The 71,268-nt window shown below is 47.5% G+C and overlaps 3 protein-coding genes and 1 long non-coding RNA gene across 6 annotated transcripts; 1 reads left to right on the top strand and 3 right to left on the bottom strand.

Annotated features, from left to right (window-relative positions):
- Positions 1 to 37,091: 37,091 nt before the first annotated feature.
- LOC127345027 (formin-like protein 1) lies at positions 37,092 to 40,960 on the top strand. Its single transcript, XM_051371428.2, has 4 exons — positions 37,092 to 38,827; positions 38,918 to 39,123; positions 39,259 to 39,506; positions 39,660 to 40,960. Exons 1-4 carry the CDS (start codon positions 37,248 to 37,250, stop codon positions 40,494 to 40,496), a joined length of 2,871 nt encoding a protein of 956 aa, XP_051227388.1. The 5' UTR covers positions 37,092 to 37,247; the 3' UTR covers positions 40,497 to 40,960.
- A 2,473-nt stretch (positions 40,961 to 43,433) lies between these two features.
- On the bottom strand, positions 43,434 to 49,007 carry LOC127345029 (beta-glucosidase 4). Of its 3 annotated transcripts, XR_011756169.1 has the most exons (14): positions 48,770 to 49,007; positions 47,654 to 47,720; positions 47,513 to 47,571; positions 47,288 to 47,363; positions 47,062 to 47,136; positions 46,899 to 46,986; positions 46,425 to 46,650; positions 46,223 to 46,338; positions 45,805 to 46,022; positions 45,521 to 45,555; positions 45,344 to 45,446; positions 44,172 to 44,280; positions 43,808 to 44,086; positions 43,434 to 43,701 (listed from the first exon to the last, which is right to left on the bottom strand). XR_011756169.1 is itself a non-coding variant. In XM_071828578.1 (13 exons), the coding sequence occupies exons 1-13, from the start codon at positions 48,872 to 48,874 to the stop codon at positions 43,888 to 43,890; spliced, it is 1,476 nt and encodes a 491-aa protein (XP_071684679.1). In that variant the 5' UTR covers positions 48,875 to 49,007; the 3' UTR covers positions 43,580 to 43,887. The 3 variants fall into 3 exon arrangements, 2 of the variants coding, with proteins under 2 accessions (XP_071684679.1, XP_071684680.1); XM_071828578.1 differs by having other exon boundaries at positions 43,580 to 44,086; XM_071828579.1 differs by lacking the exons at positions 47,654 to 47,720; positions 48,770 to 49,007 and having other exon boundaries at positions 43,580 to 44,086; positions 47,486 to 47,571.
- A 1,069-nt stretch (positions 49,008 to 50,076) lies between these two features.
- On the bottom strand, positions 50,077 to 50,678 carry LOC127345032 (uncharacterized). The gene is made up of 3 exons (XR_007878383.2): positions 50,412 to 50,678; positions 50,232 to 50,330; positions 50,077 to 50,160 (listed from the first exon to the last, which is right to left on the bottom strand). It is a non-coding gene; the product is annotated as an uncharacterized lncRNA (long non-coding RNA).
- A 114-nt stretch (positions 50,679 to 50,792) lies between these two features.
- On the bottom strand, positions 50,793 to 51,364 carry LOC139838223 (serine/threonine-protein phosphatase 7 long form homolog). Its single transcript, XM_071827606.1, has 2 exons — positions 51,097 to 51,364; positions 50,793 to 51,014 (listed from the first exon to the last, which is right to left on the bottom strand). Exons 1-2 carry the CDS (start codon positions 51,163 to 51,165, stop codon positions 50,793 to 50,795), a joined length of 291 nt encoding a protein of 96 aa, XP_071683707.1. The 5' UTR covers positions 51,166 to 51,364.
- Between the last annotated feature and the right edge of the window lie 19,904 nt (positions 51,365 to 71,268).

Here is a 71,268-nt window from a genome sequence, read left to right as displayed (position 1 = left end):
ATCTTGAACTCTGCCGTACGAAGTCGAGGATTTGAGAGAAGGGTTTGAACTTTGAATCATGGAATGGAACCAAAACTTGGAAATAGGTTCATTTTGGTGTAAGTAAGAAGGATCCATGCTTCATTTCTCAAATTTGTGTTTTGAACTTGTTCAAATGCTAGTCAAACCGTAGGTTTGACCAGATTTGAAATGAGGATAAAAAATTCAAAAAAATTCAAAAAAATATGAAACCTGATCACATTGTCTTCTTATGTCATGTAGCAACAACTCAAGTAAAATAAGATGATTTAGACAAGGTTGAAAAAAAAGTTGCTTAGAAATGGGGTCGTTTACCCTCACCCGGAGGCCGTTTTTGAACACATCTTTCATTAAAGTGATGAAAATGAGTTTACTCCACAAAATTGTTCCAATTGATTAACAAGTTATAACAAACTAGTGCAGAACATTCAAATAGCATTGCAACATCAAAAAATGATGTCAACTTTCAAATTTGGTTCAAATTTGAAATTGGTTCAAATTTGAAATTTATTCAAATTACAAATGATAAGTTTCCACATCATAGCACATAAGTTTAAAACCATTACATCAAACTATTTCTTCTGCTTCTTCCTACCACTTCTCATTGCAGTACCATAGCATAGTTTGTTCATACTCCTGAACTTTTTGCCGCAACCACTAGGCCCCCTCATCTTTTGCACATCTGGCACAGGCACATCTTGCACATCAGCCACAGGCACAAGCACATCAGCAGGCACAGGCAAAAGCACATCAGCCACAGGCACATCTGGCATAGGCATAACCTCCCGAGCTTCAGACCAAAGCACAACCTCCGTAACGGGTTCGTAATTCAGCACAACCTCTAGAACAGGTTCGAGAATTCATCATAACCTCCGAACAGGTTCATCCGGCAACTCAATAGTCAAATCTGGTTGAGGCAATGAAGTAGCTCTGAAACAGGTTCATCTGGCACTGGTGCATTGACCAAACTGCTTCTTTTCTTTCTATAGCCATTGAGTCTTGGCTTTTTCATTGGCCAGCACTGTTCAACAACAAGAGGTGGGGCTTTTTCTCCACGCTTCCTCCTTAAAAAAGCATATAAATTGGAACAAAGATATAAATTAGATACTGAAATAAGCAGATGAAACAAGGTACATAAATTGGAGAATTAACATTAACATACTTTGGTTGTACAGGAGTGTAACGGCATTTTGGGGAACCAATTCTATGCCCAAGTTCCTCACACAACTTGCACCTGTTTTTGTTACCTTTTTGAGCCCTTTTAGGCTTTTCTGGTTTTTCCTTTTTCCCCTTCTTACTACAACCCCCCTTCTCAAACCAAGCTTTTTATCTGCTCTGTTTGGGCCTCCCAGCCTTTCTTTTACTCAGAGGGGGACACAGTGTAAATTCTATATCCACCTCAGGCCACTGAGATTGGTCAGTCATAGCTGGAATTGGAGTTGCATATGCAGCCTTAAACTTTTGTACTGAGTAATACTCATGCAAATATGGGTGCATATTTAACCTGTGTTTAGATGACAAAAAAATTATGGCATGCTCACATGGTTTTCCAGTGTGTTGCCACTCTAGGCAAGTGCACTCCTGCAACTCAATGTTTACCACATGCCTCTTTACACTCCTTGCATCTTTAACTTCAGCATCAAATAAGGAGGATTTCTCAACAGATAGATGTGAAAGGTTTCTACTCTTGTTGACCACCTGTTGTACCAATACTGGAAGCTTGTCCCCTTCCAACATATCACCAAGTCTTCCTCTCAAGTCCCACAAACGCATGATCATGATCCTTATTTGATCCACCATGTCATGCACAGGCAAATCTTTTAAATCTTTCACTTTATTGTTGAAACTTTCTGCCAAGTTGTTATTGATGTGATCACATTTTATTGCAGTATTAAAACCTGATCTGTACCACAACAGAGAATGGTATATGTTCAACCAGGAAGCAAATTCATTGTCAGCACAAGCTGACATGATATTACCAAGGTGGTAGGAATGTGTCTGTGGTATGTAAGCTCTTGCTGCTGGCCACATGCGCCCAAATTCATCTCCTCTGAATTTTTTTATGAGATTCATCCACATATGTCCAAAGCACTCTCTCTACTCAGCATGGGGGAAAACATTTTTTACAGCATTTTCCAGCCCTTTACATGCATCTGTGTGGATGGCCAAAGGTGAAACTGGCCCTATGCATCTTTTCAGTTGCATCATGAACCATGTCCAGCTTGCCTCTGTCTCTGATTGAAACAGTCCAATTGCAATTGGGAACATCCAGTTGTGTCCATCCAAAGCATTGCATGCAGCCAACTGACCATTCCACTTGCCAGTCAAAAAAGAAGAGTCTATGCTCAAATATGGACGACATCCTGCTTTGAATCCATCTATGCAAGGCTTCAAACACATAAAAAACTTGCTGAAGTAAACACTGCCATCCTCTGTAACCTCTGTATCTATCTCCACCACACTTCCAGGTGACCTCTTCTCCACCTCAGCTTTAAAGCTATACAACATCCTAAATGTATTTGCCCAGTCACCATACAATGATTTCATTGCCCTTTGTTTTGCCTTCCAAACTGTGGTATATTTCAGTTTGATGGGGTACAGCTTCTCCAAGTCCACTTTAAGCCTTTTTGCAGTAGTGTTTGGAGTTTTTGCTAAAATAGGAGTAATCTTCTCTGTAATCCAAAGCTGGTTTGTCATATTTGAAACTCTCTGTGAAGTGGTCATACATGTATGCTGGTTTGGTATTTGATTTACCACTGATCATCGCCATCAAAGTTGTAGTCTGGCAGATATGTACCATTTGCATGGATTTCCACCACCATCATAGCCTTTGCACCTAGCATAAAATTTCTTCCTGTCAGTCCACATAGTCTTGGCATCAAACTCTTTTTTCACTGCATAGGTCCTAAAAGACATCCTAAACTCATTCATATTTGGCCACAACTTTCCAACCTCAACAACTGGGTTCTCTTTGTCATACAAACAGACCAGCTCATTGTCATTTGCATCATCCACATCATCTGCATTGTCTCATCGACTCTTCTTCATCCTCATTTCCACGGCCTGCATTTGTGTTACCATGTGCAGGCAAAGAACTGTCATCCTCAGTTGCATGGCCTTCATCTCTGTCATCAACTGGAATGCCAAACATTTTGGCCATTTCAATGTCAGATATTGGTGCAATGACTAAATCTATTTTTTCATTCAACTCTACTACATTCCAGTCAACAACAATCTTTTGAGCACCATGGTTTCCCTCCTCTGCATCTGCATCAGCCCCTGTATCTTCAGCTAGTACTGTCGGTTCAGTGAACAATGACAACATCTGCCCCCTCCTTTGTGAAGCCCACTCATCATCTTGCATCTGAGCAGCCATCTTTGATTGCACATAACCTACTCTGGAATTTGTTTGTAGATCAATAAGCTCTGCATGAAAACTTACTTGATTGCTTTCCCACCCTTCTTGACGATCAATTTCAGCAACCATGGATTCTCCATCTTCAATTCTCACACATTCACCCTTATAGTTGTCAAACCGTAGCACAGACACCTCTTGTTCTGGACCCCAAACAATCTTCTCCCCTATCTTGTCCACCAAATTGCGCACGGCCTCCTCCTCCTTTCCCTCCAATTCCTGCGGATCAACATCTTCAAGATCAAGGGCCAACCTCACGGTGCTATTTGCAATGTCTTGGACGCTTCCATCACTCAGCTTGGCTTTACAGGGAAATAATTCGACTGTAATTGCGAACGTGGTGGCAGGATCGGGCGCAGCATCTCCCCTGTCAATGGTGGGCAGCGGCGGCGTAAGCAATTGACCCCCAAATCGGCCCCCAAATCGATAACGATAACATCAAAAGAAGGGGCGCATTACCGATTTGAAGCACCGACTCCTCCCTCCATCTGATTCAGCCCGCGCTCCTCTCGATCCGCCCAGATACGCTGATTCTAAATCGGCAACGAAACGGAACATCAAGACAAGATCCAGGGGTATGAGACTAGGATTTCGCAATTATTCACTTGCAATGGCTCCACCGCCGCCGAGATAGACGCTCCGCCGCCGTCCAGATGAAAAACTAGGCCCGCCGCTGTCGGAGAAGAAGCCCAGGGCGCCGCCGCTCGCCGCCGCTCCCAGTTCACCACGCGCGAGTCGAGCGGACCGTTGAGTCGTGCGGGACCCTCAGTCGTGAACGGTTGACTCTACATGACCTGGACCATGGTGGACCCCACTTGTTATAACCCTCACTGTCCTAACCTAATCGCATCCTAACTAAGTGTCTTAACCCGCGTCACCTGCCTGTCGCACGTGAGCTATTTGAAGCAGAAAAAATGACGCATGGGAGCTATTTTAGCCAACTACGTCGCACCGTGGAGAATTTCACTCAACTGTATCGCATAGGAGCTATTCGCCCATTTGGGAGGCGCCGGTGTGGAGATACTCTTAGCACCACTTCTCTAGGCGGCTGTAACGGCGACGCGTGTTCCTGCAACCAATGTGACGCAGAACGCACCGCGCGGCGTCGGTGCGCCGACGACACGAACGAAACCCTCGGTCACTGCAGTAGCCAGTATTATTGGGTGCTGTGCTGAGTGCCGACGTGGCCTGCAGATCGAACACGGCATCAGTCCACCTTTTACCTGCAGTTTACGAGCCCCCACGAATCTGACAGTGTACGGCCACCGAGCATAGTTTTCTTTACCGATCTCAAGGCCGGCCAGAGTCCGTTGCACAGATCGCTGAGGAGAGCGGAGTGGTACTGTACTTGAATCGAACTGATTAACTGTATTTAACTAAACCTTGGCGTCACCGTGATTAACTTAACAGGGCGCGTTTACCAGGCCGACCTTTTCCCCGCACACGCTACGCTACGCAACGTCTCGCCACGCCACTACGCCAGAGAAGACGAGCGCCGGTTTCGAGGCACCGACATGCAGCGGTCGGCATGGGTAGGCCAGGAGCAGCAACGAGGAAGAAGAAGGTTCTTTCGTTGCCCGAGTTCAGATACTCGTCAGATGATTTCCAGTCGGGCTGATGTTCCTAATTAATGCTGCTATGCATTCGTCAGCTGACAAGGCCCTACTAACCAGAACGTCAGTAATAACGGGAACAAGTCAAAAGTGATCGAGAACGCAATTATCAAGTAATCATTGCTTGCACTCTTCACAAAAGTACTCACTCACTTACTCAGTGCTTTCACCAAGAATGAGCACGGCGTGTGTGCGTACTGTCAATGTCAGCGTGACAAATCATAATCCATCACCGCAGTTGATCAATTTGCCTCTGTTAGCAGACCCAGGCTAGGTATAGCCCGGTAGGTCAGTTGTCCAAAACAGCAAAACGTATACGCCCACGCGCGGTAGTGCATGCTGTAACGGGCAGGTCCTTGTGTGATCTCGCCTAGTACATCGTTGTCGAGCTGATTGTTCCGGATGAACGATTGATCGATCAAGGGTAGGTAGGTGTACCGTCGATGCCCAAGACGCCTGATGCGTCAAATCCTTAAGCCGCGGGCAAGGCATGCGCATATGATACCGTTCATGCAACGGTATGCCTTAAACTTAAGAGCCATCTCCAGCCGTTTGGGCTCCCCACGCCCCAAATCCGGCGATATTGTTGTTCGGATTGGAGGAAAATTTGGTCTGGGGAGGCCCATCTTTCCAGCTGCGAGCCCAGGATGGATGTAACGGACTTCGGCGAATTCAGACAAAATTGACGAGTTCGTTCAAACATAAGCGAATTTTAATGATATTTAACATATAGTGGCGAGTTCATGCATAAATAGGCCGAATTCGTACATATATTTGAATTCGGCGATTGGCAAACTAAACTTAAACTAAATAGCGGCCTACTACATGCCGAAATGGCGGTAGAAGGACGTGTAGTCGCCGCCGTAGTCGTCGCTCGAGCCGGCGTTGTCCTGGGGCGGCGGAGCCTCGTACCAGCGGCTCGTGCCCTGGCCAGCGTCGTCGGTGCGTGGCGGCGACGGAAGGTACATGTCGTCGTCGCTGCTCTCCTCGAGCTTCACCACCTCCCTGGGCGCGGCGTTCCTAGCGGCGGATGGTGCGGCGGCGCGAGAGGCGAGTTGACGCGCGGCGGCCGCATCCGGCGGCCGCCGTCGCTCCGCCTCTGGCGCTCCGATCGCGCCTGGACCGATCCCAGGCGGCGTCGTCCGCGCGCTTCTCCTCCTCCATGTCCTTCAGCGACCTGGCGATCGCCTCCGCCATCGCGGCGTCCTCCGCGCGCTTCGCCTCCTCCTCGGCGAGCTGGTTTGCGGCAGCCTCTTTCTTCGTCTTCTTCCGGCCGCTCTGCGGAGCGGAAGGCTGGTCGCGGATGACGAGGGCGCCGCTGCTGCGCCCTCTGGTCGGCGGTGGCGACGCCGGTTCCTTCTTGACGGTCGCCCACTCCTGCTTGACGGTGGCCGGCGTCGACCCGCCGGACCTGGACGCCGACCGCGAGCCAGACGAGGAGGAGGATGACACCATCCTCCTCGGCATCCACGAACTACCGTGCCGGCGCGACACGGTAGGCGCCACCGACGGCGGCATCCCCAGGACGGGGGAGTTCCCGTCCTCGATGTGCGCGAGCACATTTTCGAGGGTGCGGCCAGGCGCGCTTCACCATCGGCGGCGGCCGGCGGCATTATTCCTTGCCGGAGGAGGAGGAGGGCCGTCGTACGCCCGGATTTCACGTTCATACCTGCGCCGGAAGAACGCGATCCACGATTCGTGGTTGTCAGGGAAGAAACGCGGATCCACGCGCTGCTCGTCACTGAGAGTGGCGAGCACCTCGTTGATCGCCGTTTCGAGTGCGCCCCCCCCCCCCCCCCCGTTGGCGGTGGCGGGATCGGCACGCCGCCTGCGCTCAGCCTCCATCCCCCCGGTGCGCGGAAGTCCGGCGGCGCCGGGTAGCCCGCCGCGTGGAGGAGCCGTCCCTCCCATTGGTGGAAAGAGCGGCGGCCGAAGCCGTTGTTGGCCGCACCGTCGTTCGCCATTGCTACCTCTTCGAGTTCGGGGGAAGATTTGGTGGAATGCGAGATAGAGGAGAGGTGAATGCGGGACAGACGCGGTAGTTCGGCGATAAATAGAGGTAGGCGCGCGTGATACCGAGGCGACGTCATTAACTCGCTGCGTGGAAGCTACGCGGCCGGCGAATACTGACCGGCGGCAGGCTTTTACAGCGCGCGGAAGACGATGCGATGAGGACGACGATCGTGGTCTCTCGCCGACAAGTTGGGGCCACCAGACGCGCGGGAAGTTTCCTCGATGTTTCGCGCGCTTTCATTTCGTCCGGAGTCCCCGACCGCTCCCCGGGGGGCCGGGGATGGCGTGGGATCGCCGGATGAATTTAGGCCCAATTCCGGACGAAAACGAGGAACCGGGGGCGCGACTGGGCCGAATTACGCCGTCCGGATTGGAAAAACGTCCATCGGGGGCCTAGTCCGGGAGACGAGTGGAGATGCTCTAAGGGCTCCTATGTGATCATTATTGGTCCGGTGCCTTCTCACACAGGGGTACTAGTTCGGGTAGTTTTTTATAAATACTTTCTCCATTCACAAATAAGTGTACATGAGAATTTTCTAAAATAAATTATGATGTGGAGTAAAAATAGATTGATAACATGCATCTTTTTTTAAAAAAAAATTACATTCAACAAGCTAACACTAGTAGAGCCAGGGCATTCGGTCCCGACCTGTAAGGGCCTTTAGAGCATCTCCAGTCGCGTCCCCAAACCGTCCCCCAAAGCGATTTGGGCGCGCCGGACAAAAAATGTTCCCAGCCGCGTCCCCCAAAGCTGTTTTTTGTCCGAAGCCCCCCGATACGGTGTCTGGCGCGCCCCGACAAAAAAGTGAGTATTTTAACATTTGGGGGCGGCGTTTGGGGGCGGCGTTTGGGGGACGCGGCTGGGGAGCGACGTCCCCCAAACGCGGCACGAACGAAACACGTCCCCCAAACGCTCAATCCGGCGCCGTTTGGGGAACGGTTTGGGGGACGCAACTGGAGATGCTCTTAATCCCGGTTGGCCAACCGGGACTACTCACGCGGGACTAAAGGCAAACCCTTTGGTCCCGGCACGGTTACCAGCAGGGACAAATGACTCTCCACGTGGGCTGCGGGCGCGCATCGGGGCAAGGGACTAACCGGGACTAAAGGCTATTTCTTAAAAAAAATCCATTTTTTCTAATTATTTTTCACTCCCTCTTTTTTTCTATTTTTTCAGAATTTCTAGTATTTCGGTTATTTAACAAGTTTAGTCTCTAACTACACTTAATCTCTAGTCAAATTACTTACCTATGGTCAAACTTCCCGCTCGGTCATCCATCCTCCCACTACTCCATCACTAGCACGCTTAACTTTCAAGTTCTGTTCTGTCCCATTTCCAAGTGCTTCACGCGCATGTTGTTGATAGTAGTATCATATTAATCCTATTAACATGTTGGTCGATGTGACACTTCTTTATTGTTTGAATACCAAATAATTCTTTTAATAAACAAAAGTAATGAATGTAATGATAATCTTGAAAAATAAATAAGTAAATATTAACTTTTAATTTATATTATAATTAATTTTTTAAAATTTTAAAATTTTATAGTTTTTACCAAACCTGCAAATTGAAAAATCCAAATATTGGCTAACTTTGTGGTGAAGTAATAGTAATCTTTATGCAGGAAGCAAATATTAATTTAAAAAATTTAAAAATATAAAATCCAGAAAAAATTAAATTTTCCTGCTTTGATAGTTTCATTTGGAATTTGGAGAATCTAAAAATTGGCTAACCGGGTAAACCCTGGTGAATTCGGCTGTAAATTTTTCTCACGATCATTTTGATATATTATACGCTTTTTCCGACGTCGTATGCAAAAGTTAATGCTATTTTACCTTTTCTAAACTTTTCTTGCAAAAAAAGTTAAAATCCAAATTTGTTAATTTTCCCTAATAGTAGGTTCCGTAACATACATGAATCTCAAAAGATTTTTTAATTTTCTACCATTTTATTTTAAATTTTAAAGAGCTAAAAAAGGTGATGGGGGTGGAGGTGCGTGGGGAGGCAAAAAAATCAAAAAAAAACCTTTAGTCCCGGTTGGTAAAGTGAACCGGGACTAAAGGCTTTTGGCGTGCCGCCACCCCTTTAGTCCCGGTTTGTATCTCAGACCGGGACAAAAGGGTCCTACCGAACCGGGACCAATTGGTGGCGTACACTTGGGGGGATTCAGGGCGACGTGGCCAGGCCTTTAATCCCGGCACAGGACACGGCCGAGACTAAAGGACCTGACCAAAGGCCTGTTTTCTACTCGTGTAAGTGCATGTAGAAAACAAGAAGAATATGTGCTTATTATTAGGTTTAATTTGCGTACGATAAGAGAGAAGCAATTAAAGTGCATTTAGAAAGATAGAAGTACACTTTTTTGGACAAAATCTAGAGCTAGATGTCCACTTATTTGACAACGAAGGGAGTACTTGTTGTGCCATCGGTTAATTTAGAATAGTTGTCATATTTTTTAAAAGTAAAAAATAGAAAGAGGTGGTGGAAGTAGTAACCTAGCAACACGTTGGACACTAGTAGAAAAACAGACTTCCGTCCACCCCCATTAGTCCCGGAAATATTCGAACCGCGACTAAAGGGGGCTTTAGTCGCGGTTCGGTAGGCGACCCGCGACTAATGCTCCATCCGGGACTAAAGGGCTATGGAGGGATGCGGCCGGCGGAAAAACCTTTAGTCCCGGTTGGGGACACCAACCGCGACTAAAGGGTACCTCTTTAGTCCCGGTTGGTGTCCCCAACCGGGACTAAAGGTTTTTCCGAGTTTTTTTTACTCCCACGCACCCCCGCAACCCCCCCCCCAGTGGATCGCCTTTTTTTGGTTTGTAAAATACAAAAGAAAATGATAGAAAATTCAAAAAAAAATTATTTTCAGATATTCTTGTATGTTATGCAACCTACTATTCGGAGAAATTAAGAAATTTGAATTTTCACTTTTTTGCAAAAAAAGTTTAAAAATGGTAAAACCGCAATAACTTTTGCATACGACGTCGGAAAAAAAACGTATAATATATCAAAAAAATCCTGGGAAAAAGTTACATCCGAATTCAGCGGGGTTTACCCGGTTAGCCAATTTTTAGATTCTCAAAATTCCAAATGAAAATACGAAAGCAGGAAGATTTTAGTTTTTGCTATAAATTATGGATTTTATATTTTTTAAATTTTTCAAAAAAATAAAATTTATAGTTGCATCCAGCATAAAGATTACTATTACTTTTTTCAAATTAATAATTTTTCAAATTTTTAGGTTTTAGGTTTGGCAAAAAAAATATTTAAAAAATAAAAATAATAAAAATTAAAAAGTTGTTGCCTGCCAAAACCCACCGGCGAGCAGCGACGAGCAACACGAAGAGCCGGGAGGCTCCCAGGACTGCTGGTGGGCCCTGGTCCCTCGGTCAATGGCCCGCAATGCTCTGGCACACGTCCTGACGGTCGCAAGGGCGTGCCACCTGACCTATACCTGGTCAGGAAGGTGTTGGATCGCTTCGATTAGTTTCCTGCATGGTAGACACGTAAACATTAAATGAGCCTCGGTCGGCTCTCAGGTTACCCTACTCATCGGCTCAGAGAGCCGATTGACCCATTGTTCATGTTAGATCTTGCAATAACATGGGTATCCTGCTTCATTAATATTAAACTAAATCGATCTACGACAGTTTAGGGTTTTCACCGTATGACCGGAACATCCTACCCGTAGTTGAGCCTAGCAGATACGAAAGATGATGGAAAACTAACCCTAAAAGAGGCCTAAAAACCAACATAGAGTCGATTCCCGGAACATCCCTTCTAGGATCGGCAAACCATACCTAACGCACTACCGGATCGTTCAACCCGTTTGCAAGGCCTAACCATACGGATATCAAACTAATCCTTGAAGAACAAGGAGCAACTATAACAGATCAAATCTACTAAATAAAGACGAAGCAAGATGCCGCCCTTACACCTAAGATAGGTGTAAGGGCGGCTAGACATCGAGGGGCAGCATAGCTAAGCAAGCATATCAGAAGAACAACGATGCAAGCCCCAAAACATCTACGATAAGTAGTGTTACTCGCCATCAACAAGGCTTCAGTACGAGCAACACCAGATAACGAATAAACCTATACTGCCATGCGATCTAGGCAGCATGATGCTTACCCAGAAGAAACCCTCGAAACAAGGGGTGGCGATGCGCCTAGATTGTGTTTGTTGTGAACGTGGTCATCCTCCTTTCTCAATAACCCTAGATACATATTTATAGTCCGTGGACTTTCTAATTCGGGAATAAACCTAACCGTGTACGGGCTAAACTCTATCTCTTGATTCTAACGAAATCTACCATAATATACAGATACACGGGCAATCTAGCCCAAACTCTCGTACAAGGCCGATTTAGAGACTCTTCACGTGTATATCCTCCAAGCCCATCTCAATTACGGCCCATCTCCTGATTTGGCCAAAATCTGGTGATAACACATGCCCCCCTGGTTTTGGTAATTATAATTCCAAAAACCACTCTGTTTTTTCTTCATCGGGTCATGCGTTGCAGAGCAGAACCGCTTCAGTGTCTTTCCATCATGATGCCCTGTCTTCTCAACTTCTGCACGATTGACAGTTTTGGCACCGCGTCCTCGAAAACTGCCACAGCATTGAATCGTCTTTCGCTAGATCCCCTTTATTTAAACTCATCTGAGCAGTTCGCCTCTTCATCCCCCTTTTCCGCACTAGCCATCGACAAAAAACCCTCCCCTGCACCATGGATTCCTCCTCCTCCTCTGCCTCCTCAGGCCTATCCTTCCAATCCTCCTCCTCCAGGGGGCCGGAGCCGGAATTCGACCTGATGGCAGCGTACGAAGCCCTCGCCCCAGAATGGTGGGACGAGAGGGATTGGGTCTTCACCGATGGGTCAGAGGACGACGCCTCCCTGACCGACGGGGAGGACAACCTCCAGCTCCTTGTGGATGGAGGGTTGGAGGAGGAGAGCGACGACGACCTCTTCTCCTGGGACGGCTTCTCCTCATCCGACGAGGAGGAGGAAGAGGAGGATGACACCTCTTCCGACGAGCCGCCGGCGAAGCGCTTCCGCGCCGGGTCGGATGCCGACGACGACAACGAGGAGGAAGAGGCCCCTGCCGAGGGCTACGGCAGCAGTGACGAGGAGCTCGCCGGTAGCAGCGCCGACGGCAGCTACGACGGCGACGACGAGGGCAGCGACGGCCCCTAGGCTGGGGCCCACTAGCATAGAACTAGTAGTAGCAATTTAGGTAGCAGACCACCCTTTTGAGAGCAATCGGCTCTTTCTTGTAAAATCCCTCCTTTGATCAATGAAGAGTACTTCTCCAATTTTGACTTTCCAATTGTACAATTCGACTCTTCCGATTGTCAAAGCAGGTCAACGCCCCAAGGACCGATAGCAACGTATCGGTCTTTCACCGTCAAACGCCTCGTAACATTTTGTACCTCTAAAGTCGATGGCTGTGCATCGGCTGTTTTGTTCTCAAGTCGATGTCTGTGCATCGGCTGTACCTAGCATCTTGTTGCTTTGCACATATATTTTCTTTTTACCGGCCGATTTCATGCATCTGCCCCCATATTCCACTGACCATCACCCCTATACATGGGAAGAAATTTTTTTTTTACTGGCCGATTTCATGCATCGGCCTCCATATTTTACTGCCCATCATCCCACATACTTGGGAAATACTTCTTGAGATGCTGGCCATTGACGGCCACTGGGAACTTCTCGCCGCTCAGCTCCTCGAGCATGTATGCATTGCCCTTCAAAACTTGGTCGACTCTGTACGGCCCGTGCCAATTTGGAGACCATTTACCATACACTTTATCCTTAGTCCCCAACGGCAACACAGCTTCCCATACCAGATCACCAACGTGGAACTCCTTTGGCCTCACCTTCTTATTATATGCGCGAGCCACCTTGGCTTTGTTCTCCTTAATCTTTTCAAGCGACCATAGTCTGAGTTCCGTCGCATCTTCAATGCTGTCACTCATCAGGGCTGCATATTCTTCAGTTGTTAAGTCATTCTGAAACGTAATCCGTCTCGAGCCAGCCGTGATTTCCCAGGGTAATACGGCTTCTTGTCCATAGACCAGATGGTATGGCGAGGTTTTTATTGCTCCATGACACGACATGCGATAAGCCCACAAAGCCTCTGACAATACCTCGTGCCAACGTCTAGGATGCTCGTCGATTTTCCTCTTAATCAGCTTGATAAGACTCCTGTTGGACGCTTCAGCTTGCCCATTTGCTTGAGCATAGTATGGAGACGATCAGATCAGCTTGATTCCCATGTCCTCGCAGAACTTTCTAAACTCCTTAGAAACGAAAACCGAACCTCCATCGGTCGTGATAGTCTGGGGAATCCCGAATCTATGAATGACATGCTCCTTCACGAAACCGATGACATCTTTCGATGCTACTGACTTCATAGGGACGGCCTCCACCCATTTAGTGAAATAATCTGTAATGGCCAGAACCCACTCATGGCCTTTGCTCGATGGAGGATTAATTTTGCGATCATATCCATGCCCCAACCTCGAAATAGCCAAGGCTTGATGATGGGATTCATCGCTGATGCAGGTACCATCTGAATGCTCCCAAACTTCTGACGTGCTTGACACCCTTTATAGTACTTAAAACAATCCTCAAGCATGGTGGGCTAATAAAATCCCGATCGCCTGATCAGCCATTTCATCTTATGAGCCGATTGATGAGTTCCACAGGCACCTTCGTGTACCTCATGTAAGAGCCGATTGGACTCTGCTGGTCCCAAACATTTGAGAAGTAACCCTTCCAACGTCCTGTAGAACATGTCATCCCCAATTAGGACGTACTTCATGGCCTTGTATCTTATCCGTTTAGGTGCCCCCCGAGCCGAATCTTTCAAGTAATTGAAAATATCGGCTCTCCAGTCATCTGGTTCCATGAACTGCACCTGGACATCGGTTCCATCTGCTACGTCCTTGTATCCTGATGCCATCTGTGCGAGATCGTTCGCCTCGGTATTCTGCGACCTTGGGATCCAATTGAAATTTATATACCTGAACTGTGCCATCAGCTCACGGCATTGCATCCATAATGGGAAGAGCGTCACGCTCTCACATTTGTATTCCTCCGTGAGTTGGGAAATCACCAATTTGGAGTCTCCAAAAATGTCCACTGCTTCTGCCCCGGCTTCAAATAGCAACTCCATTCCCTTGCAAATTGCTTCATACTCAGCGACGTTGTTGGTGCAAGGGGTAGGTAACTTGATGGAGAAGGAATATGTTGCCCCCCGAGGCGACACGAGTAGAACGCTGATGCCGCAACCATCATCACACACCGATCCATCAAAGAACATGGCCCATGCACGCACAGACGATGCTGCTATATCAGTGTTGATTCGTTCAGCAATAAGATCGGCCAACGCCTGTCCCTTTACTGCTTTCGCAGGCTAATACCGGATATCAAATTCCGATAATGCAAACATCCACTTACCGAGTCGGCCTTTCAACACAGGAGCCGACAGCATGTGTTTGATGGCATCTGATTTGCATATGACGACAATTTCCGCTGACAGCAAGATGTGATGAAGCTTGGTGCAGGTAAAAAATAAACAGAGGCACAACTTCTCGATCTCAGGGTACCTCGTTTCTGCATCCAACATCCTTCTGCTGAGGTAGAAAACCACTTTCTCCAGGCCATCATGAACTTGCACCACCACTGAGGAGATGGAGGTGTCAGCTACTGACAGGTAAATATAGAATGGCCTGTCTTGTTGGGGCGGAACCAACACAGGTGGCTTCGTTAGATACTCCTTAATCTCGTCAAATGCTCGCTGTTGCTCTGCCCCCCAGCGAAACTCCTCATCAGCTTTAATTTTTACCAACCCCATGAACGGCTCGATTCGCCCTGACAGATTAGAGATGAATCTTCTGACGAAGTTGATTTTGTCGATGAGACACTGGAGTTCTTTCTTCGTGGTAGGTGGCTTCATTGTCCGCACTGCCTCCTGGCTTTTCAGGCCGATCTCAATTCCGCGTTCATGAACCAAGAAACCCAAGAATTGACCGGCCGTTACACCAAAAGGACACTTCTTTGGATTCATTCTTAGTCCGAACTTTCTAGTTCGGTCCAGGACGTGTCGCAAATCTTCCAAGTGCCCTTCCACTGAAACGGACTTGACTACCACATCATCGATGTAAATCTCCACCAACTTGCCGATCAGATCATGAAAAATGTAGTTCATGGCTCTTTGATACGTTGCACCGGCATTCTTCAGTCCAAATGTCATGACCACATATTCAAACAAGCTCACCGAGCCTGGTACTCTGAATGCAGTCTTGTGTATATCTTCCAGAGCCATAAAAATTTGGTTCTAACCGGCATTGCCATCCATGAAACTCAAAACCTTATGACCAGCAGCTGCATTGATCAACGTCTCTGCTACCGGCATCGGGTACTCATCCTTTGGAGTGGCTCTATTGAGATCTCGAAAATCTATGGCGACGCGCCATCGGCCATCCTTTTTCTCTACAGGTACGATACTAGAAATCCATTCAGCATACATGCATTTCCTGATGAACCCGACGTTCAACATTTTCTCGATCTCTTTCTTGACTTCTTCTAAGATTTCGGCCTTCATCTGTCGTGCTCGCTGCTGGAACGGCCGAAATCCTTTCTTCAGCGGGAGCCGATGCTCAATGATGCTCCTGTCTAACCCAGGCATCTCTGTGTAATCCCATGCGAAGCAGTCTGGGTACTCTTTCAACAAGGCTATCATCAGGCTCCTTAGCTGCGGATCTAACTTTTTGCTGATAAATGTTGGTCGTGGCTTATCCCTAGGACCAATGTCAATCTCTTCTAGCTCATCAGCCGATGTAAACCCATATCCTAGCTTTCCGTCGCCTGCTAGATCAATACTGAACACAGGCAAAACATATGGTGAGGATATTTTGGGCCGATTGCTGGAATCGGCCTCCTTTTTCATTGCATTGCTCAATGAGGGTTTACAACTTATTGGTGCTCTATGACGACTACGTGACATGCTTGAGATGAGATCATTGCTTTTTATTTTTTGGGGCCGATCGCAGGGATCAGCCTTGCCACGTACGTCCATTGACTTTCGTCTTGCTACTCTGTCAAGCCGGTGGATAAGACCAGCCTCACCCCGTTTTTTGAAGCTTCGATGCGCTCACAGCCGTCCAAACTGATTCCAGAGATCGGCTCTTGATCGTCTGCATCCCAAATATTCATGCCAGCTAGTGAGATCTCGATCGAGTCATCTGCATGAACGACCTCCACTTCATCTCCATCCCACTGTATCAGGCATTGGTGCATCGTAGATGGAATGCAGCAGTTAGCGTGAATCCATTCCCTCCCTAGCAGGACAGCGTAGGTGCTCTTGTTGTCGATGATGAAGAATGACGTAGGGATGGTTTTTCGACCCACGGTTAGATCAACGTTCAGAACGCCTTGCGCTTCTGATGCTTGGCCGTTGAAATCGCTGAGTGTGACGTTGGTCTTGATCAGATCTTCGTTAGAGCGTCCCAAACGCCGTAGCATGGAGTATGGCATTATGTTGACTGCCGCTCCCGTGTCAACCAACATCTTGTTGACAGGCTGCCCATTGATATAACCTCTTAGGTACAGGGCCTTCAAGTGTCTGTAGATCCTCTCTCGTGGCTTTTCAAAGATAACTGGCCGTGGACCGCAGTCAAACTGTGCCACTGGCACTTCTTCAGTTCCTGGAGCACAAAACTCTGACGGGAGTATGAACACCATGTTTGTATCAGCCGATGTCTTTGCATCGGCTTTTGTCTGCTTGGGGCGCCATTCTTTCTTCTGTGGCCGCGCCTCCGTCTCCAATGTTTGTTGAATTTTCACGGCCAGATCGGGCCGTGCTTTCCTCAACGTGTACAGGTACTGTGCTTTGGCTTCCTCCAAGTTACGTAGCCGCTGAACCCTACGCTTCTGGAAATGACTGAGTCCATCAGGGCACCACCTTGGCCGGTGGTACCTATCTTCTTCTTCATCTTCTGACTCCTCGAAGTCTTCTTCTCGAGATGGCTCAGCTCGTCGGTTCTGAGGTGGGAGAGGCCCTAGACGCTTGAACACTGAAACCTCACTTGCGCCCTTCTTCTGCTGTCTACATTCTGGGCAGTTGTCGATTGTAGGCAATCGGCTCATTCCTGAGTCCCAGCAGTGCTTAAAAAGAGGACAATCCCAGTGCCTGTCCATGTCTTCCTGCTCTCTTGACCTCCCTTTAGCGCGGCGTTCATATCCTTCGTCGTTTCTATCATACCGATGATACTTTCTGCTGTCAACATCAGACCGACGATATCTTTCGTCATCCACGTCGTACCGCCGACGTCGGTCGTACTGATGCTCATATTTATTCAGGAGATGCGCGGAGAGTGGTCGTTGGTACCGCACGCTTCTCACTTGTTCCTTGGTGAGGTACCGTTTGTCATCATATCGGGGCCGGTCGCGTGGATCGGCCTCCTTCTTGTCCGTGCCACGGGAGTGACTGCTCTCCTCTTTATCTTTGCCATGGCGGTCTACAGGCCCTGCCATGTTGATATCGAAAGAGAAACCTTGCTCGCACCTCATGGAGTGATTGAGTTCCACCATGTTGACGCCAGGAAACGGTTGCATATCCACTTTCATGGCAAACTGACCGAAGATCAATCGGCCTTGTTCTATCGCCATCTGAATCTGTCGATGCAACTCTTTGCAGTCGTTGGTGACGTGGGTGAACGTGTGATGCCATTTGCAGTACGGTCTCCCGTTCAACTCTTGCACCGTAGGGATTTTATGGCCTTCGGGTAACTTCAGCTGTTTTTCCTTCAGCAGCAAATCGAAAATCTGCTCAGTTTTGCTCATATCAAAGTCAAACCCTTTCACAGGCCCTGGTTGTTTCACCCATTTGCAGGACACGGGTACTGCCCCCCGAGCCCATTCAGCCACGGCGACTTCCTGATCTTCTGCAGAGTCTTCAACTTCTTCTACCTCGATCAGGCCTATCGGGCGCTTGAGCTTGTCTTGGTACAATTCTGGGTGGCGCTGCTCATACAATGTCAGTTTCTGGACCATATGCGCCAGTGAATTGTAGTCCACCTGGAAAGCCAGATCCTTGATCGGCGCTGCAAGGCCTACCACTGCCAGATCGACTGCTTCTTTCTCAGTTAAACGAACCGAATAACATCGGTTCTTGACAGTCTTGAAACGCTGAATGTACTCAGACACCGTCTCTCCCCGCCTTTGCCGCACCTACGTCAGATCGGCAATGCCAGCTTCGGTAGCTTCTGAGTGATATTGTATGTGAAACTGCTCTTCCAGTTGCTTCCATGTCCGGATTGAATCTGGTGGCAACGAGGTGTACCACCCAAAAGCTGGTCCTGTGAGAGACTGCGTGAAAAACCTTACGCGTAGCGGGTCTGATACTGAAATCATGCCCAATTGTGCCAAATATCGGCCCACGTGCTCAATTGAGCTAGACCCTTCTGATCCACTGAACTTTGTGAACTCAGTGAGCCGATACTTGGGCGGTAGCGGGATCAGGTCATATTCGTTGGGATACGGCTTGGAATAGCCGATTGTTCTCCTCTTTGGCAGGATACCGAACTGGTCTCTCAAGATTGTACTGATTTGATCCACGGTATGAGCTGTAGGGGTTGAGCTTTCATGACTCGTTCCGGTGGCATATTTAGCTAGCCACGCTTGTTTATCGGCGTCTGCTCCAGAACTCCCTCCTGCTCCAGCAATCCCTCCTGCTGTAATCTGGTTCGTGCGCGCCCAGTTATTGCAGTCCGGCACGTATGTGCACACGTATCCATGTGGGATCTCTTTGGGCGGCTCATACAGGAATTGGTAATCGCCAGGATCACCTCCAACCTTGTAGACGACGTATGCCGGTGAACCTTGTGGCTCTGGAGCTGCAAGCGTGAATGGCAGTTGCGGTCTGGTGTGGAACGGTATTTCTCCCTGGTGAGTCCTTAGGGTAGGTCCTGACGGAGAATACTGATGCTTCATGATTTCCTGAACCACGCGAAGTGCAACACGCTCGAAAGCGTTCACCAGGCTCTCAGAATGACGATGTAGAGAATGAGCCACCATATAATTGGTTTCCTGGCGCAAGGCTCTGGTGCGCTCCTCCGAAGGAAGAGACAGATCTACTCCATCGAGCACGCCTTCGGGTGTGAATCCTTTGAACCTAATGCCATGTGAACGTGTTTTTTCGAAAGAGCCGATGAGATCGGCTTCGAAGAGAGCCTTAAGCTCATCATACTTCTTCTTGTGCTCTTCAGGCAGATCTTCGTACTTGACTGGTTCGTCTGACATCTCAGCTGCAGATGTTGACGTGGTTGCTGCAGATTGTCCCACCGGGCGTGCCAGAATGTGTTGCCTGCCAAAACCCACCGGCGAGCAGCGACGAGCAACACGAAGAGCCGGGAGGCTCCCAGGACTGCTGGTGGGCCCTGGTCCCTCGGTCAACGGCCCGCAATGCTCTGGCACACGTCCTGACGGTCGCAAGGGCGTGCCACCTGACCTAAACCTGGTCAGGAAGGTGTTGGATCGCTTCGATTAGTTTCCTGCATGGTAGACACGTAAACATTAAATGAGCCTCGATCGGCTCTCAGGTTACCCTGCTCATCGGCTCAGAGAGCCGATTGACCCATGGTTCATGTTAGATCTTGCAATAACATGGGTATCCTGCTTCATTAATATTAAGCTAAATCGATCTACGACAGTTTAGGGTTTTCACCGTATGACCGGAACATCCTACCCGTAGTTGAGCCTAGCATTACGAAAGATGATGGAAAACTAACCCTAAAAGAGGCCTAAAAACCAACATAGAGTCGATTCCCGGAACATCCCTTCTAGGATCGGCAAACCATACCTAACGCACTACCGGATCGTTCAACCCGTTTGCAAGGCCTAACCATACGGATATCAAACTAATCCTTGAAGAATAAGGAGCAACTACAACAGATCAAATCTACTAAATAAAGACGAAGCAAGATGCCGCCCTTACACCTAGACATCGAGGGGCAGCATAGCTAAGCAAGCATATCAGAAGAACAACGATGCAAGCCCCAAAACATCTACGATAAGTAGTGTTACTCGCCATCAACAAGGCTTCAGTACGAGCAACACCAGATAACGAATAAACCTATACTGCCTAGATCGCAAGATGCGATCTAGGCAGCATGATGCTTACCCGGAAGAAACCCTCGAAACAAGGGGTGGCGATGCGCCTAGATTGTGTTTGTTGTGAACGTGGTCGTCCTCCTTTCTCAATAACCCTAGATACATATTTATAGTCCGTGGACTTTCTAATTCGGGAATAAACCTAACCGTGTACGGGCTAAACTCTATCTCTTGATTCTAACGAAATCTACCATAATATACAGATACACGGGCAATCTAGCCCAAACTCTCGTACAAGGCCGATTTAGAGACTCTTCACGTGTATATCCTCCAAGCCCATCTCAATTACGGCCCATCTCCTGATTTGGCCAAAATCTAGTGATAACAAAAGTTAATGTTTATTTATTTATTCACGATTATTATTACATCATTATTTTTGTTTATGAAAAAAATTATTTGAAATTCAAACAATAAGAAAATGTGACATCGACCAACATGTTAATAGGATTGATATGATACTAGTATCACATACATGTGCGCGTAGCACTTGGATGCGGGACGGAATGGAACTCGGAAGTTAAGCGTGCTAGAGGTGGAGTAGTGGGAGGATGGGTGACCGAGCGGGAAGTTTGACCACGAGTAAGTAATTTGACTAGAGATAAGTGTAGTTAGAGATAGAGACTAAGCTATGCAAATAACTAAAATAATAGAAATTCTGAAGAAAAAAAATAGAAAAAATGGAGTGAAAAAAATCAGAAACCCAAATGAATTAAAAATTAATTAACGAAATAGCCTTTAGTCCCGGTTGGGGACACAAACCGGGACTAAAGGTCCTTCGCCCAGGCGCACGCTAGCTGCCCACGTGGACGGACCTTTAGTCGCGGTTCGTAAGCAACCTCGACTAAAGGGGGGGGGGGGGGGGGGGGTTAGTCGCAACCTTTAGTCCCGGTTGCACAACCGGGACTAAAGCCCGTTGTGAACCGGGACTAAAGACCCTTTTTCTACTAGTGGGATGTAGTCATGTAGATGGGCTGCACCCTAAATAAGCAACCCATATAATCCACAATTTCTGAATCTCAAAACTTATCACGGTGACAGCTTGGGGATAGCATTGGGGACTAAATTTTATTCCATGCACACTCCTCCTCTTCCGCCGACCGCCTCGTACGCGTGTCGGGTTTCGTGACTTGCGTCCAATTCCTTTTGCGCTGCGTCGTGCTCTAGTATTCCCTACCCTAGCAACTGTGTGCACGCGCAACTGCTCGCTGATGTTCGGTTGGTTTCTTGATAGATCCAGCGCCATCCCTGATAGCACCATGTGCGACATCAACAACGACCATGGTGATGCTGCTGTTGGAGCGATCTTCCCGATCGCGATGTATGTGCTACTCATCTCAAACCTTGCACTACTACTTATTCCATATTCGGATCTGTTGCATGTGCTTGGTCTCATGTGTATGATTAAGTATGCTCCTTATCAATTGTTCAATTGTAGTCAAGCGTAGCTCCTTGTCTAGGTGGAAATTCAACTTAACAGTCTTCACTGAAATGTAGGTACATTAAACAGTGATTGAAACTAATGTGTCATCTAATGTGGCTCTGAAGTCTGGTGGGGATTGTTGGATGAGGTCATTTAGATGGGCTGCAGGCCAGAAAGCATATAGCTTACAATTCCTGAAATCTCAAGGCCCATCACGGTGTCAACTTGGGGACACCTTTGGGAACTAAAAGTCTCGCATTGCTAGTTGGAAGGGAGTTGTAGTGATTTATAAGTGATGTTGTTCTAGTCCTTGCAAGTGAGTGAGAAGAGAAGGAGCCCTTGTGCAATCCTCCTCCGCCGTTGCCAACCTCATCTCGCCACACATCACATGTGTGTCTGTTGTCGTGACTCGAGCTCGAGGTTGAAATTGGTTTGATGGAAGCCTAAATTTTTTGCTTGGTGTACTAACTGAGTTGGGTACGTGTCGACGTGCGTTGTGCATGCTCACCGTGTGTCCCTGACTTTCTACGTGTGGCGGTTCGGTCGATGCTCACTTCCTATGCTATACCAGGAGACGAGCACATCTAGATCTCTCTATTATGTCCTGTTTCTTTTGTTGCGCCATCCTCTAGTCTTTCCTATCCCAATGATTGCGTGCACGTCCGTCCGGGAGAGCAGGCTTTCGAAACCCCGTTCAACGAGATCCTGCACCGAGAGGTGGGTGATAAGGTATTTGGGAGCGTCTTGGCGCGAATACTCGTTGTTGTTCGTCTGCTTCATCGACGGATCCGGCATCTCCAACAACATGGGCGACATCAACAACGGTCATGATGATGCTCCTGCTGGAGCGATCTTCCTATTCGCGATGTACATGCTCCTCATCTCAAACCTTGCGCTAGTACTTACGTATTATATATTCAGATTTGTTGCATGTACTTAGTTTGAGTGTATGATTAAATATGCTAGTGCATTTGTGATTGTTGCTTTTCATAATTAAACCCACTAAAAAATCACCTTATAATCTAACAATTAAAAAATTATATGTTTAAGCAAATTTCACCATGTAATTTTTCTGCTGTGCTTAGCCTAACCCGTTTACGGGTTCTCATCTTAAGAGATGATCGACAGAGTAGGACCATACTAATCACTACTGTGGGCGTCAAACGTCTACAGAAAAAAGCGGCAATTCACCACTCGGCCACGGCCCGTCGGCCATGTTCGCGTGCGCATCTCCATCCCCTCCGCGGCTCCACCCTAAATATATCGGAGCTGTCGATTTGAGGGCACCGATGTGGGAGCAGCGTTCCCAAATAGATGATGCTGTGTCGGCGGCCCCAAACAGAATTGCCGGCGACCCTACGGACGCCTATTTAGGGCTGCGGTGGAGATGCTCTTACATTAACTGTTCCACAGAAAAAGCAAGAATTCACCACCCCGGCCACTGCCCGTCGGCCAGCCATGTTCGCGTGCGCATCTCCATCCCCTCCGCGGCTCCACCCTACCACACCATACCTTCCTCCACTGCGGAAAGCGGGCCGCAGCTGCAGTGCAGAGAATCCACCCATGTAAATGTAGATGTAGGGCATCTACCACGTACCCGACCGCTGGCCTTTCCGCACGCGTCCCACGTTCACTGCGTCGTACGGCGATCCCGGAACGGAATAGGCCACTGCACGGCGATGCTGCTGCATGCTGCTGACTGCGTACCCTACCTGGAGCAGGTCGGCACGTACTCTACACCCGCTACGTGTTCTCGTCCCCACCAATATACGAGATATACCATGTCCTGATGTCCATCTCCACTGCTGTAATTGTTCGCGAATCAACATTCCTTAGCTTTAACATCTGTAGCTGCATGCTTGTTAGGCCTCCAACGGGTAAATCAAACGAGTAGCCAAGCCGTGAGTGGGGTCCAGTAATATTTCATACTATTGGGCTGGCATATATTTCTTGCTCTTTTTGGTGCATATTCGTAGAAAGTTTGCCATGATATACTTCATGTGCGATTGCAAAGAAATTTCTTCCATGTAGCCCAATTATGTGATGTTTTAGCCTTGGGTGATTTTTCTTTTTGGTCTTGAAAATCTGGCATTTCATTTACTTGTAATCGCAACAACACCGTTGATGAATCACAGAACTCCGCCACAAAGATTGATCACCCCCCCCCCCCCCCCACCCCCACCCCAAAAAAACAGCAATACTCACAAACACGTGCATTGGTTTATTACATAAACATGGACATAGTTCCGTACAGTACTCGATGAATCTCAGATGGAGCAATAGCTTGATTTCTCCCAAACAGTGTACATCACTTATCGGTTTGCCAACGAACTATCCCATCTCATCAAGTGTAAGATATGTAACTCTCGTGGTTCCAACGAGAAACCCTCAACACGCATTTTTTTCCTATACGTGTACACCATCTTCCTATACGTACCTATCATCATTCCAACAAGCAACCCTTGACACAACATTTTTTCCTTTACTAGTACACCATCACTACCATACTTCTCATCATTCCAACAATAAACACTAAAACACGATTTTTTTTCCTTTACTAGTACACCTAAAATCCTATACTTCTCAATTCCAACAAGAAACCCTAACACAACATTTTCCCGGTACTTCTACACCAACATTACTATATTTAATGTGGTATGTACAAAATTGAATAAGAATGTTGCAACATCTTGTACTTGCCAATGAACAGAAAAACTCCCCGTAAACAACAAATCCCTGTTAATGCAACATATTCTTGATAGAATAAATTGTACTATACGTAAAATAGGAGCCATCTTACAAAGCAACACGAAAATGTATGACAAACGCCCAAACATGCTACAACATGTCACATGTGTGTATGTAGCAAATGAAATATAAGGTTGCAACATGTTGGAATTCCCTACGGATCATAAAATTAACTCAATTGCTCTGACATCTCACTATTGACATGTTGGAATAAGCTAGGTCATGGAACTCCAAACCTACACCCTCGGCCCCTTAATGTTCCCAAACTCTAGGCCATCCCCTTTTAAGCTTTAAGGTCCATAGTAGAGAACTTCATGCTCTGGTCGGGGCATGTGGGAGGGGAGTGGTGGTCGTCGTTACCGCATCTACCGCCCCACCATACCTTGAGTGTTTTGTCCAGAGATGTAAGTGATTAAATATCATCCTAAGTGCTCTGGTTTGTATTTTGCGCATGCTTTGATTTTTTTTGTCTGCCATGGCACCCGGCCGATCCAATTGATTGATGGGACGATCAATTTGAATGCTTTCCTTTTGTTGCAGTGACAACCATGTTATGTAACAAGGCAAATAGTTTTTCTAATTTGGATGAGGATTTGTTTGTTGAAGAGTATGATACACAAATTACAACAAACTCTACCTTAATCGAGCTAGATCAAGCCAAATCTGAAATTCCCAATCCAAAAACCTAAGCCTAGAAACTCCAGAGGGGGCAAAATGGAACTTACCCCAAGCTGGTCTTGCGTCAAACCCTCGGTGTCGAGGCATCTCGAAGGAAGCATGAACGGATGGCGGCGATGGCGCAGCGGCGACGAGAGCAGACGCGATGGGCGATGCGGGAGGGGAGTGAGATGACGACGAACTGACAGCGCGGTGAACGTAGCGTTCAGGTTATACACTCGATCCAGTTTGGCGTGCGTCGGGCCCACAACGACACCGTTAACTGTTGTCCTCATACAACCATCTTCACGTGCCACGTTAGCACCAGGTAGGCCAACCATGTGAGAAACATGATCAAATGGAGCTAAGGGCATCTCCAGCGCTGCGACGCATTTTAATGTCCGCGAGCGTCCGTTTGCGTCGCGCTGCGGACGTTAAAATGACCTTTTTTTGTCCGCGCGTCCGTTTGCGTCTGGGAGCTGCTCCAGCGGGGCGACGCATTTTTTTTTCTTGATTTATTCCTCTTCTCCATTTAAACATAGTTCCAAATATTACATATTGAAACATGATTTTACACAAACTAACACATAGTTTGAAACATGGTTTACACAAACTAACACATAGTTTGAACCATGGTTGAGACAAATATAACATTTTAAAAAAAAAAAACCAGTTGTGTTGATTTCCGTATGTTCGCTGCCAAGAAAGAACCTTCGAGGGCACACCCAATCACCCAAACTGGAAAATCCAGCGGGAGGAGACGGTGCCCTTGTTGGTTATATCGAGGAAGAATAGACAGAGACCTCCACTACTAGCTTCGTCTGGCCCGTAGCCAGATTCGCTGCAAAGAAAGAACATTCTAAGTTCTAACTATCGGTGTCCGAGCCAGATTCGCCGGTGTGGTAGTGTATGCGGCAGGCTGTGTCGTCGAACACCTTGACGATCATCTCGCCGCCCCCCTCGTAGAGGAAGGTGAACTGACAGCCGGGCTTGAGCGCGAGGTCACGGGCGAACTTGCCCCACCCCATGTGCAGGTACATCTTGCCCTGCCCGTCGAACATGACCTCCACGGGCCAGCGGTAGAAGTTGCAGCTGGCCTCCCTGATACGTCTCCGACGTATCGATAATTTTTTATGTTCCATGCAACATTATTGATGATATCTACATGTTTTATGCACACTTTATGTCATATTTATGCATTTTCTGGAACTAACCTATTAACAAGATGCCGAAGTGCCGATTCTTTGTTCTGCTGTTTTTGGTTTCAGAAATCCTAGTAAGGAAATATTCTCGGAATTGGACGAAATCAACGCCCAGGGTCCTATTTTGCCACGAAGCTTCCAGAAGACCGAAGAGTCAACGAAGTGGGGCCACGAGGTGGCCAGGAGGGTAGGCGGCGTGGCCCCACCCTTGGCCGCGCCGACCTGTCTCCTGGGCCCCTCGCGACGCCCCCTGACCTACCCTTCCGCCTACAAATAGCCTTCATCGCGAAACCCCCAGTACCGAGAGCCACGATACGGAAAACCTTCCAGAGACGCCGCCGCCGCCAATCCCATCTCGGGGGATTCAGAAGATCGCCTCCGGCACCCTGCCGGAGAGGGGAATCATCTCCCGGAGGACTCTACGCCGCCATGGTCGCCTCCGGAGTGATGTGTGAGTAGTCTACCCCTGGACTATGGGTCCATAGCAGTAGCTAGATGGTTGTCTTCTCCTCATTGTGCTTAATTGTCGGGTCTTGTGAGCTGCCGAACATGATCAAGATCATCTATCTGTAATTCTATATGTTGTGTTTGTTGGGATCCGATGAATAGAGAATACCATGTTATGTTGATTATCAATTTATATCTATGTGTTGTTTATGATCTTGCATGCTCTCCGTTATTAGTAGATGCTCTGGCCAAGTTGATGCTAGTAACTCCAAGAGGGGGTATTTATGCTCGATAGTGGGTTCATGTCTCCGTGAATCTGGGGGAGTGACAGAAACCTCTAAGATTATGGATGTGCTGTTGCCACTAGGGATAAAACATTGATGTTATGTCCGAGGATGTAGTTATTGATTACATTACGCGCAATACTTAATGCAATTGTCTGTTGTTAGCAACTTAATACTGGAAGGGGTTCGGATGATAACCTGAAGGTGGACTTTTTAGGCATAGATGCATGCTGGATAGCGGTCTATGTACTTTGTCGTAATGCCCAATTAAATCTCACTATACTCATCATAATATGTATGTGCATGGTCATGCCCTCTTTATTTGTTAATTGCCCAACTGTAATTTGTTCACCCAACATGCTGTTTATCTTATGGGAGAGACACCTCTAGTGAACTGTGGACCCCTGTCCAATTCTCTTTACTGAAATACAATCTACTGCAATACTTGTTCTACTGTTTTCTGCAAACAATCATCATCCACACTATACATCTAATCCTTTGTTACAGCAAGCCGGTGAGATTGACAACCTCACTGTTTCGTTGGGGCAAAGTACTTGGTTTGTGTTGTGCAGGTTCCACGTTGGCGCCGGAATCCCTGGTGTTGCGCCGCACTACATCTCGCCGCCATCAACCTTCAACGTGCTTCTTGACTCCTACTGGTTCGATAAACCTTGGTTTCTAACTGATGGAAACTTACTGCTGTACGCATCACACCTTCCACTTGGGGTTCCCAATGGTCGCGTGCTGTACGTGTGTCAAGCTAAATTTCTGGCGCCGTTGCCTGGGAGATCAAGACACGCTGCAAGGGGAGTCTCCACATCCCAATCTCTTTACTTTGTTTTTGTCTTGCTTAGTTTTATTTACTACTTTGTTTGCTAAACTAAATCAAAATACAAAAAAATTAGTTGCTAGTTTTACTTTATTTTCTATCTTGTTTGCTATATTAGAAACACAAAAAAATTAGTTACTTGCATTAACTTTATCTAGTTTGTTTTATTTACTACTGCTAAAATGGGTACTCCTGAAAATACTAAGTTGTGTGACTTCACAACCACAAATAATAATGATTTCTTATGCACACCTATTGCTCCACCTGCTACTACAGCAGAATTCTTTGAAATTAAACCTGCTTTACTCAATCTTGTCATGCGAGAGCAATTTTCTGGTGTTAGTTCTGATGATGCTGCTGCCCATCTCAATAATTTTGTTGAACTTTGTGAAATGCAAAAGTATAAAGATGTAGATGGTGACATTATAAAATTAAAATTGTTCCCTTTCTCATTAAGAGGAAGAGCTAAAGACTGGTTGCTATCTCTGCCTAAGAATAGTATTGATTCATGGACTAAATGCAAGGATGCTTCTATTGGTAGATATTATCCCCCTGCTAAAATTATATCTTTGAGGAGTAGCATAATGAATTTTAAACAATTGGATAATGAGCATGTTGCACAAGCATGGGAAAGAATGAAATCTTTGGTTAAAAATTGCCCAACCCATGGACTGACTACTTGGATGATCATCCAAACCTTTTATGCAGGACTGAATTTTTCTTCGCGGAACCTATTAGATTCAGCTGCTGGAGGTACCTTTATGTCCATCACTCTTGGTGAAGCAACAAAGCTTCTTGATAATATGATGATCAATTACTCTGAATGGCACACGGAAAGAGCTCCACAAGGTAAGAAGGTAAATTCTGTCGAAGAAACCTCTTCCTTGAGTGATAAGATTGATGCTATTATGTCTATGCTTATGAATGATAGGACTAATGGTTATCCTAATAATGTTCCGTTAGCTTCATTGGTTGCTCAAGAAGAACATGTTGATGTAAACTTCATTAAAAATAATAATTTCAACAACAATGCTTACCGGAACAATTCTAGTAACAACTATAGGCCATATCCTTATAATAATGGCAACGGCTATGGTAATTCTTATGGGAATTCTTACAACAATAATGGGAACACACCCCCTGGACTTGAAGCTATGCTTAAAGAATTTATTAGTACACAAACTGCTTTTAACAAATCTGTTGAAGAAAAGCTTGGGAAAATTGATATACTTGCTTCTAAAGTCGATAGTCTTGTTGCTGATGTTGATCTTTTGAAATCGAAATTTATGCCTAATGAAAATCATCATAATAAAATTGTTACTACAGCAAATGCCATCCAAGTTAGAATTAATGAGAATATAAGATTGATGGCCGAATTGCGTGCTAGGTGGGAAAGAGAAGAAAATGAAAAAGAAGATAATATAGCTAAAGTTTGGACTATTACCACCACTAGTAATGCTACACAAGTTGCTGCACCTCCTACTATTAATGGTAAAATAATTGGTGTTGGCAATGTTTCTACTTCAAATGCAAAGCGTGAAAAACTGCCTGAAAGCTCGCTAAAAGCACTAAAAGCACTGTGATAAAGTCGCTGAATTTTTCCAACATTGGGGATGATGATCCCATTGCTTTAGATTATAATGGTTTGAATTTTGATGATTGCCACATCTCTGAAGTTATAAAGTTCTTACAAAAACTTGCTAAGAGTCCTAATGCTAGTGCTATAAATTTGGCTTTCACGAAACATATTACAAATGTTCTCATAAAAGCTAGAGAAGAGAAATTAGAACGCGAAGCCTCTATTCCTAGGAAGCTCGAGGATGGTTGGGAGCCCATCATTAAGATGAAGATCAATGACTTTGATTATAATGCTTTATGTGATCTTGGTGCAAGTATTTCTGTTATACCTAAGAAAATTTATAATATGCTTGACTTGCCACCATTGAAAAATTGCTATTTGGATGTTAATCTTGCTGATCATTCTACAAAGAAACCTTTGGGGAAAGTTGATAATGTTCGCATTACCGTTAACAATAACCCTGTCCCCGTTGATTTTGTTGTCTTGGATATTGAATGCAATGCATCTTGTCCCATTATATTGGGAAGACCTTTTCTTCGAACTGTTGGTGCTATCATTGATATGAAGGAAGGTAATATTAAATATCAATTTCCTCTCAAGAAAGGTATGGAACACTTCCCTAGAAAGAGAATGAAGTTACCTTATGATTCTATTATTAGAACAAATTATGATGTTGACACTTCGTCTCTTGATAATACTTGATGCACACTTTCTGCGCCTAGCTGAAAGGCGTTAAAGAAAAGCGCTTATGGGAGACAACCCATGTTTTTACTACAGTAATTTTGTTTTATATTTGTGTCTTGGAAGTTATTTACTACTGTAGCAACCTCTCCTTATCTTAGTTTAGTGTTTTATTGTGCCAAGTAAAGTCGTTGATAGTAAGGTTCATACTAGATTTGGATTACTGCGCAGAAACAGATTTCTTTGCTGTCACGAATCTGGGCAAAATTCTCTGTAGGTAACTCAGAAAATTATGCCAATTTACGTGAGTGATCCTCAGATATGTACGCAACTTTGATTCAATTTGAGCATTTTCATTTGAGCAAGTCTGGTGCCTCAATTAAATTCGTCATTACGGACTGTTCTGTTTTGACAGATTCTGCCTTTTATTTCGCATTGCCTGTTTTGTTATGCTCGATGGATATTTCGATTCCATTGACTTTCAGTAGCTTTGTGCAATGTCCAGAAGTGTTAAGAATGATTATGTCACCTCTGAAAATGTATATTTTGATTGTGCACTAACCCTCTAATGAGTTGTTTTGAGTTTGGTGTGGAGGAAGTTTTCAAGGATCAAGAGAGGGAGATGATACAACATGATCAAGGAGAGTGAAAGCTCTAAGCTTGGGGATGCCCCGGTGGTTCACCCCTGCATATATCAAGAAGACTCAAGCGTCTAAGCTTGGGGATGCCCAAGGCATCCCCTTCTTCATCGACAACATTATCAGGTTCCTCCCCTGAAACTATATTTTTATTCCGTCACATCTTATGTGCTTTGCTTGGAGCATCGGTTTGTTTTTGTTTTATTTTGTTTGAATAAAATGGATCCTAGCATTCTTTGTGTGGGAGAGAGACACGCTCCGCTGTTGCATATGGACAAGTATGTCCTTAGGCTTTACTCATAATATTCATGGCGAAGTTTCTTCTTCGTTAAATTGTTATATGGTTGGAATTGGAAAATGATACATGTAGTAATTGCTATAATGTCTTGGATAATGTGATACTTGGCAATTGTTGTGCTCATGTTTAAGCTCTTGCATCATATACTTTGCACTTATTAATGAAGAAATACATAGAGCATGCTAAAATTTGGTTTGCATATTTGGTCTCTCTAAAGTCTAGATAATTTCTAGTATTGAGTTTGAACAACAAGGAAGACGGTGTAGAGTTTATAATGTTTTCAATATGTCTTTTATGTGAGTTTTGCTGCACCGGTTCATCCTTGTGTTTGTTTCAAACAGCCTTGCTAGCCTAAACCTTGTATCGAGAGGGAATACTTCTCATGCATCCAAAATACTTGAGCCAACCACTATGCCATTTGTGTCCATCATACCTACCTACTACATGGTATTTCTCCGCCATTCCAAAGTAAATTGCTTGAGTGCTACCTTTAAACAATTCAAAATTTATCACCTCTGATTTGTGTCAATATTTTATAGCTCATGAGGAAGTATGTGGTGTTTATCTTTCAATCTTGTTGGGCAACTTTCACCAATGAACTAGTGGCTTCATCCGCTTATCCAATAATTTTGCAAAAAGAGCTGGCAATGGGATTCCCAGTCCCAAATTAATTAATAAAAATAGACACTCCTCCATGGTATGTGATTGTTGGACGGCACCCGAAGGATTCAGTTAGCCATGGCTTGAGAAAGCAAAGGTGGGGAGGAGTGTCATCATAATAAAACTAAAATAAAAAGGCACTCCTTCATGGTATGAGATTGTTGGCAGGCACCCGAAGGATTCGGTTAGCCATGGTTTGTGAAAGAAAGGTTAGAAGAAGTGCCACACAAAAATAAAATAAAATGGGAGCCGCTCTTTGAAGGTTTGTCTGGCAAGGGGGTTAGAGTGCCCACTACCATTCGTTGACAACAACAAACACCTCTCAAAATTTTACTTTTATTGCTCTCTATATGTTTTCAAAATCAAAGCTCTAGCACAAATATGGCAATCAATACTTTCCTCTTTGAAGGACCTTTCTTTTATTTTTATGTTGAGTCAGTTCACCTATCTCTCTCCATCTCAAGAAGCAAACACTTGTGTGAACTGTGCATTGATTTCTACATACTTGCATATTGCACTTGTTATATTACTCTATGTTGACAATATCCATGAGATATACATGTTACAAGTTGAAAGCAACCGCTGAAACTTAATCTTCCTTTGTGTTGCTTCAATACCTTTACTTTGAATTATTGCTTTATGAGTTAACTCTTATGCAAGACTTATTGATGCTTGTCTTGAAGTACTATTCATGAAAAGTCTTTGCTTTATGATTCAGTTGTTTACTCATGTCATATACATTGTTTTGATCGCTGCATTCACTACATATGCTTACAATAGTATGATCAAGGTTATGATGGCATGTCACTCCAGAAATTATCTTTGTTTATCGTTTACCGCTTCAGGACGAGCGTAAACTAAGCTTGGGGATGCTGATACGTCTCCGACGTATCGATAATTTCTTATGTTCCATGCCACATTATTGATGATATCTACATGTTTTATGCACACTTTATGTCATATTTATGCATTTTCTGGAACTAACCTATTAACAAGATGCTTTGAAGTGCCGATTCTTTGTTTTACTGTTTTTGGTTTCAGAAATCCTAGTAAGGAAATATTCTCGGAATTGGACGAAATCAACGCCCAGGGTCCTATTTTGCCACGAAGCTTCCAGAAGACCGAAGAGTCAACGAAGTGGGGCCACGAGGTGGCCAGGAGGGTAGGCGGCGCGGCCCCACCCTTGGCCACGCCGACCTGTCTCCTGGGCCCCTCGCGACGCCCCCTGACCTACCCTTCCGTCTACAAATAGCCTTCGTCGCGAAACCCCCAGTACCGAGAGCCACGATACGGAAAACCTTCCAGAGACACCGCCACCACCAATCCCATCTCGGGGGATTCAGGAGATCGCCTCCGGCACCCTGCCGGAGAGGGGAATCATCTCCCGGAGGACTCTACGCCGCCATGGTCGCCTCCGGAGTGATGTGTGAGTAGTCTACCCCTGGACTATGGGTCCATAGCAGTAGCTAGATGGTTGTCTTCTCCTCATTGTGCTTAATTGTCGGGTCTTGTGAGCTGCCGAACATGATCAAGATCATCTATCTGTAATTCTATATGTTGTGTTTGTCGGGATCCGATGAATAGAGAATACCATGTTATGTTGATTATCAATTTATATCTATGTGTTGTTTATGATCTTGCATGCTTTCCGTTATTAGTAGATGCTCTGGCCAAGTTGATGCTAGTAACTCCAAGAGGGGGTATTTATGCTCGATAGTGGGTTCATGTCTCCGTGAATCTGGGGGAGTGACAGAAACCTCTAAGATTATGGATGTGCTGTTGCCACTAGGGATAAAACATTGATGCTATGTCCGAGGATGTAGTTATTGATTACATTACGCGCAATACTTAATGCAATTGTCTGTTGTTAGCAACTTAATACTGGAAGGGGTTCGGATGATAACCTGAAGGTGGACTTTTTAGGCATAGATGCATGCTGGATAGCGGTCTATGTACTTTATCGTAATGCCCAATTAAATCTCACTATACTCATCATAATATGTATGTGCATGGTCATGCCCTCTTTATTTGTCAATTGCCCAACTGTAATTTGTTCAGCCAACATGCTGTTTATCTTATGGGAGAGACACCTCTAGTGAACTGTGGACCCCGGTCCAATTCTCTTTACTGAAATACAATCTACTGCAATACTTGTTCTACTGTTTTCTGCAAACAATCATCATCCACACTATACATCTAATCCTTTGTTACAGCAAGCCGGTGAGATTGACAACCTCACTGTTTCGTTGGGGCAAAGTACTTGGTTTGTGTTGTGCAGGTTCCACGTTGGCGCCGGAATCCCTGGTGTTGCGCCGCACTACATCTCGCCGCCATCAACCTTCAACGTGCTTCTTGACTCCTACTGGTTCGATAAACCTTGGTTTCTAACTGAGGGAAACTTACTGCTGTACGCATCACACCTTCCACTTGGGGTTCCCAACGGTCGCGTGATGTACGCGTGTCACTCCCGTAGCTGCAAATGCGCCGGCTCGACGCCATCGACGAACTCGGCGAACTTGTCCGGGAGCCGCTTGATGCCGAGTGGGTCGTCGTCAATGCGGAGGAGGAACTCGAAGCAGCGGTCGTCCTGTGAAAACGAGGAGGGCGCAGGCGACGGCGAGCGTGGGGCCGTTGCTGCTCCACCATGGCGGCCCCTTCCCCGGCCCCGGGGGCGCCCAGGGCCGCGGCCTCGACCGCCTCGCCGGCCACCAGGACCGGCCATGGACTTCCTCACGGGCTTGGATGCGTCGCAGGAACACCTAGGCGACGCTACGGTCGAGCTTTGTGGCGGCTAGGGTTTCTTTGGAGGAGTGTATGAGGAAGAAGAACGCGCGCCCCCTTTATATAGGCCGGAGGCATGCGGTGGCCGCGGGACGCGTGGCGTCGGCATTAACGTGGTTGGCAGAGGTGGGATGCGGCCGCTCGGCAGCCGAGGCATCGCCATTAACGTGGCACAGGCTGCCAAAGCGACGCAGCGGCGCAGTCACTGATGCGTTTGAGAAGACGCAGCGACGCAGAGTCGCTGCCAGGCGGGCCCGACGAAACATCCGCCAAACGAGAGGCGGACACTTTCCTCCGCGGATGGCCCGGTCACTTTGCGTCGCCCCGGCCGGGAGAGGTGCCGTACGCATTTTTGGCCACAAGGATTTAAAACGCCGCTCAACGTCCGTTTACGTCGCGCCGCTGGAGATGCCCTAAACCGAGTCTTACCGAGAGTTGGTAGTTTTCTACAATTATCAGGTGCATAGGTGGTAGTTATTTGCGAAAAACAGGAAAACTGGTAGTTTTCCCAATTGATTGATGGGACCATCAATTTGAATCCTTTCCTTTTGTTTCAGTGACCACCATGTTATGTAAATATTACATTCCTTGTTTTTTTTTACTGCCGAGTAAGCATCACTATTACACATCTGTGTATTCTCAGTACTGGATTTAGCATGCCAGGCCATCAATTTTCTATTTTACCCTCATCGTTGGCATTTTAGACCCTTCAAAGCAAAGAGTATGTGTAGTGCATATGTGTTGCTCGCCCACGAAAACAGAGGACCATGCACCATGCATTTCACCATCGTGGTTATTTTGTTGTTCCTTTCTTTTTCATATGGGTTCACTTTCAGCGTCCCAGTCAATTTATTCGGCCGTGCATATGCACTGCATGCGCGCGTGCTTTAATCGTTGAGCCGTGCCCTTCAGTTCAGACCTAACGAAAATTCTTTTAGCCCCCGGCCCATGCATATGCGAGTGACTGAACAAGCTCATCCACCGACAAATTACTGCTCTAAAGAGCATCCATCACTTGCTAAAACTAGCAGCATCAGTCCAATGTATACATAATACATGGAAAACAATGCAGCTCTCTCTCCAATTGCGTGTTAACTCCAACTCTATAATAAGCACCCTTCTAACCAACTACACCAGCTGGCGTGCATCACTGATCACTGGCACGAAAGTGCACAAGACGTGTATAAAAACTCGGATCTACTCGTGCATGTTATTGTACACGCTGCATTAGGCTTTGCCTTTTCCTCTCGTCTCCAACAACTCTCCCCGATTACGATTAATCTAGACAGAAACCACAAACGTCCAAGGAATGAGAACAAAACAACAAGAACACACCTATTAGTAGAGCCGCAACCACCACCCATGATGGCATCATCATCTTCTTCCCAGCTAATTAAAACCGGCACCGATGGCGATGACCAACCCCCCTCCACCTCCCGGGAATGCTTAGAGCATCTCATCAGATGGTGTATATTTGGAGGAAATATACACAACCAACAGTGTTTGACACCACCTATTTTTCCACTTTTCCGGTTTTTACATCACCGGCTTTTTCCCCCAAAACTCAGATGGTGTAAAATACACCACCTAGTGTTCCAACAGTTGGTGTTTATTCTTGGTGGTGTATAGTTCACACTTCCAACATAGGTTGATATATGATGAATTTTGTCAAACAAATGGAACATATATTATCAATAACAAACACCTCAAGATCAAGCACACACAAATCATCAAGTTCATCACAATCATATCATCAAGTTCATCACAAAGTTCAAGCATTGCATGTTTCAGCAAGCATACCATGGTTCATCATACACACAAACATAGACAAACAACATAGTTTGACAAGCGCAAATGAAACTTTTCAAAGCCACTCATGGCTCAACGATGACGGTGGTCTCTTCATTGCCACACCGATGACGCTTGGTCGCGCCCTTGAGCTTCGCCGCAGCCTTAGGGGCCCTCTTCTTTGCTGGCGGAGCCCCCCTCCCTCCCAAGCGGACGGTGCAGTGGGTGGTGCAGGCAGCACTACGCGCGGCGGTGCGAGTCCCGACCGGCGTAGTGTGCTAGGGTTTCCACCACAAGAGGCTGCGGTGGCGCTCGATTTCGTCGTCGAGTGGGCGGCTGGAGGGCCGAAAGGGGTGAGCGGGGGCTGGGAATGGCCGACGCTGGGCTCCATGGCTGGAATCGGCCGGCGACGACACGGCCGGCGCACGGGTGGCGAGGAGGTAAGCGTGCTAGAGGACAAGAAGAACGGTTGGAGGGGATGTGTGGCCGGCTGAGGGATTGTACACCACCTCCCCAAGTAATATATCATTTCTTTTTACAGTTACTCATTTCTTTTTACATTTACACCATCTGATCTAGCTCCATTTTTACTTCCAAATAATGTATACGACATGTTTTTTACACCTACACATTCTGATGGGATGCTCTTAATTTGCTAAGCAAGACTCAAATAAGTACTAGTACTAGTAGTAAGTAAATTATTCCCCAAGGGAAGAATATCGTGTGTAGAAGACGATCAGTACAGTCAGCTAGCAGCAGTGAGAGAGTGTAGAAGACAAGTCCAAAAGACTCCACCTAGCTAGCTCCCCTCCCATGTAAAGCTAGCTGTATCCTCCTCCTCCACCACCACCTCCATCTCCACCGTCACCACCACGTCCACACCTCTTTCCCACTCTCTCTACCATCTTCTCCTCTACTCACTCTCTCTCTCTCTCTCTACTCCAAGATCTGTCACGCACACGCAGAATTCAGCTCGCTTCTCCCGTGAAGATGCCGTCTTTACGGCGCTTCTCGCGGCGGCTCATCACCACAGTCCTGCCGATCCTGCTCCTGCTCGCCTCATCTTGCGTCGCCGCTCCGGCCACCGCGAGGCGCCAGCTGCACCAGCCCTTCGTCCCGGACCAGTCCACCGCGCCGCCGTCCCAGACCCCGCCGGGCCCAGCCCCGCCCTTCTTCCCCACGTTCCAGGGCGCGCCACCTCCCCCGCCGGGCCCGCCCACCTCGCCGGAGCAGCCGACGTACCCCGCCCTCGTGATCCCCAACAACCCCTCCTCCCCCGCCGGCAGCGTCTCGGCCTCCCCCGCCGAGGGCGACGGCGGCGCGCGCAAGCCGTCGTCGTCGTCCTCCAAGAGCTCCTCCAAGCTCGTCCCGGCCATCCTGCTCCCGCTGCTCACCGTCGCCGTGCTCGCCCTCTCCATCGGCTTCTTCTTCAAGCACCGCCGCACCAATGCGGGCCGCGGGGTCGGCGGCGGCTGCGTCGGCGGCGAGAGCAAGTTCCTGCACCCAGAGCGCGCCAGCCTCTTCGCGCGCGACGAGTTCGGCGGGAGCGCCAGGGGCGCGCGCGCACCCCAGACATCAGCGGGCGCGGCGGGGGCGGCGGCCTCCTCGGCCGAGTTCCTCTACGTGGGGACGCTGGCGGGCAGGGACGACGGCAAGAGCAGCGACACCACGTCCTCTGGGGACGCCTCGTCCCCGCGCAGCTCGGGCGGCTCCCCCGAGCTGCGCCCGCTGCCGCCGCTCGTCGGCCGGCAATGCGGGCCGGCGGGGCCGAGGAGCGCCGGCGGGTCCTCCCCGTCGTCTGGCGAGGAGGAGTTCTACTCGCCGCGGGGGTCGTCCAAGACGTCCGGCTCGCAGCGGACGCTCGCCGCGGCGGTGCACGCCGCCGTGGCCGCGCGCGACCGCTCCAGGACCGCCTCGCCGGGATCGGCCGTCAGCACGCCGTCGTACCCGTCCTCGCCCGGCGCGACCATGTCCCCCGCGCCTTCCTCGCCGCCCCTCTTCTCCAGCCCCGGCCAGTCCGGCCGCCGCTCCGCCAGCAAGGCGAGATCCGACGTCTTCGGCCTCCCGCCGACGCCGCCGCCCCCGCCTCCTCCGTTCGCGCCGACACTGCCGCCGCCGCCGCCTCCTCGACGGAAAGCACCGTCGCCATCGCCACCGTCCTCTCCGCTCGAGAACCTGTCGTCAGCCATCAGATCCGCCACCGACACCCTCTCCAGAAACCCATTTATCCAGCCACCAACCCCGCCACCGACAAGCGCGCACCCACAGCCTCCTCCGCCCCCGCCGCCTCCTCCACCGCCGGTGGGGTACTGGGAGAGCCGCGTCCGGAAGCCCTGCACGTCCAAAGAAACCCGGTCGCCGGCGCTGTCTCCGCCGCCCCAGCCCGCCAATTTCAGGACTGTTCCACCCACCGACGCGTTCCCAGTCAGGCTGCCGGACAATGCCGACCACGGCGACAAGTCCGAGGAGACCACGCCGCGCCCCAAGCTCAAGCCCCTGCACTGGGACAAGGTCCGGGCCAGCTCCGACCGGGCCATGGTGTGGGATCAGCTCAAATCCAGCTCATTCCAGTGAGACCTCTGCAAAATTCCCACCTTTCTTTCAGTCCCAATATGTTCTTCATTCCTTTTCTCATTTGCTTAGCTGAATTTTTCTTCCAGGGTGAATGAGGAGATGATCGAGACATTGTTCATTTGCAATCCTGCCAATGCGGCGCCCAAGGAGGCGCCTACAAGGAGGCCAGCGCTGTCGACGCCCAAGGCTGACAACAAGGTGCTGCTGGATCCAAAGAAGGCGCAGAATATTGCAATCTTGCTGCGCGCTCTGAATGTTACCAAGGAGGAGGTCTGCGACGCCCTCTGCGAAGGTGAAGAAGATCATCATCTCAATCTCATCACACTAGTTCATAGATTTCTTAGTCATTTTTAAATGAGAATTTGACATGTGCATCATCCAGCATTTCACTAACGTTGCTACCAAATTTGCCATGCCTGCTCTACAGGTAACACTCAGAACTTTGGAGCAGATCTGCTCGAGACTTTGCTAAAGATGGCTCCTACCAAGGAAGAGGAGATTAAGTTGAGAGAATTCAACGAGGAGACGTCGCCTATTAAAATTGGCCCTTCAGAGAAGTTCCTTAAGGCTGTTCTTGATGTGCCTTTTGCTTTCAAAAGAGTGGATGCTATGCTTTACATTGCAAACTTTGAATCAGAGGTTAATTACTTGAAGAATAACTTTGACACCCTTGAGGTGAGCATACGGTTTCAATAATCTCATTTTATCATCTCTACTTGTACTCATCAATGCTCATCTGTTTGATTACCTAAATGATCTTATAAATCTAATAAGTAGCTTAACATCGCCTTCTATAACTAAGGACCTGTAACTTTTTTGCTTTGACAGGCTGCTTGCGATGAGCTTAGGAATAGCAGACTATTTCTGAAGCTACTCGAGGCGATTCTCAAGACTGGCAACAGGATGAATGTTGGCACAAACCGTGGCGATGCCCATGCATTCAAGCTTGATACTCTGCTCAAACTGGCTGACGTCAAAGGCACCGATGGCAAGACAACCCTTCTGCACTTTGTCGTGCAGGAGATCATCCGAACAGAGGGTTCGCGTCTCTCTGCCAGCAACCAATCAACGCCAAGAACTCTTGCGAACCCTCTGCGAGATGAGCTCGAGTGCAAAAAGGCTGGCCTCCAAGTGGTGGCTGGCCTTGGCAACGAGCTCAGCAGCGTGAAGAAGGCAGCGGCAATGGACTCCGACGTGCTAAGCAGCTACGTCACGAAACTGGCGGGAGGAATAGAGAAGATCACTGAGGTGCTGCGGTTGAACGAAGAGCTGAACACGAGGGACGATGCATGGAGGTTCCACGACACGATGCAGAAGTTCTTGAAGAAGGCCGATGACGAGATCCTCAGGGTGCAGGCTCAGGAGAGTGTCGCACTGTCGCTCGTGAAGGAAATCACCGAGTACTTCCACGGCGACTCCGCGAAGGAGGAGGCTCATCCTTTCAGGATCTTCATGGTAGTCAGGGATTTCCTCACCGTTCTCAACCAGGTCTGCAAGGAGGTCGGCAGGATCAATGACCGCACGATCGCCAGCTCCGTGCGCCATTTCCCAGTGCCTGTTAACCCTATGATGGTTAATCCGATGATGCCGCAGCTGTTCCCGAGGATCCATGCATTGAGAGCTGGAATCTCCGACGACGAGAGTTCAATTGCGTCGTCGCCTTGACCACCGGTAGTCTGCCAATAGATAATTTTGTGGACTACCAATTGGGAAACAGCCATAAACCGGGAACTAGGGATGGACTCAACAGCTTGGCAGCTGGGGACAGAGCACCCCTGGCACTGGAACTAGAGCCAGCTAGCATGGGCACCTATCCAAAGAGCGGTCCAGCCATGGCGTCAAGTTCAGGTGAGTTCGGAGGTAGCTGATCATCCCCTTACACGGCGCCTGGCGCTCGTCACCTGCATGAACACCGACGGTGGCGGGCTGTTCATCCTTTTCTCCTAACTTTTTGTACCTGTAGATTATAGAATGTACAAGATTTTTGCAAATATTTATTTCGATATATAAGAAAGGGGCAAAAGCTTTAGACCAGGGGAGGAAAATAAGCAGTTCATGTATATGTATGCGGTGTTAATTATGTACATGGCATGGAGCAGTAAGTAAATCAGATGTCAATGTATTCATCATCCTGTAAAGTGCAGTAACAATTTCAAAAAAGTTGAAAATGTACAATTGTAAAAATCTGAAGTATGCTGAATCTGTACAATTGTAAGGTAGCTGCACTCACATGCACCTGAGGAAGAAAACAAAAGGAGAGCATGAGACTCTGGTCTGGTGGTAGTGCCAAGAAGAACAGAGCACTCATAATGTTTTGTCATCCTGCCTGCACAAACGGTCCATCCCCAGCAGTTAGTCCCCCACTAGATGCAATGCAACCATAGGCTTTTACCCCTGGAACCTGACATACACTTTCATCTGCAGTAGAAGAATGTTATGTACTGCAGGTCTGCATGGCAGAACTATAGAAGCAGCCCTGTTTTAACTTCAGAAGATCTTGATGTACTGCAGAGCCTGGGCAGTTTATTACAGTGAAACCGTGAATGAACCATGAATGGACTAAAGTGTGCAAGAAACTTCCAGCCTGAGCATCTGAACATCAGCCATGTTGCTTAGCAAATCGGGCATTTCATGGCCATGTGCTATGCTAAAACTATAGTAGTTTTTCATAGGTACCTGTGGCATGTATGTAGCACGAAGAGAGAAAGAACCTGGAGCCGGGTGGGGGTGGTGGTTCAGCTGGCTACCATCGCCAGGTCCCCATCCCCATGTGGGGGTGACAACCATTGCCTTGGACGGACGGACGCATTGTGAGGAGCCTGCCATGGCTCGTTTCATTGGCCTCTCTTTCCTACCAAACTCTCTTCTTGCCATTTTGTAAATTGCTAGCCCTACCACATGGCCCCTCCTTTTGTCTCCTACACGACACGCCTATAGCTGTGGATGCTTTACCCTAATGGCATCAAATTATTGGCCCCAAGATGGTAAGAAAGTTTGTAGCTTTTGGCCTCAAAGCACACACGCACACATGGTTTGATTAGGGTACAAGTAATGAAGTAAAGGAGGTCAAGAACCATGGACCAATTCAAGGAGAGGAGGAAAGGGGAGTTGAAGATGATACTGGATCTGGGGTAGTAGCTGGAGATAGAAGGCAAGGGAGGACCAGGCCATGGCATGCCTCCGGAGCAGCAAGATTCTATGTTGGGAAGGAGAGACCAAGTAAAAGGGTAGGTGCTAACAACTACACTACCATGTCCTAGCATGACCTGCGAATGGCCAACAACGCGATGGGCAATGGAAGCCAACTGCAATGTCACTTGGAACCGCTACCCAAATCTTGCAATGACGCCGCCAATCTTGTAGTATCTCCAATCATAGTCACATGAGGTGCTTGCACATGCAGATCATCAGCAGATGGCTTCTGCTGGCCTGTCAATGATGCATCCTACGAATGCGCTGTTGGCTGTTCTGTTGCCCTGTGTTTCCGTCAGAGTTCTTTGGATACTTCTTCAATGAACTATTTACTCAGTTTAATGATGTGCATGCAGTCCATTCCGCAAATGATTGACGGGTTTCGAGCTAAATAAAGATGGAGTACCAGATGTTTGACAAAAAAAGTGAAGCTGGTCAGTCAGGTGACCAATGTTTGTTGCTACTAATTTTGGTTCAAGCAGGTAAGCACACATCAAACCCCTGTTGCCCTGCAAGGTACTTAGTTCTTAACTACTTTTCTTTTTTGACAAACACATTAAGCATTGTGAGCACGCACACTATATGAGAAAAATGTGCTGTTTCACGTGAGAGGCGACATGCCCCACGAGGCCACGAATGATTCGTTGAACGAATCCTTAATCTTTATGCTTTGTTTAACGTTCAGTCGTGGTAAAGTTGCAAAGCATCGCCTTGTCTAAGTTATCGTTAAAGGCAGGTTAGAGGTACGTGCTTGTCCCCTAAACGGCTAGATGCTTCTGGCGAGAATATAGTTTCCATGCTGTACTGCTGCTTCCAAAGCCTCAAAGGCAATCAAGTGTAATAGAGATGGGGATTCAGGGAACAGATCTGACCGAGCCTGCCGATGAGCTCGATCACTGGAGGAAGGCGTTTACGCGAACATGAATGCACTCACCGTTGTTTCTCCTCTGGAAGACCTATCATCGCCAGCACTTCCTCCTCTTCTTTACCACGACCTTTGGTGATGGGAAAATACAAGGAAAAGGAGGGCATATGGTAGAGCAAAGGCAAAGGAAAGAATAGAGTATCTATCAGTCATCAGGACCAACATCACATTCACAGGATGCTATGATGAACCCATCCTAACGGCCTGATTGTCGTTCCAATGGCAGGGAATGCAACGTCATGAACCTCCAGAAAGCGAGCTGCGATTATCACGGCTACAACATCATTGCATGCAGATATCCCACATCTACAAGAATAGGCCTCTGGACAGGGAAGAAAGCGGCCCAATAGCTTCTCCGTGCTTTCACCCGTTACATGGGAGCAATTATGACAATGTTACTTTGTCCTTTACCAATCAGCAAAAGTTAAAGTGGTGACTTTTGGGTAACTATACACTGTTAAACTCCCATAATAGAAACGTCAGTAAAACTGAGACAAACAATCTGGTTACGGGTAATCGCTTATCGGGGCCTATGAAGGGCCGGTCTATAGGATTAACACAGAAGCAGCAGCAGCTAAGTATCAAACATACATAAGTATCATTCGTTAATGGTTAAGGGTGTTGCCTGACATGAATTCAGAAAGCAGGGAACTCTGGGTACTTTCTTTTTTTGAACATTCACCCCTGGGAACTCTGGGTCCTTAAACATCCATTTGGACAACAATTGGATAAATGGCAGGCTGTAAAGGCCAACTGAAATGGGGTACAATTATTATTTTGAGTAGAGGTACATTGGCAGTAACAGTACAATACAACAACAGGGGAAGCAGTTATTACTGTGTAATGTTCATTTGCTTACTTTGGAATGTCGCAAAGCCGTTTTTAGTGTTGATATAAACAGCTGCAGTATAATCCTTTAGAGCCTCGGGAAAGGCAGGCTTAGTATGTGTCAGGTTTGCTGTCAGCACCCGTGCCATTCAAGAAGCGTGAGAACCACATGGCTGATGCTTTAGGGTGTCGAGAGAGCCCATTCTTGTAATCAACATAGACAATCCCAAACCTCTTGGTGAATCCCTGAGCCCACTCAAAGTTATCCAAGAATGACCATGCAAAGTATCCACGAACATCAGCTCCATCCCTGTATGTCAATAATGAGTGGAATCATTTTTTTGGTTGTTTTGATTACATGGTGTTAGTGGTGCGGCAAACAGAAACTAACTTACTTTATTGCTTCTGCGACAGCACCGACATATCCTTTGAAGAAACCTACCCTCTTTGTATCATTTAAGAACTGGTCAAGTGCTGCTGATGGATCATCTAGGTCATCCATGCCTAGAGAAAATAAACTACATAAGGGCATCATCCATAAACAACATTGGTTACTTAAGAATTTAGTTAGTAAAGATTACACAGACAAACAAAAAGTATACCAACTAAACCAAGTAATGGAGTAACAAAACTATTGTATTGCTGCCTTCTATAAAAGCGGGGTGATAAGTCTTTTTCCATATTTAAAAAGTTACTGTATTGCAGTTACAACATAAATGTCAGTTTTAAACTTTAATGCCATATTCTAATTAAATATTACTTCCTCTGATCCATAAAAAGTGTCGGGAACATAGAACCAAAGTTGTACTATCTTAGTACTAAATCTTCGACACTTATAAATGGATCGGAGGGAGTACTATGTTTAGGTTGGCACTCTATTTTTTCAATTTTCTGTGGCAGGAAATAAGGTTTTATCAAAAATATCCATGAAAGCGAAGTTTTCATCATGGTCAAAGAAATAGTAAGGAAAGCACCAACAACAACAACAAACAACAACCAAGCCTTTCAGGTTGCACCACTGGTCGCAAATTCATTATGACAGGTTTACAGTTTGTGATAAACAAAACATTATGAACAAAACGACGAGTGTTAGGAAAAATGTAATTTATAATTTACATTTAAACATCAAGGAGCATTATGTTCAAGCAATGAATTTATCTTTCTGTCACTATGCATTCCCATTTGTTATAAGATATAGCTAGCATAAAGACAAAGCATGTTCCATTGGAAACCTTGAAATAAAAATAAATCAAGTCAATTCACATGATCTATATTATGTGAAGTACAAGGTATGAGATTCAACCAATGTACGTACTCTACATTATGTGAAGTGCATAGGTATGGGATTCAAACCATTTAACCCACATACGTGGGAAATATGATAACATCATTCATTCATGTACGAATATATGACATATATGAGTTAGAAAATAGAAACTTGAAAAAAATCCAATGTTTGATGAACAATACGGGACTGTAATGGTTCACATGATTAGTGAAAATTCTCTATTCATTCTCAGATATGAAAAGGATGCACGATCTAATATTAGGAGCATGGAAACCTTACCATTCTCTGTTACATATATTATTGGATTGTCATATTTCTTTGCTATGTAATTTATCATTTTCCGAATACCCCAAGGAACTATGCAAAGCCACTCAGACGCAGCCTGCACGCACATTAAGATGAAATGTTAGCAGATATCAGTGGAGCTACATGAATGAGAAGTGCTCAAGTATTTACTCTTTCACCAATTGCTTCACCGCTGCTCCTTTTTTCTGCCAAAAGGAAATGAGTGTCAGCATCACTATACTAATCTGTAAAAAAATAGTTCTTCTTTGTATGTACTCCTATATGTCTATATGATTTACAATGCTCCAAGACTTCAGCAAGAAAAGTAGTTATGCCTTATGTGCATATATGATTTAAAATGCTCCAAAAGTAAAACGGCACAAAAGAGGTAAATAGACTCTGTGCTTGTTTATACGAACAAAAAAGACACGTCCTAGATAGCTGAAGCATAATACCGAGTATCTCAACTTGCCGAGCTTGAAAAAAATGGATCTCTTTTGGTTGCGGGTTTGGCTGATTCGCAATGAATTTTGATGTATAGTGATTTAATCCAATAAAATCAATTTTGTTCCTGATAAATTCACGATCTTTCTCTGAGAAATTTGGAAGCCGATCACCCAATCTCTTGCGCATGCTTTCTGGGTAATCACCAAAGTATATTGGGTCAAGGTACCTTCAAGAAAGGCAATTGTAATCAGGATATATGCTTCAAATAATAACATAGGCTTCATGAATCTGAAGACGCGTCTGCATTATATGACTAAGATACTACACAGAGCAGAAACAAAAATATAGGCTCTATTGATATTGAAAAGGGTAGGAAATATAAGACACTTTATATGCATTCCTAGAGAAGGTAAGCATAAATTTTACCATCCAAGTAGAAAGTCAATGTGTCGTGCTGCAGCAGCCTGGTCTTCTATTTTGTCAGATGCTGGCTCTGCCCATTCACAATCAACGACAAACCCAACTGTGCCACCTTGTACAGCCTATAGTATGTATATCATCAGCAAAACAATGGTACTGCAAACAAACTGCTGCAATGAATGTTACTTCAAATGAAAACTTAACAGGCCTTGAATTTTCTTCTGTAGACATCAACAGAAGCAGCATGAGCTAAGATCTGGTGATGAGCAGCCAAAAAAGGTTCAGCAGCTTCACCTTCACATACTCCAGGTGCGAATATTCCAATCCCATAACCATGAAGGGATGTTTGAAGAGGTTCATTGATTGTTATCCAATGCTTAACCCTATCTCCAAAATTTGCAAAGCAAGCTTCTGCATATAATGCGAAGTACTCTCTGAAACATTTTGATGGTCAATACAATAAGATATAGGAACAACAAAATAAACCGGAAACACTTTGAAATACAGCAGTGTTCTTAGGTAAACATGCCATGTAGTATTTCGTGTTGGCATTTAACTATATCTACAAATTCATAGTCAAGAGTTAAGATGCCTGCACTGACTAAGTAACGATGACAGTCGGATTAGACTAGATTTTTTAAAACTATATTTCTTGTTGCATTGACCCCTCAATTTGACTTACACAATCTTGTCCGAGAGCCAACCCCCGACAGTCTGATGAAGATTATGTGGAAGATCCCAGTGATACAGAGTTGCATAAGGCTGAATACCTGAAGCCGAGCAGGAGGGTGGTGAATAACTAGATGAATAGAAACTTTAAAGACAATTAGTAAATCATGTGACACCTTTCTCAATCATGAAATCTATAAGGTTGTTATAGAAAGCAACTCCTTCCTCATTGATATCCTTCCCTAGGCCATCTGCAGGAACAGTAATAAACTTAGAAACTCAGATGAGGAATGACTGATAATAATAGACAAGAAGAACATATCGAGAGGAACACTGGAATTGTGGCAATGCAATTTGGAGGTGTATTAATATGTGAAGCATAATCCACCAAATGAAATGTACCAGGAAATATCCGTGACCAAGATATGGAAAATCTGTAAGCACCAAAACCCAACTTGGCCATGAGCTCAATGTCTTCCTGTACCCAAACAGTTCAAACAAGGAATTAGGGATCTAGGCAGAAGGTAATATTGTACCAACACAGACATCAAGGAGCCAGAAAACCTCCCTCAAGCAAGAGAAAGTTTAATGATAAGATACCTAAGGCAATAATTACAATAATAACACCTTATATCGATGGTAATGATCAACTGCAACTTCTCCAGAGGTTCCGTCAAGAATATGTTCTGGAAAAAAGCTTTTGAATGTCAAATATTAATTAAATCGGTACATTTCAACAAAATAAAACAGAATCCAAATGAGACAAACCTTTTTTATCTGCAAATACATCCCATATGCTATCGCCTTTGCCACCCTCATTTCTTGCGCCCTCGATCTATATGTAGGGGAAAAGCCAGGAAAGAAGTTAATGGCTAAGATAATATATAGTTGAAGAGAAAAAGGGAAAAAACTGATAGGGCACATAAACAAATCTGAATTCCCTTTGTTGTTTCTTTTGGTTGGAATCAAGTAGATAAAACTGGTAAAATTCAGAATTTGTCATCCATCAGATGATTTTCTCGTTTCTCTTCAAGGTGGAGAATATTTATGGTAACAGGGGATGGAAACTCCCCTCTCCAATTTTCTCCTTACTCAATTAAATTAAGGTTTCTCCGCCAGCAGGGGAAAAGACCATTTCCTGTCAAACCTTCCCTTCCGGTGTACAGGGGCGGGGCTGGTGTCAGTTGACACAAACGAAACTAATAGAGAATGAGAGATGAACCCATTGTTTAAATGAAGTTGATCCCGTTGCAAATAGTGTATATTCCTTCCTGTCCACTTAAACACGTGCCGCCTCCATTTGCAAATAGTGTTCACTTTTGACAACTTTGTACATTCACAACTACTTGTCGGTTTTCCCGTTCCATAGAGAACTAAATCTGTCTAGTGCCTTCTGCTTTGCCGGTTTCCTATTTGGTCGAGATAACTATTGCTAGAGGTTGTTTGGTTCAATTGCACACAGATCATTACTTCCTTAGCGTTGCTTCGGTCCATGGTGATAACTGATAAGTATTTCAAAATGCCGCTTGAAAATACATGTATGTAATTTGGGGAAGCAGACGAGCAGTCCGGCCACTCGGTCATTGTTCTGCTTTTTCAAAGAGAAGTCGCTGCATTACTAACCTACTGAAGCTCTACTGTACTGGGCGCCAACGCGTCCCAGGGGCATGCCACCTACACAAGGTCAAGCATCGCGGCGAGGTTCCGGGCGCCTCGCCTGGCTCAGAGCGGACCGCACGCAGCTTAAGCGAAAGCATGGTATCATTGGTGGTGCTACACGCTCTACTGTACCGGGCGGCAGTCACTCAGCAATTTTGCCAGCGTGGGAGCAGGAGTCGGCAATCGCAAGTAGTAGTAGCATAGTACTAGAACTAAGCAACTGACCTGGTAGGCGGAGGTGGCGATGCCGAAGACGAAGCCGTCGGGGAAGTCGGCGCGGGTCACCTCACCCGCCGCCGCCACCTCGCCGCCGCGCCCCGTGCTCCCCATTCCCGCCGGGCCGCCGCGGTTGAGCAAGCCAAGCGTGCGCGTGGGTGATTCCGATCCGGCGCGCCGTCAGTCGGGTGGGGGTTTGAGTGGTAGATTCAGGGAGGTTGCGCGCACGTGAGCGGCCGCGTCGCACGCTGCCATTTGCCAATGGCAATGTTGATTGGTGTCGGTGAGGTCCGCACGCATGTCCTTTCCACTTTCTACCTGCCGACGTGGCGCTCTCGACGCTGAGCTGGTGCGCCCATCCGACGTGGCAGCATGTGTGGCGCCCCTCCCATCGGCGCCACACATGCCCTTGTAATTGCCAAACGAGACAATTCGTCTGGGACTTAGCCGTTTTGGCGAGCCTCTATGTGTGGCGCCGATGCCACGGGCGCCACACTAGCATGTGTGGCGCCGATGCTACGGGCGCCACACAAAGAGGCTCGCCAAAACGGCTAAGGACTAATCGTTCGGAGCCCCTGGATGTTTTCGACCCAAAAGTTGATATATGTTGATGTCTGGCGCCAATGCCACGGGCGCCACACAGTGCAGTGTGGCGCCGGGCGCCACACATTGACTTGTGTTAAAAACATGAAAAATCCTACCAAACTCCAACAGTTTTGAGTACAACATTGGACACAACAAGTAGCAATTTCAGAACATACACATATAACACTTCATAGCTCACATCGTAGCAAGTAGATTAAAACAACAAGTAGCATTACAGACATTGTTCGAAATGATATAGGGTTCACAAGTCGATACTTATGAAGATATAGTTCACAACAACACGTAGTACATCCTAATGTCGTCCTCGACGTGCCGTCCTCACGGGCTGCTTCCGGACGGCCATCCTCTTCGTCCGCTGTCGTGGCTCTTGTTGCTGCTGCTCCTCCTGCTCCTCCTCCTCTGAAGAGAACGGCTCGTCGTTCCTCATCCTCGACAAAGATGATCTCCGCGGCGGCCCCTCATCCTCCTCAATGACAACCTTCTTTCCTCGGTTGACATAATCTTCCGGAGTGTACCGGTTTGGAGCCTTGCCCCTTGGCTTCAACTGGTAAGCTGACCGTGAGGCTTGCTTGGAGGTATGCTTTGGAGGTATGCTTTGACTCAGAATTTCCTCGTCGTCAGAAATCTTCACAAACATGAACACATGAGATTACAAAAGTTGAAATTAGTAAGAACATGTTTGACAGCAACAAAATAGTCCATACCTCCCTCTCTTCAGAAGAGGAGGATGTAGGAATTTCGCCTTCGCGGCAACCTAGCAAGTTGGCTAACCGCCGCATCTTTCGTGCAGTGTTCTGCGTCATGGAACTCATGGTTACAAAGCCACCAGAACATAATAGCGTACATTCAAAGTTGGTGATCATACCTTAATGAAATGCCGCAACGGTCCGACAGGCTTTTCATCTCTCCCGCTCTGCTCCCACATAATCTCGCACTCGTGAGCTGTTTTTTGGATCTCCGTCCGCTGTGACAAACATAGCATACACAATTTAAGCGAGCATATGGCAATCTAGATGATGTACTAGTTAGTGAGAGAATCCATTACCACGAAGTTCAGCTCGGAAGCAATAGAAGTCGATCTCCCTCTGCGAGCAAAGGTGTCATGCTGGCTTTGCGCAACCTCATCGAACTCGATGGGGTCGTCCAAGATGTCCTCAGCATATGCGTGCTTCACTAACTCGATACGCGTGTTTTCATGGAACCACTCGAGGTAGTTGTTGAAAGCGGCCAAGTCGTGAGGCACAATCTCCTCAGGGCCAGCATTCCGTGTCGCTTCCAAATAGTGTAGGAACGCTGCGACGTGGCCGCTATGATGAACTGGCTAATTTGTGATCTTCCTTTGCCGCTGCCTATCAAGTCTGCAAGAATCAAGAAGTTAGATTGTACCTCTTCTATCAAGAATCTTCCATCGCATGATTCCAGAAGTTTACCTATGAAGCGCCTTGTCCGTGTCTTGCCACTGAGGTGGGCACTCCTGATACAGCCCAAACTGTCTCATCACTCTGTGCGGCTGGTGGTGTTCAACAAGCCACATGCATATGAGTGGGCAGCGCATACGCCAGAACCGCGCCTCCTTCGTGCACTTGTGGTTGAGGTCAGTCATCCCGGCGCCAATATGGTAGTAGCTACCATATGGCTCCCATTCCACCTGCAGCATACAAATATTTCAGAATTTAGAACATGCCAGTAGAATCAATGAAAACTAGGATTGCAAAAGAGTGATCGGTTACCTGCTCAGCGGTAAGAGTGTCCAACTCCGCAGTGTACTGCCTGTACATGACCATTGGATCGCTCGTCATCTCCGAGACATTGTCCCAAAGGTATGCTCAAGTGGGCTCCCGATCAAGGTTCTCATGGTGATGAGGCCATGGCCTCTCGTTGAGTACCCTGGGACGCCCAACTGATAGGCGGTCCCAGCTCCATACGGAAAGTAGGAGCATGCATCCACCAATACCGCCGCTCCCAGTCCTGCTCCCAGTCCTGCGACAAGCTTCGTCCAACTGCGCACATAAGACATTTGGTTAGTACTTTGTCTAGCACACTACTATAGGAAAATAGTACATAGAACAAATCATCACCTGCCGGTAGAGGTAGGCAAGTGCCGCTGTTCCCCAACTCCACCGGTGCTCCAACACCGTAAGCGCCTTCAGCCAACACCAATGGGCCAGCTTCCCCCCACTGTCAGGAAAGAGAGTCCTCGAAATCATGTACCATAAGTACACGCGGGTGTACTTCCTCAGAGTGTCCTCGTTGGCCCCTTCCGGGCATTCTCCAAAGTTAGTCCTGATCCAAGAGAAAGACACGCCGGCGGGAGCTCTCTCCTTTGGTTGTGCTGGCAGCGGAGGAGCCCTGCCAATAAGCGCATCCATCTACTGGCGCCACCCATCAGAAGTTGTGTTCATACACAGTGGCTCGCCCTGAATAGGTAGTCCAAGGATCATGGAAACATCCTGGAGAGTAGGGGCCATCTCGCCGGCCCTCAAGTGGAAGGTGTGAGTCTCCGGCCTCCACCGGTCGACAAGGGCGGTGAGTGCCGAGGGGTTCATGTTCGGCCCCCCACAGCTTACAAGGGATATGAACGGCAGAAGACCGGTAGGCTCGATGAACTCCGTGTACCTCTCGTCATACGGTATATCCACTGTGCCATGGTAACGAATCTTCAAAGGGTGAAGATCCGTTGTCCTCTCCGTCATATGAACAGCCCGGTGATCCCTGTCATACTCTTGATCTAGGAGCCACATCATCCTACATGTTTACACAAATACAACATATTATGAGCAACACATACATGAGAATATATCCAAATAAGCCATCACAAATACATCAAATACATACATATACATTCATATCTAGGGATAGAACACCATATGAGTTATTCCTTCACATACACATTCATGAAATTTGATGCCTAGGGTTCCTCCACAAATCTAGGATACATACATATCTAGGGTTCCTACACATACACATTCAACACTTACATACCCATTTCAACACATACATAGCCATTTCAAATCTAGTTTCCATGTCTAGGGTTCCTACACATACAAATCTAGCAAAATTTAACATCTATGGTTCCAACAAATCTATGGTTCAAACACATGCATACAATGAGGCTATCAATTTCAATACATACACATCAATATAGATTCCAACAACCAACATTTCCAATCTAGGCAAAACGGGTAAATCGAATTAAACCGGAGCAAATCTTGGATGAATCGAAGGGGAACGAAGGGGAATACCTTGAGGATTGTATGGGGATGGATTTGGCCGGCCAGATCTGTCCAATCCGTGGAGGATTTGGTGGGGGCGGAGGAGAGGCGGTCGGCGGCGGCAGTTGAGGGAGAGAAAGAGAGGAGAGAAAGAAGAGAAAGAGAAGGTCGGGCTGGGGGCGGGCGCGGGCGCCACACTTAAGTGGATGTGTGGCGCCCGTGGCATCGGCGCCACATATGCTAGTGTGGCGCCCGTGGCATCGGCGCCACACATAGAGGCTCGCCAAAACGGCTAAGTCCCAGACCGTCCGGAGCCCCTGGGTGTTTTCGACCGAAAACTTGATATAAGTTGGCATGTGTGGCGCCGATGGGAGGGGCGCCACACATGCTGCCACGTCGGATGGGCGCACCAGCTCAGCGTCGAGGGTGCCACGTTGGCTGGGAGAGTGGCGCCGCGCCACACTGGCAGGTGTGGCGCCGATGGGAGGGGCGCCACACAAAAGGGTTAGATAGGTGAAATAGTTTCGCCGGAGGGTCAGTCTGTGCTTTTCTTTCACTTTTGGGTTATTTTTGTGCAAATCGCCTCGATCTAGGTTTTCCGACCGTTCCTTTATTTTTAAGTTTTCGAAAATAGTATTTAAAAAGTTTTTCAAAAATCTGACAAAATCGCAGAGATAGACAATGAGTTATATGCTACAAAGTGTAAAATCTCAATACGAAATGCTTTTTATATTCTAGGCTACATAAAAAAAAAGTCAAAATCTAAAGTTTTGGCAAATTAGATTTTGTCTTTTTGGGGCAAACTCCAATCCGCAACCACCTCATTTTTGTTGCTATACTTTTAAGTGTCCAAAAATTGCATACTAAAACTAAGGACATTAGTTATGCTATATGTTAGATCTCCAAGTTAAAGTGATCCACCCACCGAAAAGTCAACTCTGCAGGGTACCGCTCTGGCGACGCGATGGCCGACTCCGTGCCGCCGCCGCCTCTACCCTACGAGAGTCCATCGGTTCGCCGTCGGGCGGTGAGAGAGTCTGAGCGCAACGCGCAACGGATAAGCAAGGAAGATCTCGGAAAAGATTGGATCCCGATACGAAGCAGGAGAGGGGGTGGCAGGCCCTTTAAAAACCGATCCACCAAATCCCAGGATCCCAAAATTTCACCAACCACCAAATCGATCTACCACAGATTCCTGGCAGGAGCTGGTTCCAGCGATTCCGCTTGGGACGGCAATCAAAGGCGGAGGAGAATTGATGTCGGGTGCGGGGAGAGGTGGGCGTGGACACCGTGAAGGGAGAGGATGGCGGCATAGCAGCGAGGACGGGTCGTGGAGGAAGCTGGCCACCGAGCGTCGGCTCTGGACAAGGCGGCGGTCAAGGTCGTGGGTGATGGCCTGTGCAGGTACGTGATGATGGTACTACACCTATGATCTCGCGCTCTGGGGTTGGGCTTGCGGCGCCGTCTCTAGTGGGCTTGCTACCGGCGCCGACGGAAGGTGGGGGCAAGCAAGGGGGACTCGTTGAGAGGCCTACCCGCCCGAAGCTTCCTGTCGGTGATGCGGCGGCTTCATTGCTGCGCCAACGAGCTAACCTCAGTGCAGGGAGAGGTATTGCAGTAGATGGCAACTGGGATGATGAATATACAAAGGAGGAATTTGGGTTCCGCCAAGGAGAGGAAGCGCGGATTGATAGAGTAGTCGACATGGAGGATGATGTGTTCCTCGAATTTGACGAGGATGAAACGGAGGTGAAGCAGGAAACAGGGGAACCCAAGGCTTGGCATCTGATAGCAAGGTATATGGAAAACTTTAAACCCAATACAGTAGCAATGTTCAAGTGGTTCACTACGGAGGTGTGGCACCTGCGTACTGGAATTGATTACATGGAGAAGGAGAAGAACTACTATACCTTCACCCTATATTGGAGAGGTGACTACGATTTCATGAAGAAGGGAGGGCCCTGGATTTTTAAACAACATGCTTTGATCATCAAGGATTTTGATAATAATCTACAACCCTCTAAAGTTAAGCTGGATGCAGTGCCTGTGTGGGTGCAGATTTATGATGTTCCATTTAAAAAACAGGATGAAATTTGGGGTAGAAGGTATGGTGACGGGTTGGGAGATACCATAGAGGTGGATGTGCCTGAATCTGAAGCGAAAAAACACGAGTTCCTCTGGGTGCGAGTCAATCTTCCATATAACAGAAGGCTACAAACTCAGATCACAACTGGGACTAAAAAAACCCAGGGCAGGTGAAGGTGTTTAAACTCAAATATGAGCGTGTTCCTTATTTTTGTGATCATTGCGGCTTCATGGGACACAAAAAGGACGTATGTGAGAAGAAAACCCTGGGCATACCGTCTCTGGATTATGACGCACATGAGCTGAGGTGTAGCCCATACAAGAAGTTTGAATTCCGTAGCCACTCAATCCCCCCGGCTGGACAACCGGCAGCTAGAAGGGGACTCAGTTTCTCTAGCTTTGGCAGTGCTGAGTCTCGCAAACAATTTGGGCAAGAACAGAACCCGGAGGCTGGAAGGAGAAGCACTACACCTGTGCAATCCCATGTAAGGAGCTGGCAGGATGAGGATGAGATGCCATCTCTTGCTGAGGATCAGATTCCAGGTGTGATAGATGCTTTTGGGAGAAGAATTGGCATGCTTAATGCTACCATCGAAGAAGAAGCACAACTGGCAGCCCAAGTGAAAGCACTGCAGATGGAAGGCCACCGGGGAGAATGGCAGATCCAAAACCTTGAGTTTGATCAAAATCTGCAGTCTGACGTACAACTGGGCCATCATGCATCCAAGCCCTTTGTAAAATTCCATGAAGATGATGAGTTACAGGGAGGTAACCAGCATGGTCACGTCCAGATCACTATGTCTGCAGAGCTGCCTAGGGAAGCTGAAACATGCTCAATCCTGATGCAAACAGCCCCAGCTGCAGGCGCAAACCCACAAACAGACCACACCTGGACACCAAGGCAATAGCTATGTCCCTCGGCCAAGTGACATGATCCCAGCCCTCCAGGGCCTCTCCAGCCTCCAGGTGTCTTTCGGCTTTGTCAATGATGTTCAGATGCAACCAGCGGATACCATCCTTGGGAAGCGCATGGCGGATGAGCAGGAGGTGCAGGGCAAACAACTCGAGCTATCCCTTGGGCTGAATTATGGTGGCCAAGGAAGTGGCAACACCCCAAAGAAAGGGAAGACGCAGGCATAGGACGCGGGACAATCTAGGCAACGTGGTGTAGATGTGGTTTACAGAAGGAAAATGAAAATGGCTTCCACCGGTCATAAGCAAGCCGGAAACCTGACAAGTTCCAATGTATGGACTCGTCAGGAGAAATGAATGCTTTCTCTTTCAACTGTCGGGGTGCAGGGAACACCCCGACAGTTAAAGAATTGTCTTTACTTTCCCAAATTTGGAGTCCTAAATTAGTTTTTTATGCGAGACTAGGCAGAATAAGAATAAGATGCGCCTTATGCGCCATATGTTAGGTTTAAAGGGCTTTGCTGGTATGAGTAGCGATGGTATGAGTGGTGGTTTAGCTTTGTTTTGGCATGAGCAGTTTATTGTAGAGGTTCAGAGCATTAATGAAAGATATATTGATGTTTACCTGCGTGTTTCCCCATCTGCACCACAATGGCATCTTACTTGTGTCTATGGAGAACCAAGAGTAGAGAATCGCCACCTTATGTGGGATGCCTTGTGAAATATCTGGGCTAGCTCTAATTTACCTTGGCTAGTGATGGGTGATTTCAATGAGGCCTTGTGGTAGGAAGAACATATTTCTAAGACACCTAGAGCGGTAAATCAAATGGATGCTTTTAGGGAAGTCCTGTCTGACTGTAACTTGGTTGATCTTGGCTTTGTAGGTGTTTTGTATACTTATGATAATAAGAGACATGGAAGAGCGAATGTGAAAGTTCGTTTGAATCGGGCAGTGGCTGACTGTGCCTGGCGTGAGATCTATGCTGACACCCATGTCCAACACCTTACATCCCCGGTATCGGATCATTTCCCAATATTAGTGAGTATCTTGAAGGAAGAGAGAACAGCGAATCGTCAAGCAAGGAGGCAATATGAAATTTTCTGGGAACGTGACACTGCTCTACCGGAGCGTGTTGCAAAAGCATGGGAAGAGGTTGGAAGTAAACGTGACCTGGGAGATGTTATGCAGGCCTGAACTCCGTGATGGATGCACTACAAACCTGGGGCAAAAACAAGTTTGGTAACATCCTAAAGGAGCTGAAGAAAGCAAGAGCACAACTGGAGATGCTCCTCCGCAATAATGCCAGCCAAAGGGAGGTTCATAAAGCTACTGATCACATGAATGAGCTCCTATACCGTGAAGAAATGCTATGAGTCCAGCGATCCAGGGTTACATGGCTGAAAGAAGGCGACAAAAATACCAGATTTTTTCCACCAAAAGGCAGTGTGGAGAGTGCGCAAAAATAAAATAAAAAAGCTAAAAGATGATTACGGGACATGGAAGGATGTCCCAACTGATATGGAGAGGATGGCCACATCATATTTCAAGGAGCTATTCACAAAGGATCCCTCTCTACACTCCGATCACCTTGTCTCCTTTGTCCAGAACAAGGTTTCCATGGAAATGAATGAAATTCTGGGTAAAGACTTTACTGATGAAGAGATTGGCGATGCCTTATTCCAAATTGGGCCTCTAAAAGCCCCAGGCATGGACGGGTTCCCAGCTAGGTTTTACCAAAGGAACTGGGGTACTTTAAAAGAGGAAGTCATCAATGCTGTCAAGCTTTTCTTTGTTACAGGCCAGATGCCAGATGGAGTAAATGATACTGCTATTGTGTTAATTCCGAAACATGACCAACCTGAAACACTAAATACTTTAGGCCTATCAGCCTATGCACGGTCATGTATAAGGTGATTGCCAAGTGTCTGGTTAACAGAATGAGGCCAATGTTGGACAAGATTATATCAGTCAACCAAAGTGCCTTTGTGCCAGGGAGGATGATTACGGATAATGCCTTAGTAGCTTTTGAATGCCTACACTTCATTGATCAGAACACAAACCAGAAGAAGAACTACTGCGTATACAAACTGGATTTATCCAAGGCGTATGACATGGTGGATTGGGATTTTCTAAAGAAAGTGATGCAAAGGTTGGGGTTCTCTCATCGATGGGTTGACTTGATAATGTCTTGTGTCACATCAGTGAAATACCAGGTCAAATTTAATGGGACCCTCCTGGATTCATTTTCGCCCTCCCGGGGTCTCCGGCAGGGTGATCCCCTTTCGCCATTCCCCTTCTTGTTTGTTGCAGACGGTCTATCTTGTCTCTTGCATGAAGCAGTCCAGAGCAACAACATTGAGCCAATGAAAGTGTGTCGTCGAGCTCCTGGTATCTCACATCTCTTATTCGCTGATGACAACCTTCTCTTCTTCAAGGCCCATGGTGGCCAAGCACAGAGGGTTAAGGAAATCTTGGATATTTATGCATCAAGCACATGACAGCTAACCAATCCTGACAAATGCTCTATTAAATTTGGTGAGTCATGCCCGACAAATATAAGGCTGGAAGTAAAAGCGAACCTTGGTGTGTCCCAGGAAACTTTTGAGGATAAATACCTGGGCTTGCCCACACCCGATGGCCGTATGAACAGTGGCAAGTTCCAAAGCCTCCAAGCAACCTTAGCCAGATGTCTAATCGAGTGGGATGATAACCAGAAATCACAAGCAGCTAAGGAAGTACTCATAAAAGCCATCGCCCAGGCTATCCCAGTTTATGTCATGAGCATTTTTAAACTCCCGTTTGGCATGTGTGATGACCTGTCTAAAATGATTCGACGCTACTGGTGGGGTGCAGAAAATGGGAAACACAAAACTCATTGGGTGGCCTGGGATGTAATGCTCAGACCAAAAAGTCATGGTGGGGTAGGATTCAGGGACATGCGCATGTTCAATCAACCATTGTTGGAGCCTGGAGGCTAATGCAATACCCTGATTCTCTTTGTGCCCAAGTTTTGAAAGCTAAATACTATCCGAATGGTGTGTTAACTGATACGGGGCGATTGAGCACGGACTACAACTCCTGAAGCGAGGAATTATCTGGAGGGTGGGCAATGGCGCAAATATCTGGGTCTGGCGTGACCCCTGGATCCCAGGCTCTTCTAGCCATCGACCAGCTTCCAATCAGGCATGATGCAGATATAGATGGGTTGCTGATTTCCTTCTCCCCCAGGGTACTTGGAATATCCCACGTGTACAACATTTCTTCACCGCTGAAGACCTAGGCCGGATACATCAGATCAAACCATCAACCAGAAATGAAGCTGACTTCGTTGCCTGGCATCCGGAGAAAAGGGGAATGTTCACGGTTAAGAGCGCATATCGTCTTGGTCTGGACCAGCAAATGCAGGAGCATTCATATGGAGCAACAAGCGCTAGGCCAGATGGGGCTCGTCCAGAGTGGAGGATAATTTGGAACTGTCCAGTTCCTCCAAAGGTGAAAATTCTGGCCTGGAAGGTGTGCTGCAACGCATTGGCAACTCAAGCTAATATGGCGAACATGCCAGATATGTGGCTGCAAGGATGAGGATACGTTACATGCTTTTATGCGCTGCCCACATGCCCGGGACCTGTGGTGTTCAATGAAAGAAGTGTGGGATATGCCACCTGATATAAAACTAAAACATATAGGCAGGGAGTGGCTCCTTCATTTGCTGATGGCAATCCCTGTTAACCAGCGAGCTACCACTCTCATGACCTTATGGTGTATTTGGCATGACCACAATGAGATCACCCATGATAAACCTTTGCCTTCGATTGAAGGATCCCGCAGATTTCTAGTAAGCTACCCGAATTCCTTACTTCTGATCAAACAATACCCTGATGTAGATTTGGAGAAGGGGAAGATGGTTATCGAGGGGGAGTTTGGATTCCAGAAGAAGAAGGAACATAGAACGGATCAAGACCAACATGTCAGGAAATGGACGAAACCTGGCCCAGGCCGAGCTAAACTGAATACTGATGGCGCGTTTAAGCTAGGAGAGGAGGCTGGTCTCGGCATGGTCCTAAGGGATCATGAGGGTGATGTGATTTTCTCGGCTTGCCGGGCGGTAGCTTTCTGCATAGATGCAACTGAAGTAGAGCTGATGGCTATTGAGGAGGGACTGAAGTTGTCTTTACAGTGGACTGCTCTCCCTTTCATAGTCGAAACGGACTATGCAGAAGCCACCGATCTCATCAAAGAAGGCACACCCAATATATCACCTTTTTTTTGCAAGGAAAAGAGATTATATATTAAAAGCTCAGGTGAGTACAATCAAGGGTGATTGCCGAGGCAATCTCCGATGGAAAACCACGCAACCACACTGCTGTTCTACCATGTACTCTACCTAGTTGTGCTAAACCATGACTAGCACCAATGGCCTCACGACTAATTTTCTTTACTGCTACCTTCCTTTCCTTAAACCTTTCACGGATGACATTTATTCGCATAGCATGGCGAGACGCATTCACCATCTGTTCTCCAGTGAGCTTGATCGCCATCAGACAGTCAGACTCAAGTGTGATGTCTCCAGAAGACCAATGCAGGGCCAGGTCTATTCCTTATTCTATGGCAGCGAGCTCTGCCTCTAGTGCATCACTGCAGTTCTGCAGTCGCCTACAGGCCGCAATGATCACCTCCCCTTTTTCGTCTCTGAGGATCATACCGGCGCCCGCGTGTCCGTCTTGATCGAAAGCACCATCAACATTGAGCTTCACTGTCCTCCACCTCCGGTGGCGTCCATCTCTGCTTCACCGTCTGACGCCCGTCTCCCTGGTGTTTCTCCTTTCGAAATCCTTGCACATACGATGCCACTTGTTTGCCCTTATCGACATTCACCACCTCATTTTGCTTGATCACTAGGAGGGATTCCAGATAGCTTTGGAGGAATCTTTTGGAGCTCTCCACCGGTGCTGGTTTCTTTTGGTGTGTTAGCTCATTGTGGTTGTGCCACACGCGCCACAGAGTCATCATAAGCATGGCTCGCTGGATCTCAGACAAGTTCCTGAGGGAGTGAAGGAACCAGTCTGGGTTATGGCCAAACAGGGACTCATCTGGTGGCAGGTCCCAACACTCACGCATCGCTTCCCAGAGTCCTGCCGCATGTGGACACAGGCGCATAGCATGGAAAGTTGTTTCATCTTCCCGACCACATATCAAACATGTCGCTCTTGTGTCCATACCACGATGGCAGATGTTGGCCTGCGTGGCTAGGGAGTTTCGGCTTAGCTTCCAGGCGAATACTCTCACCTTGGGCGGCACAGGGCAATGCCATATCAGTTTCCAGTCTGAGCTTTCACCACATGGCCTCTCACTTGTGGTCTGGCGCCCATCCACGCGCAGCTGTTCCTCAAAGGCAAGCCGATACACGCTTCGGACAGAGAAAACACCATGCTTGTCCGGGCTCCAGGCCACAAAATCGGCTTCATTTCTGCGTGACGGTCGTATCTTCAAGATGTCCTCCGCATCAATAGGAAGAAACCACCTCTGCAGCAACTGTTCATTCCACGAGCCGACGGGGGTCAGAAAGTCTGCAACCCAGCGGTGTCTGCAGCGGCCTTGCTTAGTTATTGGTTTCAGCCCACACGGCCGTGGTATCCACGCATCCCGCCATACCCGAATGCTTGCACCATTGCCCACCCGCCAAATAATTCCTTTCTTGAGAAGTTCTAGGCCATATTCAATCGCCCTCCATGTCGAGGAGGCATTTCCAGAGAAAACCGTATCTGTGATTAGTCCATTCGGAAAGTACTTAGCTTTGAGGACCTAAGCACACAGTGTATCAGGACATTGGAGGAGCCGCCATGCTTGTCGTGCAAGGAGTGCTTGGTTGAACAAGCGCATGTCTCTGAATCCGATCCCTCCCTGCTCTTTTGGTCTCATCATACTGTCCCATGACAGCCAATGGGTCTTGCATTTGCCTTTCTCTGAGCCCCACCAAAAGTCTCGCATGAGTTGTGTGAGTTCATCCAGCAATCCGAAGGGTAGCTTGAAGACTCCCATGACGTACACTGGAATTGCTTGTGCTACAGCCTTGATTAACATCTCCTTGCCTGCTTGTGTTAGGTAGTTTTCTCCCCACTCCAAGAGCTTCTTTATTAATTTCTCCTTTAGGCTCTGGAACTTCCCTTTGCTCATTCTTCCCTCTGGTGTGGGTAACCCCAGGTATTTGGTTTCGAATGTTTCTTGTGTGACCTTTAAAATGCTCTTGACCTCATCTCTGCGTTCTTGGTTGCATGACTCACCAAACATGATAGAACACTTGGTAGGATTTATTAGTTGTCCCGTACTCTGGGCATATGTTTCAAAAACAGCATTGATCCTTGCCGCCTCTCCCGCCTCCGCCTTAAAGAACAGTAAGCTATCATCCGCAAACAGGAGGTGCGAGACTCCAGGGGCCCTTCGACACACTTTCAGTGGGTGAATTTGCTGGTCCTGTACCTCTTTTTGTAACAAAACCGAGAGACCATCAGCTACAAAAAGAAAAAGAAAGGGGGATAGGGGATCACCTTGTCGAAGACCTCGAGAAGGGGAGAACGAATCCCGAAGGGTTCCATTAAATTTCACCGAATATCTCACAGTGGTCACGCATGACATTATCCAGTCCACCCATCTATGAGCAAAACCCAGTCTTTGCATCGCTCTCCTTAAGAAATCCCAATCAACCCTGTCATAGGCCTTGGACAGGTCCAGCTTGTAGGCACAATAGTTATTATTTGGATTATTGTTGTGCTCGATGAAGTGGAGACACTCAAATGCAACCAAGGCGTTATCTGTAATGAGCCGTCCCGGCACAAATGCACTTTGGTTGATCGATATTAGCTCTCCCAGAATTGGTCTCAATCTATTCACCAGACATTTTGCAATAATTTTATAAAGCACAAAGCACAAACTTATGGGCCTAAAATCCCTCAGAGATTCAGGATGGTCCACCTTTGGAATTAGGATGATAGATGTATCATTCACACCATTCGGCATCTCCCCTGTGAGGAAAAATAGCTTGACTGCATTTATCACTTCTGCCTTCAAAACATCCCAATTCCTTTGGTAGAAACGCGCCGGAAATCCGTCGATACCTGGGGCTTTCAGAGGTCCTATTTGGAATAGGGCATCACTTATCTCTTTCTCTGAAAATTCCTTGCAAAGCTCATCATTCATATTCCCGGTCACACGCTCCTGGAAAAGATCTACCAAAGCATCATGATTAATATTGAGGTCACGTGTAAACAAACCAGTAAAGTATTCTGTAGCCATTTTCTCCATGTCAGGTGGAACATCTTTCCACACTCCATTTTCATCCTTTAATCTCTTAATACGATTCTTGCGTGCTCGCCAGATAGCTTGTTGGTGAAAATATTTGGTGTTGCGATCACCCTCCTTTAGCCAGTTTATTCTAGATCGTTGCATCCAAAGCATTTCTTCACGGTAAAGAAGCTCGTTCATATGATCTGACACTCTCCGAATAGCAGCCCGATCATTGTTACTGAGAAGCATGTTGGGGGGATAACCCCCGGTATGCCAAAGGCATGCCAAACCGGATGGTTTGAGCCATCGAGATACCGGTTTAATGTTCTTACCGGAAACAAAGGTAGGAGTTTGGGCTAAGTGAAGCTAAGCCGGTATCCCCAAGGGGGTATGCCGGAACCCGGTAAAGAAGATACCGGAGAGAAGGGCCTGTCGGTAGGACTGGTCAAAGATTCTCTTCAGAGCAAGAAGACAAGGATGAGCTAAGCAAAGTGGCTTTAATCAGAGCCCTGGCGCCAAAGAGAGAGATGACGCTGAAAGAAGCTGGAGGACGTCAGCGTTCCTGATTAAAGAAGACCCCGGCGTCATCTGTGATTAAAGTAGCTTTGTAAAGTAGTTTGTCCAGTCAAAGATGCCATTAGGGTTTCTTGTTCTGTAAGCCACCCTCTCCCCTATATAAGGAGAGGGGGTACTGCCTCATACAGGCGCGAGTCCACATAAGGGATTAGACGAGAGAATCTGTATTCTGGCACTTGTAACCATGTTGAGATCAATGAAGCTTGCGAACTAGTAAAGAGTTCTTCCTCTTGTCTCTCTTCTTGCATACCGGCCTTTGGTTGTGTTCCTGAGGAAAGCATCCGGAAGTTCATCCCATCTACTCGCAAACCCTCCCCCGAATCCTCTAGCGTCCATTCGGCCCCAATCTAAGCCATCCTATGGCATCTGCTCGTTCGCCACGACGACAGTTGGCGCCCACCGTGGGGCATGAAGTGGCGCTTGAAGGAGTTCACATTCGGGCGGGCATCCTCGAGATCTCCGGCGAGCGTACAGTGTCCGCGCTCGTGCAGTGCATCTACGCCATGGACTTCATCAACGACAACGCGGGCTGCTTCGCCAACGGCGGCATCTTCCCCAAGAACGGCCGCATCATCGAGTTTGGCAGCCACCGCATCTACTTCGGCACCGTCCCTGTGCGCCAGCGCCTCTCGCCGGTGCTGGTGGCACCGGACCCGCCAAGATGGCTCTGTGCTGGCCGCGCCGCCGGCAGCGTCGAGGTAATGATGACCGGCGTGGTTGGTGCAGGAAAGGAAGTTGTGGGTGATGGTGCTGGTCGTGCGGTTTCGACCCGTGCGGCCAAGCCACCGCTGGAGCGCGACGCAGGCGCAGCAGGAGCGTCATCCGCGCCACCGGTGACACCGCTCCAAGCGGCGATGAACGTCCTCGCCACCCCCATCGCGCAGAACATCGACCCGGCAGCGGCTCAGGCGGAGCTGGAGGCGCAGCGCCAGAAGGTGCTCGAGAGCGGCAAGGACATCATCCGGGCGCAGCGGGAGCTGAACCTAACCCTACGTGAGTATAACGCTGCCCATGGCTTTGCTTCTGTTAGCGCGCATGCTGCTAGGATACCGGAGAACCGGCTAAAAGCTCGCAACCTAGATCAGGATTTGCGCAAAGAAATTCTTGCCGGCAAAAGTACCTCTGCATCTGTTAGCATCGTGGAAAAACCTAAGTACAACAGCCCGGATAAAACTATAAAAGCTGCTAAAGCTGCAGTAGAGCTGTGTGAATCGCTTTCCGGAGATGCTTTGGCAAAACAGCAAGAGCGTGTTAGAGAGCTGCTAGAAACTATTGAGCAGCAGAATGCTGAGCAACTGGCTAAGCTGAACAGGGCTGCGACCTCAAAATCCGCGTGTTCGACAAAGAATGCCGGAAGCAAGTCCCATGGGCAGGCATCGTCCCCCCATCCGGACAGAAGAAGAGAAAAAGAGATGAACGCACAGCAGATGACTGTGTACGATCCGGTTCTTGCCGGAAAACAACAAGCCGGGCAACATGATGCCGGTAGAAAAAGCCAAGGGGCAGAACGAGGCTACGCCAGAGGAGGCTATGCCGGAAACAATCATGCCGGTAGACACGAGACCGGGCAAAATTATCGAGCTGCAAGGGCAGCGTATGAGGAGATGCCACCACCAAGGTACCGGCAGGCAAGAGCCGCGGAACCGGAAAGATACGGAGAGGGAGATTCCAAAGTAGAGCGAACAAGAGTCTACCGGAACCCCTTGGGAGATCGCCTGGGGGAAAGATGTTTGCCAGACCAGGATGCGAGGCACAGGCTGGACAGAGTACTGATACGTCTCCGACGTATCGATAATTTCTTATGTTCCATGCCACATTATTGATGTTATCTACATGTTTTATGCACACTTTATGTCATATTCGTGCATTTTCTGGAACTAACCTATTAACAAGATGCCGAAGTGCCAGTTCCTGTTTTCTGCTGTTTTTGGTTTCAGAAATCCTAGTAACGAAATATTCTCGGAATCGGACGAAATCAACGCCCAAGTTCCTATTTTCACCGGAAGCATCCAGAACACCCGGGAAGGACCAGAGGGGGGGCACTGGGCCCCCAGACCATAGGCCGGCGCGGCCCAGGCCCTGGCCGCGCCGCCCTATGGTGTCGTCGCCCCTTCGACCCTCCTGCGCCGCCTCTTCGCCTATTTAAAGCCTCTGGATTGAAAACCCTGATACCAATTGACGAAACCCACAGAAACCTTCCAGAGCCGCCGCCATCGCGAAGCCAAGATCTGGGGGACAGGAGTCTCTGTTTCGGCACGCTGCCGGAGCGGGGAAGTGCCCCCGGAAGGCTTCTCCATCGACACCGCTGCCATCTCCACCGCCATCTTCACCGCCATCGCTGCCTCCATGATGAGGAGGGAGTAATCCACCCCCGAGGCTGTGGGCTCCGCTGTAGCTATGTGGTTCATCTCTCCCATGTACCTCAATACAATAATCTCATGAGCTGCTTTACATGATTGAGATTCATATGAGTTTGTATCACAATTTATCTATGTGCTACTCTAGCAAAGTTATTAAAGTAGTATTATTCCTCCTGCACGTGTGTAAAGGTGACAGTGTGTGCACCGTGTTAGTACTTGGTTTATGCTATGATCATGATCTCTTGTAGATTGCGAAGTTAACTATTGCTATGATAATATTGATGTGATCTATTCCTCCTACATATGCATGAAGGTGACAGTGTGCATGCTATGTTAGTACTTGGTTTAGTCTTTTGATCTATCTTACACTATAAGGTTACCAAAATATGAACATAATTGTGGAGCTTGTTAACTCCGGCATTGAGGGTTCGTGTAATCCTACGCAATGTGTTCATCATCCAACAAAAGTGTAGAGTATGCATCTATCTGTTCTGTTATGTGATCAATGTTGAGAGTGTCCACTAGTGAAAGTGTAATCCCTAGGCCTTGTTCCTAAATACTGCTGCGTTACTACTGCTTGTTTACTGTTTCACTGTGTTACTACTGCTGCAATACTACCACCATCAACTACACGCCAGCAAGCTATTTTCTGGCACCATTGCGACTGCACATACAGATTCATACCACCTGTATTTCACTATCTCTTCGCCGAACTAGTGCACCTATTAGGTGTGTTGGGGACACAAGAGACTTCTTGCTTTGTGGTTGCAGGGTTGCATGAGAGGGATATCTTTGACCTCTTCCTCCCTGAGTTCGATAAACCTTGGGTGATCCACTTAAGGGAAAACTTGCTGCTGTTCTACAAACCTCTGCTCTTGGAGGCCCAACACTGTCTACAGGAAAGGAGGGGGAACGTAGACATCAAGTACATCTTTCCGAAATGATCGAATCTGAGGGTCCTCCCGGCCCAAAATGTTTTGGCCCACGGATCATGGGAGAGGAGCCACCAGTACGCAATTTCCAGCTGCCTCGAGACACAAAAACATATGATGGCACGACCAAGCCGGAAGATTGGCTGGCAGACTATGTCACAGCTGTTTATGTAGCTGGTGGTGGAGTAAACCGGCGTTGGGCGGTGAGAATCATACCGTCCTACCTGGTAGGCCCTGCACGGATTTGGCTTAACAACTTGCCGGCAGGAAGCATAAACGGATGGCTGGACTTTGAGGAAGCCTTCGTGAACAACTTCAGTAGCACTTACAAGAGGCCAAACCGGCCCCAGCAGCTCGCTTTATGCCAGCAACGTGCCGGTGAGACAGACAGAGATTATCTCACCCAGTGGAACTCAACAAGAAACACGTGTGAAGGAGTGATTGAAGCACAAGCGATTGCTTGGTTCAGTCAAGGATGCTGGAGAGGATCACCGCTGTGGCAAAAGCTGCAGAGAAACATGCCAACAACCTTGGCAGAGATGATACGTGTGGCGGACAGCTATGCACTGGGAGACCCATTGCAACCAGCAGAACAAGCTGAGCCGGAGCAGCGACAGGAACAATACCGGGACAACCGGAACCACAAGAGAAGGGAAGAATTCCCGGATCGAAGGTACGCTCCGCAGCACGTTGCTGCCGTGCCAGAAAATTATGATGCGGCGGCAGCCAAAGGCAAAAACCGGATCGCAGCCATGGGCGGGTCCAAAAAAGCAGTGGGTCGAAAAGAAACCCTGGGGCCAGAAAAAGAACTGGCAGGAACCCGTAAAATACACCATGGAAGCCGCCATGGATCAACCTTGCCGGTGGCACACGCCGAACCCGGATCACCCGTAAAACCGCCTGACGAAGGATTGTTCTTGGACTAAGTACTTGATGCAAAAGGGAGCGGTAAAGGACGCGCATGCACAAGGATGCTCAACAGTGTTGCCACCATCGCAAGATATGCTGCGTCGACAACAATTACCACCACCGCCACCACTCACCGGAGCAAATGCTTTACCGGTACAGCAGCAACCAAATAGGCAGCAGTACCAGCAAGTTAACCGGGTGGAGCAAAACGATGATCAACCACCTCCACCGGCACCTTTAGGCCGGAATGTTTACGAGGGCCCGCATATGTGCTGTGTTGTCTTTGTCACTGAGCCAACAGACAGGCAAAGTGTGCACCGCCGCTCCATGGAGGTCAATGCTGTGATGCCGGCAGTCCCCAAATACATGCTGTGGCCAGATCAGGAAATTACTTGGTCGTTTAAGGATCACCCTAAGATCATGCCGAATCCGGGTGGATACGCTCTTGTTGTGGACCCAATCATGAAAGGGCCGCAAACTCGAGTAAAATTCAGCAAGGTGCTGATAGATAACGGCAGCAGCATAAACATCATGTACAAGCACACCATGCATACGCTGGGCATAATAGAAAACATGCTTCAGCCCACGCGTACAACGTTCCACGGAATCGTTCCGGGCTTGTCCTGTGCTCCGGTAGGAAAAGTTCGGGTGGACGTAGCATTTGGAGGACGTGACAATTGTCGGGTTGAAAATGTTGAGTTTGAGGTGGTGGACCTAGACAGTCCTTACCATGCGCTACTAGGAAGACCGGCGTTGGCGGCTTTCATGGCTACCACTCACACAGCTTACCTCAAAATGAAGATGCCGGCACCTCGTGGACCCTTGACTGTGGTGGGGAACTACAAAGTCTCACTGGAAACTGCATCTGCCGGGTCAAACCTAGCGGAATCGCTGGTGATCGCGGAGGAAAAAAGAAGAATGCAAACTGCGGTTGCGCTGGCTCAATCTTCACAGTTGAGTTTAGCGGCAATGATTGGAAGCTTGGGCTCACCGGCTTTCAAGCCAACCAATGAAACAAAGGACATTGTGCTGGATCCGGCTTACCCAGAGCGCACCGTTCGCATCGGTGCCGGACTCGACCAAGCATAGGAAAGCGCGCTCGTCAGCTTCCTCCGTGAGAATCGGAATATCTTTGCCTGGTCAACAGATGACTTGTTAGGTGTTCCGAGGGAGCTGGCTGAGCACTCCTTGAATGTCCGGAAAGACGCCAAGCCGGTGCGGCAACCCTTGCGCCGGTTCGCTGAAGATAGGAGGAAGATTATTGGAGAGGAGGTAACCAAACTGCTTGTTGCCAGATTCATTATGGAGGTCACGCACACAGAGTGGCTGGCCAATCCGGTAATGGTCGAAAAGAAAAAAGATGAGAACCTGGAGGCAAAAGCTCCGAAGGTGTGGCGCATGTGCATCGACTACACCAACCTAAACAAGGCTTGCCCAAGAGACCCTTTTCCTTTACCACGGATCGATCAAGTGATTGATTCAACTGCTGGGTGTGAGTTGTTGTCCTTCCTGGATGCGTATTCCGGTTTTCACCAAATTCCCTTGAAAAAGGAAGATCAAATAAAAACTGCGTTCATTACCCCGCACGGGGCTTATTGCTATGTCACTATGCCTTTTGGTTTGCGCAACGCTGGTGCAACGTACCAGCGCTGTATGCAAAAATGCTTGTTCGATCAAATTGGAAAGAATGTGCAAGTCTATGTAGACGACATTGTGATAAAAACCAAGGTAAAGAACACCTTAATCGATGACATCCGGCAAACATTCGATAACCTAAGGCGATTCCGGATGAAGCTTAATCCGGCAAAATGTACTTTCGGTGTCCCTGCCGGCAAGTTGCTCGGTTTCCTTGTGTCAAGCCGGGGCATTGAAGTCAATCCGGTAAAAATCCGGGCAATAGAAAGAATGACTGTCCCTCGAGAGCTAAAAGATGTGCAAAAGTTTACCGGAAGCTTGGCATCGCTAAGCCGGTTCGTGAGCAGGTTAGGAGAAAAAGCTCTGCCACTCTATGCTCTGATGAAAAAATCTGACACGTTAAATGCGGACCCCTCAGTGCACGCAGCGTTTAAAGAACTGAAAACAATGCTGGCCACAGCACCCATACTGGCTTCACCGCTAGAAAGAGAACCTATGCTATTATACATAGCAGCAACAAACCGGGTTGTGAGCGTAGTGGTTGTGGTTGAAAGAGAAGAGGAAGGAAAAACCGTCCAGAGGCCGGTATACTACCTGAGCGAGGTGCTCTCCCTCTCAAAACAAAACTACCCTCATTTCCAAAAGATGACTTATGGCGTGTACATGGCCGCCACAAAACTCAAGCACTACTTTGAAGAACATCCTATGAAGGTGGTGAGTGAAGCACCAATCTCCGATATCATGTGTAACAAGGACGCTAGCGGAAGGATTGCAAAATGGGCAATCCAGATATCACCATATGTACCAGCGTACGAAAGAAGGGATGCCATAAAATCACAGGCTTTGGCTGATTTCCTCGTTGATTGGGCGGAGATGCAATACAAACCGCCAGATCAGAGGATAGAATACTGGAAAATGCACTTTGATGGATCCAAACTCAAAGAGGGTCTAGGTGCCGGTGTGGTGCTCACCTCACCAAAAGGAGATTACCTCCGGTACGTTTTGCAAGTACATTTCAGGGCATCGAATAATGTCGCTGAATACGAAGCTTTGATCCATGGGCTTAAGGTCGCAAAAGAAATCGGTGCACACCGGATCATTTGCTATGGAGATTCAGATCTTGTGGTACAGCAGTGTTCCGGGGATTGGGATGCGAAAGATGCCAACATGGCCTCGTACCGGTTTCACGTGCAAAAAATTGCCGGATTCTTCGAAGGATGTGAGTTTCACCATGTGCCGCGCGCAGAAAATGAAGCCGCGGATGCTTTGTCCAAGCTGGGCTCATCCAGGCAAGAAATTCCTCCCGGAATAGCTCTAGCTCACTTAAGAGCGCCATCGATCAAACCAAGCCCGGAATCGGAATCAATTTTTGTACCGGAATCGCATGTAGTACCCATGGATATTGATGAAGGAAACCCGGGGACTGCACCGGTAAACTCGGGGACTGCTCCGGCAAGCTCGGGGACTGCTGTACCCATACCGGAAGAAACGATGCTGGTAGATAGCATGGAGATAGATGCACCGGTGTTTTTAGTTCGAGAGACACCGTCGTGGGTTAAACCAATTAAGGAATTCCTGATCAACGGCACCTTGCCGGCTGACGAAAATGAATCAAGGAGAATACAAAGAAGGTCCAAAGCATATACATTCATCAATGGTGAGGTGTACAAGAGAAGCGTTACCGGTGTCCTTCAAAGATGTGTGGAACCGGAAGAAGGGAAAGAAATGCTTGAGGAGATTCACCAAGGAGAATGTGGGCATCATGCTTCATCAAGGGCGCTGGTAGCAAAAGCATTCCGGCATGGGTTTTATTGGCCCACTGCTTTGGAAAACGCTGAGGATTTGGTAAGAAAATGCAACGGGTGCCAGAGGTACGCCAAGCAAAATCATACCCCAAATCTGGTTTAAAAACAATACCATTAACATGGCCGTTTGCCGTTTGGTGCCTTGATATGGTTGGCCCATTCAAAACTGCAAGGAGCAGCATGACTCACATCTT

This window comes from Lolium perenne, chromosome 3, assembly GCF_019359855.2.
Source record: "Lolium perenne isolate Kyuss_39 chromosome 3, Kyuss_2.0, whole genome shotgun sequence".
NCBI classification, from domain to species: Eukaryota; Viridiplantae; Streptophyta; class Magnoliopsida; order Poales; family Poaceae; genus Lolium; species Lolium perenne.
The sequence above is the reverse complement of the archived record's forward strand: the minus strand, read 5'-3'. Positions and strand labels throughout refer to the sequence as shown.

What these genes read in the sequence shown, in the direction of transcription:
- LOC127345027 (XM_051371428.2), top strand. Translation starts at nt 37,248, where the DNA reads ATGCCGTCTTTACGGCGCTTCTCGCGGCGGCTCATCACCACAGTCCTG. An exon ending in CTGCGACGCCCTCTGCGAAG is followed by an intron (nt 39,124 to 39,258) that starts GTGAAGAAGATC and finishes CCTGCTCTACAG; the next exon opens with GTAACACTCAGAACTTTGGA. An exon ending in ATAACTTTGACACCCTTGAG is followed by an intron (nt 39,507 to 39,659) that starts GTGAGCATACGG and finishes TTGCTTTGACAG; the next exon opens with GCTGCTTGCGATGAGCTTAG.
- LOC127345029 (XM_071828578.1), bottom strand. Translation starts at nt 48,874, where the DNA reads ATGGGGAGCACGGGGCGCGGCGGCGAGGTGGCGGCGGCGGGTGAGGTG. An exon ending in AGATTTCATGATTGAGAAAG is followed by an intron (nt 46,987 to 47,061) that starts GTGTCACATGAT and finishes GCTCGGCTTCAG; the next exon opens with GTATTCAGCCTTATGCAACT. An exon ending in AATATATGTAACAGAGAATG is followed by an intron (nt 44,281 to 45,343) that starts GTAAGGTTTCCA and finishes TATTTTCTCTAG; the next exon opens with GCATGGATGACCTAGATGAT.
- LOC139838223 (XM_071827606.1), bottom strand. Translation starts at nt 51,165, where the DNA reads ATGACGAGCGATCCAATGGTCATGTACAGGCAGTACACTGCGGAGTTG. An exon ending in ACACTCTTACCGCTGAGCAG is followed by an intron (nt 51,015 to 51,096) that starts GTAACCGATCAC and finishes TGTATGCTGCAG; the next exon opens with GTGGAATGGGAGCCATATGG.